Source organism: Daucus carota, chromosome 9 (assembly GCF_001625215.2).
Source record: "Daucus carota subsp. sativus chromosome 9, DH1 v3.0, whole genome shotgun sequence".
NCBI classification, from domain to species: Eukaryota; Viridiplantae; Streptophyta; class Magnoliopsida; order Apiales; family Apiaceae; genus Daucus; species Daucus carota.
This window is the reverse complement of record NC_030389.2, coordinates 19356397-19428485: the sequence shown is the minus strand read 5'-3', so window position 1 is coordinate 19428485 and position 72089 is coordinate 19356397.

The following is a 72089-nucleotide window of genomic DNA, read 5'->3' as shown; positions in this document are numbered from 1 at the left end:
CAACCGAAAATGAAGCTACAAATTGTTTTCAACTTCAAACGAGTCTAGAATGAAGCTACAAGTTGATTCTAATTTTAAACAACCGAAAATGAAGCTACAAATTGTTTTCAACTTCAAACGAGTCTAGAATGAAGCAACAAGTTGTTTACAGGCTGAAAGTAGTCAAGAATGAAACTACAAGTTGATTCTAATTTTAAACAACTGAAAATGAAGCTACAAGTTGTTTTCAACTTCAAACGAGTCTGGAATGAAGCTACATGTTGTTTCGAACTTCAATCCAGCCAATAATGAAGCAACAAGTTGTTTCCGGGCTCAAGCGAGTCAAGAATGAAACTACAAGTTGATTCTAATTTTAAACAACCGAAAATGAAGCTACAAATTGTTTTCCACTTCAAACGAGTCTAGAATGAAGCTACAAGTTGTATCCAACTTCAATCTAGCCAATAATGAAGCAACAAGTTGTTTACAGGCTAAAACGAGTCAAGAATGAAACTACAAGTTTATTCTAATTTTAAACAACTGAAAATGAAGCTACAAGTTGTTTTCAACTTCAAACGAGTCTGGAATGAAGCTACATGTTGTTTCCAACTTCAATCCAGCCAATAATGAAGCAACAAGTTGTTTCCGGGCTCAAGCGAGTCAAGACTGAAACTACATGTTCATTCTAATTTTAAACAACCGAAAATGAAGCTACAAATTGTTTTCCACTTCAAACGAGTCTCGAATGAAGCTACAAGTTGTTTCCAACTTCAATCTAGCCAATAATGAAGCAACAAGTTGTTTCCAGGCTCAAACGAGTCAAGAATGAAACTACAAGTTGATTCTAATTTTAAACAACCGAAAATGAAGTTACAAATTGTTTTCAACTTCAAACGAGTCTAGAATGAAGCTACAAGTTGTATCCAACTTCAATCTAGCCAATAATGAAGCAACAAGTTGTTTACAGGCTTAAACGAGTCAAGAATGAAACTACAAGTTTATTCTAATTTTAAACAACCGAAAATGAAGCTACAAGTTGTTTTCAACTTCAAACGAGTCTGGAATGAAGCTACACGTTGTTTCCAACTTCAATCCAGCCAATAATGAAGCAACAAGTTGTTTCCGGGCTCAAGCGAGTCAAGACTGAAACTACAAGTTGATTCTAATTTTAAACAACCGAAAATGAAGCTACAAATTGTTTTCCACTTCAAACGAGTCTAGAATGAAGTTACAAGTTGTTTCCAACTTCAACCTAACCAATAATGAAGCAACAAGTTGTTTACAGGCTCAAACGAGTCAAGAATGAAACTACAAGTTGATTCTAATTCTAAACAACCGAAAATGAAGCTACAAGTTATGTTCAACTTCAAACGAGTCTGGAATGAAGCTACAAGTCGTTTCCAACTTCAATCCATCCAATAATGAAGCAACAAGTTGTTTCCGGGCTCAAACGAGTCAAGAATGAAACTACAAATTATTTTCAACTTCAAACGAGTCTGGAATGAAGCTACAAGTCGTTTCCAACTTCAATCCATCCAATAATGAAGCAACAAGTTGTTTCCGGGCTCAAACGAGTCAAGAATGAAGCTACAAGTTGTTTTCAACTTCAAACGAGTCTGGAATGAAGCTACATGTTGTTTCCAACTTCAATCCAGCCAACAATGAAGCAACAAGTTGTTTCCAGGCTCAAACGAGCCAAGAATGAAACTACAAGTTGATTCTAATTTTAAACAACCGAAAATGAAGTTACAAATTGTTTTCAACTTCAAACGAGTCTAGAATGAAGCTACAAGTTGTATCCAACTTCAATCTAGCCAATAATGAAGCAACAAGTTGTTTACAGGCTAAAACGAGTCAAGAATGAAACTACAAGTTTATTCTAATTTTAAACAACTGAAAATGAAGCTACAAGTTGTTTTCAACTTCAAACGAGTCTGGAATGAAGCTACAAGTCGTTTCCAACTTCAATCCATCCAATAATGAAGCAACAAGTTGTTTCCGGGCTCAAACGAGTCAAGAATGAAGCTACAAGTTGTTTTCAACTTCAAACGAGTCTGTAATGAAGCTACATGTTGTTTCCAACTTCAATCCAGCCAATAATGAAGCAACAAGTTGTTTCCAGGCTCAAACGAGCCAAGAATGAAACTACAAGTTGATTCTAATTTTAAACAACCGAAAATGAAGTTACAAATTGTTTTCAACTTCAAACGAGTCTAGAATGAAGCTACAAGTTGTATCCAACTTCAATCTAGCCAATAATGAAGCAACAAGTTGTTTACAGGCTAAAACGAGTCAAGAATGAAACTACAAGTTTATTCTAATTTTAAACAACTGAAAATGAAGCTACAAGTTGTTTTCAACTTCAAACGAGTCTGGAATGAAGCTAAAAGTCGTTTCCAACTTCAATCCATCCAATAGTGAAGCAACAAGTTGTTTCCGGGCTCAAACGAGTCAAGAATGAAACTACAAATTGTTTTCAACTTCAAACGAGTCTGTAATGAAGCTACAAGTTGTTTCCAACTTCAATCTAACCAATAATGAAGCAACAAGTTGTTTACAGGCTCAAACGAGTCAAGAATGAAACTACAAGTTGATTCTAATTTTAAACAACCGAAAATGAAGCTACAAGTTATGTTCAACTTCAAACGAGTCTGGAATGAAACTACAAGTCGTTTCCAACTTCAATCCATCCAATAATGAAGCAACAAGTTTTTTCCAGGCTCAAACGAGTCAAGAATGAAACTACAAATTGTTTTCAATTTCAAACGGGTCTAGAATGAAGCTACAAGTTGTTTCCAACTTCGATCTAGCCAATAATGAAGCAACAAGTTGTTTACAGGCTGAAACGAGTCAAGAATGAAACTACAAGTTTATTCTAATTTTAAACAACTGAAAATGAAGCTACAAGTTCTTTTCAACTTCAAACGAGTCTGGAATGAAGCTACATGTTGTTTCCAACTTCAATCCAGCCAATAATGAAGCAACAAGTTGTTTCCGGGCTCAAGCGAGTCAAGACTGAAAATACAAGTTGATTCTAATTTTAAACAACCGAAAATGAAGCTACAAATTGTTTTCCACTTCAAACGAGTCTAGAATGAAGCTACAAGTTGTTTCCAACTTCAATCTAACCAATAATGAAGAAACAAGTTGTTTACAGGCTCAAACGAGTCAAGAATGAAACTACAAGTTGATTCTAATTTTAAACAACCCAAAATGAAGCTACAAGTTATGTTCAACTTCAAACGAGTCTGGAATGAAGCTACAAGTCGTTTCCAACTTCAATCCATCCAATAATGAAGCAACAAGTTGTTTCCTGGCTCAAACGAGTCAAGAATGAAACTACAAATTGTTTTCAACTTCAAACGGGTCTAGAATGAAGCTACAAGTTGTTTCCAACTTCAATCTAGCCAATAATGAAGCAACAAGTTGTTTACAGGCTGAAACGAGTCAAGAATGAAACTACAAATTGTTTTCAACTTCAAACGGGTCTAGAATGAAGCTACAAGTTGTTTCCAACCTCGATCTAGCCAATAATGAAGCAACAAGTTGTTTACAGGCTGAAACGAGTCAAGAACGAAACTAAAAGTTGATTCTAATTTTAAACAATCAAAAATGAAGCTACAAGTTGTTTTCAACTTCAAACAAGTTTGGAATGAAGCTACAAGTTGTTTCCAACTTCAATCTAGCCAATAATGAAGCAACAAGTTGTTTCCAGGCTCAAACGAGTCAAGAATGAAACTACAAGTTGATTCTAATTTTAAACAACCGAAAATGAAGCTACAAATTGTTTTCAACTTCAAACGAGTCTAGAATGAAGCTACAAGTTGTATCCAACTTCAATCTAGCCAATAATGAAGCAACAAGTTGTTTACAGGCTGAAAGTAGTCAAGAATGAAACTACAAGTTGATTCTAATTTTAAACAACTGAAAATGAAGCTACAAGTTGTTTTCAACTTCAAACGAGTCTGGAATGAAGCTACATGTTGTTTCGAACTTCAATCCAGCCAATAATGAAGCAACAAGTTGTTTCCGGGCTCAAGCGAGTCAAGAATGAAACTACAAGTTGATTCTAATTTTAAACAACCGAAAATGAAGCTACAAATTGTTTTCCACTTCAAACGAGTCTAGAATGAAGCTACAAGTTGTATCCAACTTCAATCTAGCCAATAATGAAGCAACAAGTTGTTTACAGGCTAAAACGAGTCAAGAATGAAACTACAAGTTTATTCTAATTTTAAACAACTGAAAATGAAGCTACAAGTTCTTTTCAACTTCAAACGAGTCTGGAATGAAGCTACATGTTGTTTCCAACTTCAATCCAGCCAATAATGAAGCAACAAGTTGTTTCCGGGCTCAAGCGAGTCAAGACTGAAACTACATGTTCATTCTAATTTTAAACAACCGAAAATGAAGCTACAAATTGTTTTCCACTTCAAACGAGTCTCGAATGAAGCTACAAGTTGTTTCCAACTTCAATCTAGCCAATAATGAAGCAACAAGTTGTTTCCAGGCTCAAACGAGTCAAGAATGAAACTACAAGTTGATTCTAATTTTAAACAACCGAAAATGAAGTTACAAATTGTTTTCAACTTCAAACGAGTCTAGAATGAAGCTACAAGTTGTATCCAACTTCAATCTAGCCAATAATGAAGCAACAAGTTGTTTACAGGCTTAAACGAGTCAAGAATGAAACTACAAGTTTATTCTAATTTTAAACAACCGAAAATGAAGCTACAAGTTGTTTTCAACTTCAAACGAGTCTGGAATGAAGCTACACGTTGTTTCCAACTTCAATCCAGCCAATAATGAAGCAACAAGTTGTTTCCGGGCTCAAGCGAGTCAAGACTGAAACTACAAGTTGATTCTAATTTTAAACAACCGAAAATGAAGCTACAAATTGTTTTCCACTTCAAACGAGTCTAGAATGAAGTTACAAGTTGTTTCCAACTTCAACCTAACCAATAATGAAGCAACAAGTTGTTTACAGGCTCAAACGAGTCAAGAATGAAACTACAAGTTGATTCTAATTCTAAACAACCGAAAATGAAGCTACAAGTTATGTTCAACTTCAAACGAGTCTGGAATGAAGCTACAAGTCGTTTCCAACTTCAATCCATCCAATAATGAAGCAACAAGTTGTTTCCGGGCTCAAACGAGTCAAGAATGAAACTACAAATTATTTTCAACTTCAAACGAGTCTGGAATGAAGCTACAAGTCGTTTCCAACTTCAATCTAGCCAATAATGAAGCAACAAGTTGTTTACAGGCTGAAACGAGTCAAGAATGAAACTACAAATTGTTTTCAACTTCAAACGGGTCTAGAATGAAGCTACAAGTTGTTTCCAACCTCGATCTAGCCAATAATGAAGCAACAAGTTGTTTACAGGCTGAAACGAGTCAAGAACGAAACTAAAAGTTGATTCTAATTTTAAACAATCAAAAATGAAGCTACAAGTTGTTTTCAACTTCAAACAAGTTTGGAATGAAGCTACAAGTTGTTTCCAACTTCAATCTAGCCAATAATGAAGCAACAAGTTGTTTCCAGGCTCAAACGAGTCAAGAATGAAACTACAAGTTGATTCTAATTTTAAACAACCGAAAATGAAGCTACAAATTGTTTTCAACTTCAAACGAGTCTAGAATGAAGCTACAAGTTGTATCCAACTTCAATCTAGCCAATAATGAAGCAACAAGTTGTTTACAGGCTGAAAGTAGTCAAGAATGAAACTACAAGTTGATTCTAATTTTAAACAACTGAAAATGAAGCTACAAGTTGTTTTCAACTTCAAACGAGTCTGGAATGAAGCTACATGTTGTTTCGAACTTCAATCCAGCCAATAATGAAGCAACAAGTTGTTTCCGGGCTCAAGCGAGTCAAGAATGAAACTACAAGTTGATTCTAATTTTAAACAACCGAAAATGAAGCTACAAATTGTTTTCCACTTCAAACGAGTCTAGAATGAAGCTACAAGTGGTATCCAACTTCAATCTAGCCAATAATGAAGCAACAAGTTGTTTACAGGCTAAAACGAGTCAAGAATGAAACTACAAGTTTATTCTAATTTTAAACAACTGAAAATGAAGCTACAAGTTCTTTTCAACTTCAAACGAGTCTGGAATGAAGCTACATGTTGTTTCCAACTTCAATCCAGCCAATAATGAAGCAACAAGTTGTTTCCGGGCTCAAGCGAGTCAAGACTGAAACTACATGTTCATTCTAATTTTAAACAACCGAAAATGAAGCTACAAATTGTTTTCCACTTCAAACGAGTCTCGAATGAAGCTACAAGTTGTTTCCAACTTCAATCTAGCCAATAATGAAGCAACAAGTTGTTTCCAGGCTCAAACGAGTCAAGAATGAAACTACAAGTTGATTCTAATTTTAAACAACCGAAAATGAAGTTACAAATTGTTTTCAACTTCAAACGAGTCTAGAATGAAGCTACAAGTTGTATCCAACTTCAATCTAGCCAATAATGAAGCAACAAGTTGTTTACAGGCTTAAACGAGTCAAGAATGAAACTACAAGTTTATTCTAATTTTAAACAACCGAAAATGAAGCTACAAGTTGTTTTCAACTTCAAACGAGTCTGGAATGAAGCTACACGTTGTTTCCAACTTCAATCCAGCCAATAATGAAGCAACAAGTTGTTTCCGGGCTCAAGCGAGTCAAGACTGAAACTACAAGTTGATTCTAATTTTAAACAACCGAAAATGAAGCTACAAATTGTTTTCCACTTCAAACGAGTCTAGAATGAAGTTACAAGTTGTTTCCAACTTCAACCTAACCAATAATGAAGCAACAAGTTGTTTACAGGCTCAAACGAGTCAAGAATGAAACTACAAGTTGATTCTAATTCTAAACAACCGAAAATGAAGCTACAAGTTATGTTCAACTTCAAACGAGTCTGGAATGAAGCTACAAGTCGTTTCCAACTTCAATCCATCCAATAATGAAGCAACAAGTTGTTTCCGGGCTCAAACGAGTCAAGAATGAAACTACAAATTATTTTCAACTTCAAACGAGTCTGGAATGAAGCTACAAGTCGTTTCCAACTTCAATCCATCCAATAATGAAGCAACAAGTTGTTTCCGGGCTCAAACGAGTCAAGAATGAAGCTACAAGTTGTTTTCAACTTCAAACGAGTCTGGAATGAAGCTACATGTTGTTTCCAACTTCAATCCAGCCAACAATGAAGCAACAAGTTGTTTCCAGGCTCAAACGAGCCAAGAATGAAACTACAAGTTGATTCTAATTTTAAACAACCGAAAATGAAGTTACAAATTGTTTTCAACTTCAAACGAGTCTAGAATGAAGCTACAAGTTGTATCCAACTTCAATCTAGCCAATAATGAAGCAACAAGTTGTTTACAGGCAAAAACGAGTCAAGAATGAAACTACAAGTTTATTCTAATTTTAAACAACTGAAAATGAAGCTACAAGTTGTTTTCAACTTCAAACGAGTCTGGAATGAAGCTACAAGTCGTTTCCAACTTCAATCCATCCAATAATGAAGCAACAAGTTGTTTCCGGGCTCAAACGAGTCAAGAATGAAGCTACAAGTTGTTTTCAACTTCAAACGAGTCTGTAATGAAGCTACATGTTGTTTCCAACTTCAATCCAGCCAATAATGAAGCAACAAGTTGTTTCCAGGCTCAAACGAGCCAAGAATGAAACTACAAGTTGATTCTAATTTTAAACAACCGAAAATGAAGTTAAAAATTGTTTTCAACTTCAAACGAGTCTAGAATGAAGCTACAAGTTGTATCCAACTTCAATCTAGCCAATAATGAAGCAACAAGTTGTTTACAGGCTAAAACGAGTCAAGAATGAAACTACAAGTTTATTCTAATTTTAAACAACTGAAAATGAAGCTACAAGTTGTTTTCAACTTCAAACGAGTCTGGAATGAAGCTACAAGTCGTTTCCAACTTCAATCCATCCAATAGTGAAGCAACAAGTTGTTTCCGGGCTCAAACGAGTCAAGAATGAAACTACAAATTGTTTTCAACTTCAAACGAGTCTGTAATGAAGCTACAAGTTGTTTCCAACTTCAATCTAACCAATAATGAAGCAACAAGTTGTTTACAGGCTCAAACGAGTCAAGAATGAAACTACAAGTTGATTCTAATTTTAAACAACCGAAAATGAAGCTACAAGTTATGTTCAACTTCAAACGAGTCTGGAATGAAACTACAAGTCGTTTCCAACTTCAATCCATCCAATAATGAAGCAACAAGTTGTTTCCAGGCTCAAACGAGTCAAGAATGAAACTACAAATTGTTTTCAATTTCAAACGGGTCTAGAATGAAGCTACAAGTTGTTTCCAACTTCGATCTAGCCAATAATGAAGCAACAAGTTGTTTACAGGCTGAAACGAGTCAAGAATGAAACTACAAGTTTATTCTAATTTTAAACAACTGAAAATGAAGCTACAAGTTCTTTTCAACTTCAAACGAGTCTGGAATGAAGCTACATGTTGTTTCCAACTTCAATCCAGCCAATAATGAAGCAACAAGTTGTTTCCGGGCTCAAGCGAGTCAAGACTGAAAATACAAGTTGATTCTAATTTTAAACAACCGAAAATGAAGCTACAAATTGTTTTCCACTTCAAACGAGTCTAGAATGAAGCTACAAGTTGTTTCCAACTTCAATCTAACCAATAATGAAGAAACAAGTTGTTTACAGGCTCAAACGAGTCAAGAATGAAACTACAAGTTGATTCTAATTTTAAACAACCGAAAATGAAGCTACAAGTTATGTTCAACTTCAAACGAGTCTGGAATGAAGCTACAAGTCGTTTCCAACTTCAATCCATCCAATAATGAAGCAACAAGTTGTTTCCTGGCTCAAACGAGTCAAGAATGAAACTACAAATTGTTTTCAACTTCAAACGGGTCTAGAATGAAGCTACAAGTTGTTTCCAACTTCAATCTAGCCAATAATGAAGCAACAAGTTGTTTACAGGCTGAAACGAGTCAAGAATGAAACTACAAATTGTTTTCAACTTCAAACGGGTCTAGAATGAAGCTACAAGTTGTTTCCAACTTCAATCTAGCCAATAATGAAGCAACAAGTTGTTTACAGGCTAAAACGAGTCAAGAATGAAACTACAAGTTTATTCTAATTTTAAACAACTGAAAATGAAGCTACAAGTTCTTTTCAACTTCAAACGAGTCTGGAATGAAGCTACATGTTGTTTCCAACTTCAATCCAGCCAATAATGAAGCAACAAGTTGTTTCCGGGCTCAAGCGAGTCAAGACTGAAAATACAAGTTGATTCTAATTTTAAACAACCGAAAATAAAGCTACAAGTTGTTTTCAACTTCAAACGAGTTTGGAATGAAGCTACAAGTTGTTTCCAACTTCAATCTAGCCAATAATGAAGCAACAAGTTTTTTCCAGGCTCAAACGAGTCAAGAATGAAACTTCAAGTTGATTCTAATTTTAAACAACCCAAAATGAAGTTAAAAATTGTTTTCAACTTCAAACGAGTCTAGAATGAAGCTACAAGTTGTATCCAACTTCAATCTAGCCAATAATGAAGCAACAAGTTGTTTACAGGCTCAAACGAGTAAAGAATGAAACTACAAGTTTATTCTAGTTTTAAACAACTGAAAATGAAGCTACAAGTTGTTTTCAACTTCAAACGAGTCTAGAATGAAGCTACATGTTGTTTCCAAGTTCAATCCAGCCAATAATGAAGCAACAAGTTGTTTCCGGGTTCAAGCGAGTCAAGAATGAAACTACAAGTTGATTCTAATTTTAAACAACGGAAAATGAAGCTACAAATTGTTTTCCACTTCAAACGAGTCTAGAATGAAGCTACAAGTTGTTTCCAACTTCAATCTAACCAATAATGAAGCAACAAGTTGTTTACAGGCTCAAACGAGTCAAGAAAGAAACTACAAGTTGATTCTAATTTTAAACAACCGAAAATGAAGCTACAAGTTGTGTTCAACTTCAAACGAGTCTGGAATGAAGCTACAAGTCGTTTCCAACTTCAATCCATCCAATAATAAAGCGACAAGTTGTTTCTGGGCTCAAACGAGTCAAGAATGAAACTACAAATTGTTTTCCACTTCAAACGAGTACCGAATGAAGCTACAAGTTGTTTCCAACTTCGATCGAGCCAATAATGAAGCAACAAGTTGTTTACAGGCTGAAACGACTCAATAATGAAACTAAAAGTTGATTCTAATTTTAAACAACCAAAAATGAAGCTACAAGTTTTTTCAACTTCAAACGAGTTTGGAATGAAGCTACAAGTTGTTTCCAACTTCAATCTAGCCAATAATGAAGCAACAAGTTGTTTCCAGGCTCAAACGAGTCAAGAATGAAATTACAAGTTGATTCTAATTTTAAACAACCGAAAATGAAGCTACAAATTGTTTTCAACTTCAAACGAGTCTAGAATGAAGCTACAAGTTGTATCCAACTTCAATCTAGCCAATAATGAAGCAACAAGTTGTTTACAGGCTGAAACGAGTCAAGAATGAAACTAAAAGTTGATTCTAATTTTAAACAACCAAAAATGAAGCTACAAGTTGTTTTCAACTTCAAACGAGTTTGGAATGAAGCTACAAGTTGTTTCCAACTTCAATCTAGCCAATAATGAAACAACAAGTTGTTTCCAAAGGCCCAAACGAGTCAAGAATGAAACTACAAGTTGATTCTAATTTTAAACAACCGAAAATGAAGCTACAAATTGTTTTCAACTTCAAACGAGTCTAGAATGAAGCTACAAGTTGTATCCAACTTCAATCTAGCCAATAATGAAGGAACAAGTTGTTTACAGGCTGAAACGAGTCAAGAATGAAACTAAAAGTTGATTCTAATTTTAAACAACCAAAAATGAAGCTACAAGTTGTTTTCAACTTCAAACGAGTTTGGAATGAAGCTACAAGTTGTTTCCAACTTCAATCTAGCCAATAATGAAACAACAAGTTGTTTCCAGAGGCCCAAACGAGTCAAGAATGAAACTACAAGTTGATTCTAATTTTAAACAACCGAAAATGAAGCTACAAATTGTTTTCAACTTCAAACGAGTCTAGAATGAAGCTACAAGTTGTATCCAACTTCAATCTAGCCAATAATGAAGCAACAAGTTGTTTCCGGGCTCAAACGAGTCAAGAATGAAACTACAAGTTGATTCTAATTTTAAACAACTGAAAATGAAGCTACAAATTGTTTTCCACTTCAAACGAGTCTAGAATGAAGTTACAAGTTGTTTCCAACTTCAATCTAACCAATATTGAAGCAACAAGTTGTTTACAGGCTCAAACGAGTCAAGAAAGAAACTACAAGTTGATTCTAATTTTAAACAACCGAAAATGAAGCTACAAGTTGTGTTCAACTTCAAACGAGTCTGGAATGAAGCTACAAGTCGTTTCCAACTTCAATCCATCCAATAATAAAGCGACAAGTTGTTTCTGGGCTCAAACGAGTCAAGAATGAAACTACAAATTGTTTTCCACTTCAAACGAGTACCGAATGAAGCTACAAGTTGTTTCCAACTTCGATCGAGCCAATAATGAAGCAACAAGTTGTTTACAGGCTGAAACGACTCAATAATGAAACTAAAAGTTGATTCTAATTTTAAACAACCAAAAATGAAGCTACAAGTTTTTTCAACTTCAAACGAGTTTGGAATGAAGCTACAAGTTGTTTCCAACTTCAATCTAGCCAATAATGAAGCAACAAGTTGTTTCTAGGCTCAAACGAGTCAAGAATGAAATTACAAGTTGATTCTAATTTTAAACAACCGAAAATGAAGCTACAAATTGTTTTCAACTTCAAACGAGTCTAGAATGAAGCTACAAGTTGTATCCAACTTCAATCTAGCCAATAATGAAGCAACAAGTTGTTTACAGGCTGAAACGAGTCAAGAATGAAACTAAAAGTTGATTCTAATTTTAAACAACCAAAAATGAAGCTACAAGTTGTTTTCAACTTCAAACGAGTTTGGAATGAAGCTACAAGTTGTTTCCAACTTCAATCTAGCCAATAATGAAACAACAAGTTGTTTCCAGAGGCCCAAACGAGTCAAGAATGAAACTACAAGTTGATTCTAATTTTAAACAACCGAAAATGAAGCTACAAATTGTTTTCAACTTCAAACGAGTCTAGAATGAAGCTACAAGTTGTATCCAACTTCAATCTAGCCAATAATGAAGCAACAAGTTGTTTACAGGCTGAAACGAGTCAAGAATGAAACTAAAAGTTGATTCTAATTTTAAACAACCAAAAATGAAGCTACAAGTTGTTTTCAACTTCAAACGAGTTTGGAATGAAGCTACAAGTTGTTTCCAACTTCAATCTAGCCAATAATGAAACAACAAGTTGTTTCCAGAGGCCCAAACGAGTCAAGAATGAAACTACAAGTTGATTCTAATTTTAAACAACCGAAAATGAAGCTACAAATTGTTTTCAACTTCAAACGAGTCTAGAATGAAGCTACAAGTTGTATCCAACTTCAATCTAGCCAATAATGAAGCAACAAGTTGTTTCCGGGCTCAAACGAGTCAAGAATGAAACTATAAGTTGATTCTAATTTTAAACAACTGAAAATGAAGCTACAAATTGTTTTCCACTTCAAACGAGTCTAGAATGAAGTTACAAGTTGTTTCCAACTTCAATCTAACCAATATTGAAGCAACAAGTTGTTTACAGGCTCAAACGAGTCAAGAATGAAACTACAAGTTGATTCTAATTTTAAACAACCGAAAATGAAGCTACAAGTTGTGTTCAACTTCAAACGAGTCTGGAATGAAGCTACAAGTCATTTCCAACTTCAATCCATCCAATAATGAAGCAACAAGTTGTTTCCGGGCTCAAACGAGTCAAGAATGAAACTACAAATTATTTTCAACTTCAAACGAGTCTGAAATGAAGCTACAAGTCGTTTCCAACTTCAATCCATCCAATAATGAAGCAACAAGTTGTTTCCGGGCTCAAACGAGTCAAGAATGAAGCTACAAGTTGTTTTCAACTTCAAATGAGTCTGGAATGAAGCTACATGTTGTTTCCAACTTCAATCCAGCCAATAATGAAGCAACAAGTTGTTTCCGGGCTCAAACGAGTCAAGAATGAAACTACAAGTTGATTCTAATTTTAAACAACCGAAAATGAAGCTACAAATTGTTTTCAACTTCAAACGAGTCTGGAATGAAGCTACAAGTTGTATCCAACTTCAATCTAGCCAAAAATGAAGCAACAAGTTGTTTACAGGCTGAAACGAGTCAAGAATGAAACTAAAAGTTGATTCTAATTTTAAACAACCGAAAATGAAGCTACAAGTTGTTTTCAACTTCAAACGAGTGTGGAATGAAGCTACAAGTTGTTTCCAACTTCAATCTAGCCAATAATGAAGCAACAAGTTGTTTCCAGGCTCAAACGAGCCAAGAATGAAACTACAAGTTGATTCTAATTTTAAACAACCGAAAATGAAGTTACAAATTGTTTTCAACTTCAAACGAGTCTAGAATGAAGCTACAAGTTGTATTCAACTTCAATCTAGCCAATAATGAAGCAACAAGTTGTTTACAGGCTAAAACGAGTCAAGAATGAAACTACAAGTTTATTCTAATTTTAAACAACTGAAAATGAAGCTACAAGTTGTTTTCAACTTCAAACGAGTCTGGAATGAAGCTACATGTTGTTTCCAACTTCAATCCAGCCAATAATGAAGCAACAAGTTGTTTCCGGGCTCAAGCGAGTCAAGACTGAAACTACAAGTTGATTCTAATTTTAAACAACCGAAAATGAAGGCACAAATTGTTTTCCACTTCAAACGAGTCTAGAATGAAGCTACAAGTTGTTTCCAACTTCAATCTAACCAATAATGAAGCAACAAGTTGTTTACAGGCTCAAACGAGTCAAGAATGAAACTACAAGTTGATTCTAATTTTAAACAACCGAAAATGAAGCTACAAGTTATGTTCAACTTCAAACGAGTCTGGAATGAAGCTACAAGTCGTTTCCAACTTCAATCCATCCAATAGTGAAGCAACAAGTTGTTTCCGGGCTCAAACGAGTCAAGAATGAAACTACAAATTGTTTTCAACTTCAAACGAGTCTAGAATGAAGCTACAAGTTGTTTCCAACTTCAATCTAACCAATAATGAAGCAACAAGTTGTTTACAGGCTCAAACGAGTCAAGAATGAAACTACAAGTTGATTCTAATTTTAAACAACCGAAAATGAAGCTACAAGTTGTTTTCAACTTCAAACGAGTGTGGAATGAAGCTACAAGTTGTTTCCAACTTCAATCTAGCCAATAATGAAGCAACAAGTTGTTTCCAGGCTCAAACGAGCCAAGAATGAAACTACAAGTTGATTCTAATTTTAAACAACCGAAAATGAAGTTACAAATTGTTTTCAACTTCAAACGAGTCTAGAATGAAGCTACAAGTTGTATTCAACTTCAATCTAGCCAATAATGAAGCAACAAGTTGTTTACAGGCTAAAACGAGTCAAGAATGAAACTACAAGTTTATTCTAATTTTAAACAACTGAAAATGAAGCTACAAGTTGTTTTCAACTTCAAACGAGTCTGGAATGAAGCTACATGTTGTTTCCAACTTCAATCCAGCCAATAATGAAGCAACAAGTTGTTTCCGGGCTCAAGCGAGTCAAGACTGAAACTACAAGTTGATTCTAATTTTAAACAACCGAAAATGAAGCCACAAATTGTTTTCCACTTCAAACGAGTCTAGAATGAAGCTACAAGTTGTTTCCAACTTCAATCTAACCAATAATGAAGCAACAAGTTGTTTACAGGCTCAAACGAGTCAAGAATGAAACTACAAGTTGATTCTAATTTTAAACAACCGAAAATGAAGCTACAAGTTATGTTCAACTTCAAACGAGTCTGGAATGAAGCTACAAGTCGTTTCCAACTTCAATCTAACCAATAATGAAGCAACAAGTTTTTTTACAGGCTCAAACGAGTCAAGAATGAAACTACAAGTTGATTCTAATTTTAAACAACCGAAAATGAAACGAGTCTGGAATGAAGCTACAAGTCGTTTCCAACTTCAATCCATCCAATAATGAAGCAACAAGTTGTTTCCAGGCTCAAACGAGTCAAGAATGAAACTACATATTGTTTTCAACTTCAAACGGGTCTAGAATGAAGCTACAAGTTGTTTCCAACTTCGATCTAGCCAATAATGAAGCAACAAGTTGTTTACAGGCTGAAACGAGTCAAGAATGAAACTACAAGTTGATTCTAATTTTAAACAACCGAAAATGAAGCTACAAGTTATGTTCAACTTGAAACGAGTCTGGAATGAAGCTACAAGTCGTTTCCAACTTCAATCCATCCAATAATGAAGCAACAAGTTGTTTCCGGGCTCAAACGAGTCAAGAATAAAACTACAAATTGTTTTCAACTTCAAACGAGTCTAGAATGAAGCTACAAGTTGTTTCCAACTTCAATCTAACCAATAATGAAGCAACAAGTTGTTTACAGGCTCGAACGAGTCAAGAATGAAACTACAAGTTGCTTCTAATTTTAAACAACCGAAAATGAAGCTACAAGTTATGTTCAACTTCAAACGAGTCTGCAATGAAGCTACAAGTCGTTTCCAACTTCAATCCATCTAATAATGAAGCAACAAGTTGTTTCCAGGCTCAAACGAGTCAAGAATGAAACTACAAATTGTTTTCAACTTCAAACGGGTCTAGAATGAAGCTACAAGTTGTTTCCAACCTCGATCTAGCCAATAATGAAGCAACAAGTTGTTTACAGGCTGAAACGAGTCAAGAACGAAACTAAAAGTTGATTCTAATTTTAAACAATCAAAAATGAAGCTACAAGTTGTTTTCAACTTCAATCTAGCCAATAATGAAGCAACAAGTTGTTTCCAGGCTCAAACGAGTCAAGAATGAAACTACAAGTTGATTCTAATTTTAAACAACCGAAAATGAAGCTACAAATTGTTTTCAACTTCAAACGAGTCTAGAATGAAGCTACAAGTTGTATCCAACTTCAATCTAGCCAATAATGAAGCAACAAGTTGTTTACAGGCTGAAACGAGTCAAGAATGAAACTAAAAGTTGATTCTAATTTTAAACAACCGAAAATGAAGCTACAAGTTGTTTTCAACTTCAAACGAGTGTGGAATGAAGCTACAAGTTGTTTCCAACTTCAATCTAGCCAATAATGAAGCAACAAGTTGTTTACAGGCTCAAACGAGTCAAGAATGAAACTACAAGTTGATTCTAATTTTAAACAACCGAAAATGAAGCTACAAGTTATGTTCAAGTTCAAACGAGTCTGGAATGAAGCTACAAGTCGTTTCCAACTTCAATCCATCCAATAGTGAAGCAACAAGTTGTTTCCGGGCTCAAACGAGTCAAGAATGAAACTACAAATTGTTTTCAACTTCAAACGAGTCTAGAATGAAGCTACAAGTTGTTTCCAACTTCAATCTAACCAATAATGAAGCAACAAGTTGTTTACAGGCTCAAACGAGTCAAGAATGAAACTACAAGTTGATTCTAATTTTAAGCAACCGGAAATGAAACGAGTCTGGAATGAAGCTACAAGTCGTTTCCAACTTCAATCCATCCAATAATGAAGCAACAAGTTGTTTCCAGGCTCAAACGAGTCAAGAATGAAACTACAAATTGTTTTCAACTTCAAACGGGTCTAGAATGAAGCTACAAGTTGTTTCCAACTTCGATCTAGCCAATAATGAAGCAACAAGTTGTTTACAGGCTGAAACGAGTCAAGAATGAAACTACAAGTTGATTCTAATTTTAAACAACCGAAAATGAAGCTACAAGTTATGTTCAACTTGAAACGAGTCTGGAATGAAGCTACAAGTCGTTTCCAACTTCAATCCATCCAATAATGAAGCAACAAGTTGTTTCCGGGCTCAAACGAGTCAAGAATAAAACTACAAATTGTTTTCAACTTCAAACGAGTCTAGAATGAAGCTACAAGTTGTTTCCAACTTCAATCTAACCAATAATGAAGCAACAAGTTGTTTACAGGCTCGAACGAGTCAAGAATGAAACTACAAGTTGATTCTAATTTTAAACAACCGAAAATGAAGCTACAAGTTATGTTCAACTTCAAACGAGTCTGCAATGAAGCTACAAGTCATTTCCAACTTCAATCCATCCAATAATGAAGCAACAAGTTGTTTCCAGGCTCAAACGAGTCAAGAATGAAACTACAAATTGTTTTCAACTTCAAACGGGTCTAGAATGAAGCTACAAGTTGTTTCCAACCTCGATCTAGCCAATAATGAAGCAACAAGTTGTTTACAGGCTGAAACGAGTCAAGAACGAAACTAAAAGTTGATTCTAATTTTAAACAATCAAAAATGAAGCTACAAGTTGTTTTCAACTTCAATCTAGCCAAAAATGAAGCAACAAGTTGTTTCCAGGCTCAAACGAGTCAAGAATGAAACTACAAGTTGATTCTAATTTTAAACAACCGAAAATGAAGCTACAAATTGTTTTCAACTTCAAACGAGTTTAGAATGAAGCTACAAGTTGTATCCAACTTCAATCTAGCCAATAATGAAGCAACAAGTTGTTTACAGGCTGAAACGAGTCAAGAATGAAACTAAAAGTTGATTCTAATTTTAAACAACCGAAAATGAAGCTACAAGTTATGTTCACCTTCAAACGAGTCTGCAATGAAGCTACAAGTCGTTTCCAACTTTAATCCATCCAATAATGAAGCAACAAGTTGTTTCCAGGCTCAAACGAGTCAAGAATGAAACTACAAATTGTTTTCAACTTCAAACGGGTCTAGAATGAAGCTACAAGTTGTTTCCAACCTCTATCTAGCCAATAATGAAGCAACAAGTTGTTTACAGGCTGAAACGAGTCAAGAACGAAACTAAAAGTTGATTCTAATTTTAAACAATCAAAAATGAAGCTACAAGTTGTTTTCAACTTCAAACAAGTTTGGAATGAAGCTACAAGTTGTTTCCAACTTCAATCTAGCCAATAATGAAGCAACAAGTTGTTTCCAGGCTCAAACGAGTCAAGAATGAAACTACAAGTTGATTCTAATTTCAAACAACCGAAAATGAAGCTACAAATTGTTTTCAACTTCAAACGAGTCTAGAATGAAGCTACAAGTTGTATCCAACTTCAATCTAGCCAATAATGAAGCAACAAGTTGTTTACAGGCTGAAACGAGTCAAGAATGAAACTAAAAGTTGATTCTAATTTTAAACAACCGAAAATGAAGCTACAAGTTGTTTTCAACTTCAAACGAGTTTGGAATGAAGCTACAAGTTGTTTCCAACTTCAATCTAGCCAATAATGAAGCAACAAGTTGTTTCCAGGCTCAAACGAGTCAAGAATGAAACTACAAGTTGATTCTAATTTTAAACAATCGAAAATGAAGCTACAAATTGTTTTCAACTTCAAACGAGTCTAGAATGAAGCTACAAGTTGTATCCAACTTCAATCTAGCCAATAATGAAGCAACAAGTTGTTTACCGGCTCAAAGGAGTCAAGAATGAAACTACAAGTTGATTCTAATTTTAAACAACTGAAAATGAAGCTACAAGTTGTTTTCAACTTCAAACGAGTCTGGAATGAAGCTACATGTTGTTTCCAACTTCAATCCAGCCAATAATGAAGCAACAAGTTGTTTCCGGGCTCAAGCGAGTCAAGAATGAAACTACAAGTTGATTCTAATTTTAAACAACCGAAAATGAAGCTACAAATTGTTTTCCACTTCAAACGAGTCTAGAATGAAGCTACAAGTTGTATCCAACTTCAATCTAGCCAATAATGAAGCAACAAGTTGTTTACAGGCTAAAACGAGTCAAGAATGAAACTACAAGTTTATTCTAATTTTAAACAACTGAAAATGAAGCTACAAGTTGTTTTCAACTTCAAACGAGTCTGGAATGAAGCTACATGTTGTTTCCAACTTCAATCCAGCCAATAATGAAGCAACAAGTTGTTTCCGGGCTCAAGCGAGTCAAGACTGAAACTACATGTTCATTCTAATTTTAAACAACCGAAAATGAAGCTACAAATTGTTTTCCACTTCAAACGAGTCTCGAATGAAGCTACAAGTTGTTTCTAACTTCAATCTAGCCAATAATGAAGCAACAAGTTGTTTCCAGGCTCAAACGAGTCAAGAATGAAACTACAAGTTGATTCTAATTTTAAACAACCGAAAATGAAGTTACAAATTGTTTTCAACTTCAAACGAGTCTCGAATGAAGCTACAAGTTGTATCCAACTTCAATCTAGCCAATAATGAAGCAACAAGTTGTTTACAGGCTTAAACGAGTCAAGAATGAAACTACAAGTTTATTCTAATTTTAAACAACCGAAAATGAAGCTACAAGTTGTTTTCAACTTCAAACGAGTCTTGAATGAAGCTACATGTTGTTTCCAACTTCAATCCAGCCAATAATGAAGCAACAAGTTGTTTCCGGGCTCAAGCGAGTCAAGACTGAAACTACAAGTTGATTCTAATTTTAAACAACCGAAAATGAAGCTACAAATTGTTTTCCACTTCAAACGAGTCTAGAATGAAGTTACAAGTTGTTTCCAACTTCAACCTAACCAATAATGAAGCAACAAGTTGTTTACAGGCTCAAACGAGTCAAGAATGAAACTACAAGTTGATTCTAATTCAAACAACCGAAAATGAAGCTACAAGTTATGTTCAACTTCAAACGAGTCTGGAATGAAGCTACAAGTCGTTTCCAACTTCAATCCATCCAATAATGAAGCAACAAGTTGTTTCCGGGCTCAAACGAGTCAAGAATGAAACTACAAATTGTTTTCAACTTCAAACGAGTCTAGAATGAAGCTATAAGTTGTTTCCAACTTCAATCTAACGAATAATGAAGCAACAAGTTGTTTACAGGCTCAAACGAGTCAAGAATGAAACTACAAGTTGATTCTAATTTTAAACAACCGAAAATGAAGCTACAAGTTATGTTCAACTTCAAACGAGTCTGGAATGAAGCTACAAGTCGTTTCCAACTTCAATCCATCCAATAATGATGCAACAAGTTTGTTCCAGGCTCAGACGAGTCAAGAATGAAACTACAAATTGTTTTCAACTTCAAACGGGTCTAGAATGAAGCTACAAGTTGTTCCCAACTTCGATCTAGCCAATAATGAAGCAACAAGTTGTTTACAGGCTGAAACGAGTCAAGAATGAAACTAAAAGTTGATTCTAATTTTAAACAACCAAAAATGAAGCTACAAGTTGTTTTCAACTTCAAACGAGTTTGGAATGAAGCTACAAGTTGTTCCCAACTTCAATCTAGCCAATAATGAAGCAACAAGTTGTTTCCAGGCTCAAACGAGTCAAGAATGAAACTACAAGTTGATTCTAATTTTAAAAAAACGAAAATGAAGCTACAAATTGTTTTCAACTTCAAACGAGTCTAGAATGAAGCTACAAGTTGTATCCAACTTCAATCTAGCCAATAATGAAGCAACAAGTTGTTTACAGGCTGAAACAAGTCAAGAATGAAACTAAAAGTTGATTCTAATTTTAAACAACCCAAAATGAAGCTACAAGTTGTTTTCAACTTTAAACGAGTTTGGAATGAAGGTACAAGTTGTTTCCAACTTCAGAGCCAATAATGAAGCAACAAGTTGTTTCCAGGCTCAAACGAGTCAAGAATGAAACTACAAGTTGATTCTAATTTTAAACAACCGAAAATGAAGCTACAAATTGTTTTCAACTTCAAACGAGTCTAGAATGAAGCTACAAGTTGTATCCAACTTCAATCTAGCCAATAATGAAGCAACAAGTTGTTTACAGGCTCAAATGAGTCAAGAATGAAACTACAAGTTGATTCTAATTTTAAAAAATTGAAAATGAAGCTACAAGTTGTTTTCAACTTCAAACGAGTCTGGAATGAAGCTACATGTTGTTTCCAACTTCAATCCAGCCAATAATGAAGCAACAAGTTGTTTCCGGGCTCAAGCGAGTCAAGACTGAAACTACAAGTTGATTCTAATTTTAAACAACCGAAAATGAAGCTACAAATGTTTTCAACTTCAAACGAGTCTAGAATGAAGCTACAAGTTGTATCCAACTTCAATCTAGCCAATAATGAAGCAACAAGTTGTTTACAGGCTGAAACGAGTCAAGAATGAAACTAAAAGTTGATTCTAATTTTAAACAACCCAAAATGAAGCTACAAGTTGTTTTCAACTTTAAACGAGTTTGGAATGAAGCTACAAGTTGTTTCCAACTTCAGAGCCAATAATGAAGCAACAAGTTGTTTCCAGGCTCAAACGAGTCAAGAATGAAACTACAAGTTGATTCTAATTTTAAACAACCGAAAATGAAGCTACAAATTGTTTTCAACTTCAAACGAGTCTAGAATGAAGCTACAAGTTGTATCCAACTTCAATCTAGCCAATAATGAAGCAACAAGTTGTTTACAGGCTCAAATGAGTCAAGAATGAAACTACAAGTTGATTCTAATTTTAAACAACCGAAAATGAAGTTACAAATTGTTTTCAACTTCAAACGAGTCTCGAATGAAGCTACAAGTTGTATCCAACTTCAATCTAGCCAATAATGAAGCAACAAGTTGTTTACAGGCTTAAACGAGTCAAGAATGAAACTACAAGTTTATTCTAATTTTAAACAACCGAAAATGAAGCTACAAGTTGTTTTCAACTTCAAACGAGTCTTGAATGAAGCTACATGTTGTTTCCAACTTCAATCCAGCCAATAATGAAGCAACAAGTTGTTTCCGGGCTCAAGCGAGTCAAGACTGAAACTACAAGTTGATTCTAATTTTAAACAACCGAAAATGAAGCTACAAATTGTTTTCCACTTCAAACGAGTCTAGAATGAAGTTACAAGTTGTTTCCAACTTCAACCTAACCAATAATGAAGCAACAAGTTGTTTACAGGCTCAAACGAGTCAAGAATGAAACTACAAGTTGATTCTAATTCAAACAACCGAAAATGAAGCTACAAGTTATGTTCAACTTCAAACGAGTCTGGAATGAAGCTACAAGTCGTTTCCAACTTCAATCCATCCAATAATGAAGCAACAAGTTGTTTCCGGGCTCAAACGAGTCAAGAATGAAACTACAAATTGTTTTCAACTTCAAACGAGTCTAGAATGAAGCTATAAGTTGTTTCCAACTTCAATCTAACGAATAATGAAGCAACAAGTTGTTTACAGGCTCAAACGAGTCAAGAATGAAACTACAAGTTGATTCTAATTTTAAACAACCGAAAATGAAGCTACAAGTTATGTTCAACTTCAAACGAGTCTGGAATGAAGCTACAAGTCGTTTCCAACTTCAATCCATCCAATAATGATGCAACAAGTTTGTTCCAGGCTCAGACGAGTCAAGAATGAAACTACAAATTGTTTTCAACTTCAAACGGGTCTAGAATGAAGCTACAAGTTGTTCCCAACTTCGATCTAGCCAATAATGAAGCAACAAGTTGTTTACAGGCTGAAACGAGTCAAGAATGAAACTAAAAGTTGATTCTAATTTTAAACAACCAAAAATGAAGCTACAAGTTGTTTTCAACTTCAAACGAGTTTGGAATGAAGCTACAAGTTGTTCCCAACTTCAATCTAGCCAATAATGAAGCAACAAGTTGTTTCCAGGCTCAAACGAGTCAAGAATGAAACTACAAGTTGATTCTAATTTTAAAAAAACGAAAATGAAGCTACAAATTGTTTTCAACTTCAAACGAGTCTAGAATGAAGCTACAAGTTGTATCCAACTTCAATCTAGCCAATAATGAAGCAACAAGTTGTTTACAGGCTGAAACAAGTCAAGAATGAAACTAAAAGTTGATTCTAATTTTAAACAACCCAAAATGAAGCTACAAGTTGTTTTCAACTTTAAACGAGTTTGGAATGAAGGTACAAGTTGTTTCCAACTTCAGAGCCAATAATGAAGCAACAAGTTGTTTCCAGGCTCAAACGAGTCAAGAATGAAACTACAAGTTGATTCTAATTTTAAACAACCGAAAATGAAGCTACAAATTGTTTTCAACTTCAAACGAGTCTAGAATGAAGCTACAAGTTGTATCCAACTTCAATCTAGCCAATAATGAAGCAACAAGTTGTTTACAGGCTCAAATGAGTCAAGAATGAAACTACAAGTTGATTCTAATTTTAAAAAATTGAAAATGAAGCTACAAGTTGTTTTCAACTTCAAACGAGTCTGGAATGAAGCTACATGTTGTTTCCAACTTCAATCCAGCCAATAATGAAGCAACAAGTTGTTTCCGGGCTCAAGCGAGTCAAGACTGAAACTACAAGTTGATTCTAATTTTAAACAACCGAAAATGAAGCTACAAATGTTTTCAACTTCAAACGAGTCTAGAATGAAGCTACAAGTTGTATCCAACTTCAATCTAGCCAATAATGAAGCAACAAGTTGTTTACAGGCTGAAACGAGTCAAGAATGAAACTAAAAGTTGATTCTAATTTTAAACAACCCAAAATGAAGCTACAAGTTGTTTTCAACTTTAAACGAGTTTGGAATGAAGCTACAAGTTGTTTCCAACTTCAGAGCCAATAATGAAGCAACAAGTTGTTTCCAGGCTCAAACGAGTCAAGAATGAAACTACAAGTTGATTCTAATTTTAAACAACCGAAAATGAAGCTACAAATTGTTTTCAACTTCAAACGAGTCTAGAATGAAGCTACAAGTTGTATCCAACTTCAATCTAGCCAATAATGAAGCAACAAGTTGTTTACAGGCTCAAATGAGTCAAGAATGAAACTACAAGTTGATTCTAATTTTAAACAACTGAAAATGAAGCTACAAGTTGTTTTCAACTTCAAACGAGTCTGGAATGAAGCTACATGTTGTTTCCAACTTCAATCCAGCCAATAATGAAGCAACAAGTTGTTTCCGGGCTCAAGCGAGTCAAGACTGAAACTACAAGTTGATTCTAATTTTAAACAACCGAAAATGAAGCCACAAATTGTTTTCCACTTCAAACGAGTCTAGAATGAAGCTACAAGTTGTTTCCAACTTCAATCTAACCAATAATGAAGCAACAAGTTGTTTACAGGCTCAAACGAGTCAAGAATGAAACTACAAGTTGATTCTAATTCTAAACAACCGAAAATGAAGCTACAAGTTATGTTCAACTTCAAACGAGTCTGGAATGAAGCTACAAGTCGTTTCCAACTTCAATCCATCCAATAATGAAGCAACAATTTGTTTCCAGGCTCAAACGAGTCAAGAATGAAACTACAAATTGTTTTCAACTTCAAACGGGTCTAGAATGAAGCTACAAGTTGTTTCCAACTTCGATCTAGCCAATAATGAAGCAACAAGTTGTTTACAGGCTGAAACGAGTCACGAATGAAACTAAAAGTTGATTCTAATTTTAAACAACCAAAAATGAAGCTACAAGTTGTTTTCAACTTCAAACGTGTTTGGAATGAAGCTACAAGTTGTTTCCAACTTCAATCTAGCCAATAATGAAGCAACAAGTTGTTTCCAGGCTCAAACGAGTCAAGAATTAAACTACAAGTTGATTCTAATTTTAAACAACTGAAAATGAAGCTACAAGTTGTTTTCAACTTCAAACGAGTCTGGAATGAACCTACATGTTGTTTCCAACTTCAATCTAGCCAATAATGAAGCAACAAGTTGTTTCCGGGCTCAAGCGAGTCAAGAATGAAACTACAAGTTGATTCTAATTTTAAACAATCGAAAATGAAGCTACAAATTGTTTTCCACTTCAAACGAGTCTAGAATGAAGCTACAAGTTGTTTCCAACTTCAATCCATCCAATAATGAAGCAACAAGTTGTTTCCGGGCTCAAACGAGTCAAGAATGAAACTACAAGTTGATTCTAATTTTAAACAACCGAAAATGAAGCTACAAGTTGTGTTCAACTTCAAACGAGTCTGGAATGAAGCTACAAGTCGTTTCCAACTTCAATCCATCCAATAATGAAGCAACAAGTTGTTTCCGGGCTCAAAAGAGCCAAGAATGAAACTAGAAATTGTTTTCAACTTCAAACGAGTCTAGAATGAAGTGACAAGTTGTTTCCAACTTCGATCTAGCCAATAATGAAGCAACAAGTTGTTTACAGGCTGAAACGAGTCAAGAATGAAACTAAAAGTTGATTCTAATTTTAAACAACCAAAAATGAAGCTACAAGTTGTTTTCAACTTCAAACGAGTTTGGAATGAAGCTACAAGTTGTTTCCAACTTCAATCTAGCCAATAATGAAGCAACAAGTTGTTTCCAGGCTCAAACGAGTCAAGAATGAAACTACAAGTTGATTCTAATTTTAAACAACCGAAAATGAAGCTACAAATTGTTTTCAACTTCAAACGAGTCTAGAATGAAGCTACAAGTTGTATCCAACTTCAATCTAGCCAATAATGAAGCAACAAGTTGTTTACAGGCTGAAACGATTCAAGAATGAAACTAAAAGTTGATTCTAATTTTAAACAACCAAAAATGAAGCTACAAGTTGTTTTCAACTTCAAACGAGTCTGGAATGAAGCTACATGTTGTTTCCAACTTCAATCCAGCCAATAATGATGCAACAAGTTGTTTCCGGGCTCAAGCGAGTCAAGAATGAAACTACAAGTTGATTCTAATTTTAAACAACCGAAAATGAAGCTACAAATTGTTTTCCACTTCAAACGAGTCTAGAATGAAGCTACAAGTTGTTTCCAACTTCAATCTAACCAATAATGAAGCAACAAGTTGTTTACAGGCTCAAACGAGTCAAGAATGAAACTACAAGTTGATTCTAATTTTAAACAACCGAAAATGAAGCTACAAGTTGTGTTCAACTTCAAACGAGTCTGGAATGAAGCTACAAGTCGTTTCCAACTTCAATCCATCCAATAATGAAGCAACAAGTTGTTTCCGGGCTCAAACGAGTCAAGAATGAAACTACAAATTGTTTTCAACTTCAAACGAGTCTAGAATGAAGCTACAAGTTGTTTCCAACTTCGATCTAGCCAATAATGAAGCAACAAGTTGTTTACAGGCTCAAACGAGTCAAGAATGAAACTACAAGTTGATTCTAATTCTAAACAACCGAAAATGAAGCTACAAGTTATGTTCAACTTCAAACGAGTCTGGAATGAAGCTACAATGTTAGGCCGACTAAACTCACTATATGTAATAATATAGTGAACACAATCCAAGACAAACACAAGTATAAGAGAATAATTCAATAAACTCTTATTCACAAAACTCAGTAGTTTACAAATAATCTCTTAGTGATTTATTCTTTATCACTAAGAGCTGCTAGGTTACACGAATGATACTCAATTGATAACTCCTCTAGAGTAAACCCTAAGCTGTGTTTATATACACAGTTACATGATATCTACTGATTGATTTACAATTATCTGCTTCCTAAAATAATCTAATCAGTAGCTATCCTTCTGCTGTCCTGATTTGCACAATCTCTCTTGATATTTATCTTCCTTATTTAGTCAGATATGCTCCTGAAAATCAGCCGCCTGTAAACTCTGATCATCGCTTAAACTCTGATCCAGCTGGCAGTCGTTAAACTCTGATTTCCAGCTAAACTCTGATATTTGTTTCTGCACACTAAACAAGTTAGATACCTGTGACATCATCAAATATGTAACAATCTCCCCAACTTGTACATTAGACAGAATGAACAAGTTCTATATGCTTACTGATGATGTCAAAAACAATCAAGGACAAATGCAAGAAATAATTAATCTGCATAAATAAATTATAACTTACAGATCGAGCAGAACTAATTATAACTTACAGTACATATCAGAACTTAGTCAGCCAATCAATCTATACCCATAGCTCTCCTTAACAAACTGAGTAATCAGCTTTTCTTCAATTTGCTTCAAAGTCTGTATCATTTGAGCTTTGACAGTCTTGAGTTCTTCATCTTCATCTCCTGTCTGGTATATGGCTGATCTCAAAGCATTTGCTTTGCTTCTCTTCATTGCTTCTCCCAACTGAATCACTCTGGGCCTGTCTGCTTCATTATTATAACCCAAGACTCTGATATTTGCAATAGTCTCCATCACAGAGCTATTCTTTTCCATGTCAATTTCAGAACCATCATCTTGAGCTATTTTTGGAATGTATTCTTCATCAGGCTGTACTCCATAGAATCTTCTCTTTTCCCTGATTGTCCTTTTCATCAAGTCTGACCACCTCTGAGTAGCTTCATTTTTGATCTCCAGCATGTAGTGAAAATGCTCCAGCTCCCTCAGAGATTTTAGTAACAAATCAGCTTCTGAGATTCTATAAACTCTGCCAGACTCCAGAAATATAGCAATCTTTTCTTTGTCTTCTGTCCCATCATGAGTGTCCATTAAGATTTGAACTGACTCAACCTTATCAAGATCCTCCTGTGTTACAGCTTCTCCTACTTTTTCAGTCAAAGGATAAGGATCTCTGAAAGTAGTTGCTGAGCCTGTTTGAATCTTTTCTTTTCTATGACCAAGGCCAGTCCAGTCATAAGCTTCTTTTCCTCTGGTTCCATGAGATCTGATTCTGGTGAGCAGTGAACTTTCTTTGTACAAATTTGTACCAAGACTTCCAAATAGACTTTTCTTCTTCTGGGATTTAGCTTTATCAACTTGAGCCCTGTCAGTGGTTGACTTGATCCATGTAGCTTTAACTTCAACTGTCTTCACATTTTCTTCATCTTTGTGTTTAGCTTGAGCAATGTCAGAGGCTAAATTTTGACCAGTTTCTTCAGGAATGTTTGCAAGTGATTGTTGAACTTCTGATTCAGCCTTTCTTGTAGATGGAACACCATCTATGACCTTTTTCCCTTTTCTGCTTGAATCAGAGTCAGATTTTTGATAAACTCTGGGCCTATTTATATCAGCATAATTAATCTCACTGATTACAATTCCTTTCCTTCTAGAAGAAGTTGACTTCTCAGTGACCAGCTTCTTGCCATCAGAGCTTATTTTCTTCTGATCAGTTGCAGTTTCATTAGGCTTTGATTCTCTGTTCTTCTTGATCTCAGCAGCCAACCTCTCTTCTTCTTTTCTGATGTCTTCAAGTGATAACCCTGGATTTTCTTCTTCGAATAGATTCTTTGCAACTGCTTCATCAAAAGCTAGTTGTGTAGGGGCCTTGTAGAAGAAGGTCTTTTCCTCTCCTTGAAACTTCACTGTGTGACTCAACAGCTTAGATTCAGGATCACCAAGCTCAACTAATTGCTCAGAGAGAGCTTTGGTTTTACAGTCAGCTGGTATCAGAGGTTGTTGGGATTTTGTTTTCTGTGGTTGCTGAGAACTGCTTCCAGCCTTATCATCCCTCTTTTCTTTAGATTGACTCTGAGAGTGCAAGATTATCTCAGAGTTTAAAGTTCCAGTTCCAGACTCCTTCTTTTCTTCATCCTCTTCCTCATCATCTGGTTTTCTCTGTTGCTGATCAACCTTGCATTTGTCTTTCTGTACTTTCTCCCCCTTTTTGGCATCATCAGGGATGAGAAATTGAACCAATTGAGCAACAGAAGAGGTCAACTCAGCCAGAGTTTGCTGCATGGATTGCTGAGTGAATTCTATAGATGACAGTCTGGCTTCCATAGAGGAAGTTGGAGCTCTTTGCATCCTCTTAGAGTAACTGAGAGTGCAAACTCTATTCTCTGTAGGTTTGGAAGAAGGAACTTCACAAACAGGAGTCGTTGATGCAGATTGAACAGGTGAAGGATCTCTGACTGGAGAGACTTCCCTGACTGAAAAGCTGACTCTGTTTTCAGCTGAGACTTCAGCTGCAAGAATAGCTGGGGCAACAGGATGACCAGAAGTGACCTCTACAGTATCTGTATCATCATCATCAACTGCAATACTGAGAGTCTGTGAGCATAGAGGGGCTGTAGCTTCCTCAGAATTTGCAGCAGATAATATCTCCTGATCAGGAGCTGCAATCAATTCTTCAACAGGAGTTATGATTTCTTGAGCAATGTCTGGAGTAGTGACAATTGCCTCTGGAATCAACTCAGATTCTTCAGGAATGTTGTCAGAGATAGGAATTGCAGCTTCTGTGGAATGCAGCAAAGGATCCTCTGACTGAGGAATAGATTCTGACATTGTGGTGTCAGCATGAGGTGAAGTAGTCAGAGGTACTGCAGATAGGGGCTCTATCATCAGAGGATCAGAAGTTGTTACCATCTCAAGAGGATTTACTGTGGATTCTAGAGGAGGGTCCACAGTGAGATCAGTGATAGTGGAGGTGGGCTTGATCTTCTTTCTGGGCCTGGAGATGAGTGGTACTGGTTCTGGCTCAGAGTCTGAGTCAGAGTCTGATAGTTTCTGCATAAATCTTCTCTTCCTAGGTGGAGGAGATGACTGTTTGGATGGGGATGACTGTTTAGATGACCTCAGTACTCTGGTAGGTGAAGATGTTACAACTGGCCCTTTTTGGGAAGGACCAGAGGTTTGCTTTGGTTTAGATTTTACAACTGGCCCCTTTTGGGAAGGACCAGAGGTTTGTATTTCTTGTGGCTGTTGTAAGGAGGTTGGTAAATTCTCATCAGAGAATAGTGAGCCATATTTATCTGGCATTGCCAGCTTCAATTTATCCTGCACAGTTACAGGTATGGCAAAAATGGGCAGTTGGGGTTTCTTACTGTCCTTCTTAATTAAATCAGAGAAAGCTCTTTTTGTAATTTTGAAGGGTGGTTCAGTGTCAGTATCAGGAAGAGGTACCAGAGGAAAACAATATGAGAAAATAAGCTGACAAAATCTAGCAAAGTAGACAGTTTTCTCATCCTCTAATCTCCTATCACCAATAAATCTCAAGATATAAGGAGCAATATCAAAGTTGAGATTATGAATCAGAGCATACCCAATTTGCTGACTGAAAAGTGGGATTGCATCATAGTTGCTGCATTTATTTCCAAAGGCTCTGGTGATACAGTCGTAGTAAAAGCTCCATTCTTTGCAGAGACAAGGGCGCTTGAGTTCCCCCATCTTGTCAGTGTTACCAGAGTATCCAAAGAATTGCATCATATCCTTCAGAGTTTGGGTGCTGACAGAGCTATGATATTTGGAGTGCTGTGGAAGGTGGAGAGCCTTTCTTACAGTTTCAGGAGTGACAATATACTCCTGACCATCATATATGCATGTCAAAGAGGGTGATCCATGTTCACCACCATCATTGTATTTTGCTGAACGCCAGAGTGAGATAACTTGTTCTGGAGAAATCACCTCTGGTTGGGTGAGTGCATACATGAGCTCACTGTGAGCCAGATAGTCCTGAATGAGATGGAACTCGCTTGGAGCTTCATCGTTTGTCAGGATTGCAGCGTAGTTGTTGGTGACGAACTTGACACCATTATATTCAAAGGCTTTGGTCGACATTTTCTGAAAAATCAAGAGAATAGTGAGGTGTAGACGAGGTGTTTGATGAAATGCGCACAAGAGTTTTTGAAACGATTATCAGAGAGAGAGAGTGATCAATTTGTGTGAAATAATGAAAAATTTCAATTTCTGACAATATATATGTGCATACGCATACTGGTGAGAGATAATCGCTGTAGTGGGGCACGTGGCAGGTTCTAAACGGTAAAAAATATGGTAGTGGAGAGGTAATTATGAGTGGAGTGTGAATCTGAACAAACATGCACCATTTACCAATAAAACACAATTATTTACCGTGTTTTTCTCCACTCAGGAATTCAAATGGTTTTTCTACCGTTTGATAATAAAAACTAATATTATCTGACCAAAATATTTATTTTAACTCGGACTTCGATCAGAGACTGACCATTGACCAGAGTTTAAATAAATGACTTATAAATTGACAAATCAGAGAGTGATCATAGAATCTTGTAATGATGAGAGATAAATATTCAAGATCTAAACGACACTTGCTCCTCGGAGTTTGCAAATATATGTTGAACTCTAGTCAAAAATTACTCGAAGCCAAAAAAAATGTTAATCACAGAAGTGGAGTGTGGTGTGTGTTAACATGAATATTCTAATGTTACAGAGATTGTCAAATTTCTTAATTAATATTAGAAAGAATCAGATAATAAGAAAATGTTTTAAGCATCTCATAAGCCGAGTTTCTCACAAATGGATCAGAGTATACTTATTTCTTCTCTTTGGAATCACAAATGTCTTTTTGAAAGGAAACTCCTCATGGTAAGTGAGTTATAACCTTTATTAGACTTTTTGTTTTCTCAGAGTATTTCTCCAGTAATCAGAGAATGTGAAAAGTCACCAAAAAATTGTTTCAATTTTTGATGCATTTGCTTAATACCAGCAGTGCACTTGGTTCTTTCCTTTCACAAATTTTCTAAGATCTCAAAGGAGTACCTGAGATTATTTCTTTTGTTTTTCTTTTCTTTTGATTTTCTTTACTGAGAAGAAATTTCTTGAGGATCCATAACTGAAATATATTAACTCTTAGCTCATGAGAGGAGAAAAGCAGATTCTTTTCTGAGTACATATCTAATATTTGAGAAGTAAGACAGTCTAGGTAACAAAATTAACTCATGTGTTGTGTGTTAAGAATTTCCACAGCTGTAATATCACAAAGTTCAGACTTTAGAGAGGCTTATGACTAGATTCAATTAAGTGCAACATATTCTTCACAGGAATATCTTTCATCAAGAAAAATTCAAGTAATCAGAGTTTGTCGGGTCAGAGTTTAAATATCAGAGTTTATCAAATCAGAGTATAATCATCAGAGTCTTGATCAGAGAATAACAGATGCAGTTGTAGATCATGTTAACAATAACAAACATTAACAGATATAGAATTATGCAATGTATCAGAGTTTAGAGAGGACCAGAGATCATCCCTAATTCGTTTACAAGCCTTGTGAATGTTGCTTCAGCCAGAGGTTTGGTGAAGATATCTGCCAACTGCTGATCTGTTGGAACAAAGTGAAGCTCTACTGTTCCTTCCATCACATGTTCTCTGATAAAATGATATCTTATGCTGATGTGCTTGGTCATGGAGTGCTGTACTGGATTTCCTGTCATAGCAATAGCACTTTGGTTATCACAATAAATAGGAATTTGAGTCAGAGTTAACCCATAATCCAGTAGTTGATTCTTCATCCATAAAATCTGAGCACAGCAGCTTCCTGCAGCAATATACTCTGCTTCTGCAGTGGATGTGGAGATAGATTTTTGTTTCTTACTGAACCAAGAAACTAATCTTCCTCCTAGAAATTGACAGCTCCCACTTGTACTTTTTCTGTCTATTTTGCATCCTGCAAAATCTGCATCAGAGTAACCGATCAGTGTAAAGTCTGATTCTCTGGGATACCAGAGTCCCATCTCAACTGTTCCTTTGAGATATTTGAAAATCCTTTTGACTGCTACAAGATGTGGTTCTCTTGGATCTGCCTGAAATCTTGCACAAAGACAGGTTGCAAACATGATATCAGGTCTACTAGCAGTCAGATATAAAAGTGAGCCTATCATACCTCTATAGTTAGTAATTTCTACTGGTGATCCAGTATCTTTATCTAACTTAGTGGCAGTTGCCATTGGAGTGGTGGCAGCTGAGCTATCCTGCATGCCAAATTTCTTTAGCAAGTTCCTGGTATATTTAGACTGATTAATGAAAATACCCTCATCAGTCTGTTTGACTTGAAGTCCCAAAAAGTAGCTCATCTCTCCCATCATGCTCATTTGATATCTGGACTGCATAAGCTTAGAGAATCTCTCACAGAGTTTAGGATTAGTAGACCCAAAAATAATATCATCTACATAGACTTGAACTAACAGCAGATTATTACCATGGTTGAGATAAAATAGAGTTTTATCAATTGTACCTCTGTTGAAACCACTGTCCAAAAGAAATTGAGCCAGAGTTTCATACCATGCTCTTGGTGCTTGCTTTAGTCCATACAGTGCTTTATCCAATCTGTAGACATGATCTGGAAATTTTGTGTCCACAAACCCTGGAGGTTGTTCAACATATACTTCTTCCTCCAGCTCTCCATTGAGAAAAGCACTCTTTACATCCATCTGAAACACTTTGAATTTCTTGTGTGCTGCATAAGCCAAGAAAATTCTGATTGCTTCCAATCTGGCAACTGGGGCAAAGGTCTCATCATAGTCAATTCCTTCTTGTTGAGAATATCCCTTAGCTACCAGTCTGGCTTTATTTCTTGTAATTATACCATCACTGTCTGTTTTGTTCCTAAAAACCCACTTGGTACCAACAATTGATCTGTTCTTTGGTCTTGGTACAAGTGTCCAGACTTTATTTCTCTCAAATTCATTTAACTCCTCCTGCATTGCTGTTACCCAGTCTGCATCCTTTAATGCTTCTTCCACTTTCTTTGGTTCTGTCTGAGATAAAAATGAATGAAATAAACACTCATTTGCTGTTGCAGTTCTGGTTTGTACTCCAGCATCTGGATCTCCAATAATCAAATCTGGTGTATGAGACTTTGTCCATTTTCTTTCATGTGGCAGTTGATTTCTGGAACTAGATCCTCCCCCATGATCCATGCCAGTATCATTTTGATTTTCTGATGCCTCTCCCCCATTATTCATGCTATCTTCATGAGCATTCTGAGTTTCTGATGCTCCCCCTGAAGATGTGTTCTCCTGATTCTCTGATGCAGAGTGATCAGAGTTTGAGGAGTCAGAATCAGAGTTTGTGTTTTCTGCCGAGTCTGCAACATTTTCATTCAGATTTTCATTTTGAAAGTGCTCCCCCTCAACATGTGCTTGAGGTTGGTGATTAGAAGTGACATGCTCTGATATTGTCTCAGAGTCAGAATTTATGGAGTCAGAGAATGCATCTTCATCTTCAAATCTCAGTTGCTCATGATCTTCAAAATCTTCCATTCCAGTAATTTTCTTATCATCAAAGGATACATGAATGGATTCCATGATTACCCTTGTTCTTAGATTGTAAACTCTGAAGGCTTTTGTTGATAAAGGATAACCAACAAAGATTCCTTCATCAGCTTTTAAATCAAATTTGGTTAGCTGTTCAGGATGATTTTTCAGAACAAAACATTTACATCCAAAAATATGGAAGTATTTGAGATTTGGTTTTCTGCCTTTAATCATTGCAAATGGAGTTTTTCCATGTTTGTTAATCAGAGTTGCATTCTGTGTGAAACAGGCAGACTGCACAGCTTCAGCCCAGAAGTATGTTGGTAGCTTTGCTTCCTCCAACATGGTTCTAGCAGCTTCAATCAGAGTTCTGTTCTTTCTTTCAACAACACCATTTTGTTGAGGTGTTCCAGGTGCTGAAAATTCTTGTTTAATGCCATTTTCTTTACAGAACTCCTCCATTTTAAAATTCTTGAACTCAGTGCCATTATCACTTCTGATGATCTTTACTGCATCTTTAGAGATCTTGTTCAACTGTTTGACATGCTCAATCAATAAAGATGGTGTCTCATCCTTGCTGTGAAGAAAATGTACCCATGTATATCTGGTAAATTCATCAACAATGACCAGAGTATATCTCTTCTTTGCAATGGACATTATATTTACTGGTCCAAAAAGATCAACATGCAGCAGATGATAAGGCTCAAGAATTGAGGACTCAGTTTTACTTTTGAAGGAAGACTTCCTCTGTTTTGCTTTCTGACAGGAGTCACAAAGTCCATCTGGAGTAAAAACTGATTTTGGAAGTCCTTTCACAAGATCTTTCTTCACAAGCTCATTTATATTGTTGAAGTTCAGGTGAGATAATTTCTTGTGCCAGTTCCAGCTTTCTTCAATACTGGCTCTGCCAAGTAGACAGATTTCAGAGCTTTCAGAGTTTAAAGATAGCTTAGCTTCATAGATGTTGCCATGTCTGTATCCTTTCAGAACAACTTTTCCAGTTCTTTTACTAATGACCTCACAGTGTTCTTCCAAGAAATTGACATGATATCCTCTGTCACAGATTTGACTTATGCTCAGCAGATTGTGCTTAAGTCCTGAGACAAGAGCTACAGATTGAATGATGACATTTCCAAGATTGATATTGCCATATCCCAAAGTTTTCCCTATGTTGCCATCTCCATAAGAAACATTTGGGCCAGCCTTCTCCACAAAGTCTGATAGCAGGGCTTTATTTCCTGTCATATGTCCAGAGCATCCACTGTCCAGAACTAGGATGTTTTTCCTGTTGCCCTGCAATCACATACATAACTAATGATTAGTTTTAAGGACCCAGACTTGCTTGGATCCTTTGTTCTTGTTAAGTTTGTTAACACTAGCAGCGGATGATTTATCAGAGTTTATATCAGAGTTTGTGCTAACAGACTTTTTAACAGATACTGAACTAGGAGAATCAATCTTTTTCCTCAAAGAAGGTTTTAATTCATAATAATCATAATATAAACTATGGTATTCCTTACAAGTGTAAATGGAATGCCATAAACTACCACAGTGAAAACAAGGATTCTCTGGTCTAAATCTAGTATTCCTAGTCTTAACTTCTGATTTTGGAGACATAGCATTTATGTCCTTATTTTTCCTGCAAAAAGAAGCAAGATGATTAGGATTACCACAATTATGACAAGTTTTTCTAGGAGCATTTGGAACAGGCATGTAATTGTTGCTTTTGTTTATTCCAACCTTCCCATTCCTATTTTTCCTGGGTTCCTTAACCCTGTTTTCTTTCTTAACCTCCTTGAGTTTATGCTTAAGCTGTTTCTGAGTCATTAAACCAATATTAACCTGTTTAGGAGTATCAGTCTTTGATTTGTCCTGAGTCTTTGATTCTGCAATAAATCTTACTGGTACTACCTTAGGTTTTTCAATTTTAATGGTTTCTTGTTTATATGACCCAGCTTCATTTTTATCAGAGTAACCTAACCCTTTCTTCCAGTTTCCACTTTCTAAGATATTCTGAGTAGTCTTACCTGAGTTAGTCCAAGTTCTGATTATCTCTCTTTCCTTAACAAGTTCTGATTCAAGGAAAGCATTTTTCTTTAAGAGTTCATTTTTAATAAAGATAGCATCATCCCTTTCCTTCTGAACTTCTAGCATCAGAACTAGTTCCTTTTCAAGATAATCATTCCTTTTCTTGACATTCAAGTTATCAGATTTTAGTCTTTCATTTTCTAAAGTCTGATCTCTATAACTAACATGCAGAGTTTTAAGAAACAATCTTAATTCAGTTATATCTTCAGTGTCAAAAGCAAGAGTGGAATGAGGTACCTTAGTCTCAACAGTCTCAGTGCTGTTGTCCATATTTGCCATCAAGGCATAGTTGACTTCATCTTCTGACTCTGATGTGTCTGCCCAGCTTCCTTTCTTTGTGATAAAGGCCTGTTCCTTTTCTTTCTTAGCTTTCTTGCACTCAGTTGCAAAGTGGCCTTTTTCTCCACAATTGAAGCAGGTGTACTTAGACTTATCAGATTTTCCAGATTTTTCTTCTTTGCCTTCATTCTTTTTGAAGACCTTTTTGTCAGATTTTCTGTCTTTGGGTGAGAACTTCTTCCCTTTGTTGAAGTTCTTGTAGGCCATCTTCTTGAAGCTTTTTACCATTAGTGCTGCCAGCTGCATCATCTCAGTATCACTGTCATCAGAATCTGAAGGGATATCAGAGTCTGAGTCAACATCAGATTTTGATGACTCAGTATCAGACTTTTTGACATGAGCTTTTCCTTTGCTTTTCACAGTTAAATCTTCTTGAACTTTTAGAGCAACTGGTTTGGGTTTCCCACCATGTCGTTTGCTCCTTTGCTCCATTTCAAGTTCATGAGTTTTCAACCTTCCAAAGATTTCATCCAGAGACATTTCTTCAAGATCATGGTTGTCTCTTATAGTGGTTACTTTCAAATCCCACTTTTCAGGCAGAGCAAGTAGAAATTTGAGATTTGAGTCTTCCAAATCATATTCTTTATCCACAAGAGACAAATCATTCAGCAGCTTGACAAACCTATCATAAAGATCAGTCAGTGATTCACCAGATTTTGAATCAAAGTGTTCATACTCTTGAGTAAGTATGGTCCTTCTGTTCTTTTTGATCGCTTTGGTTCCTTGACATCTGACTTCCAAAGCATCCCATATCTCCTTTGCAGTTTTGCATCCAATTACTCTATTTGACATAGCATTGTCCAGAGCACTATGCAACAGATGCTTCACCTTTGCATCTTTACTTATAGATGAGATGTCCTCTGGAGTATAGTCCTTCTTCTCTTTAGGAATCATCTTCTGGGGTTCATCTCCCACTGCAACAGAGAGCTTTGTTGGCATGTGTGGACCATCATAAATTCTATCCAGATATTCTGGATCTGTAGATTCCAGAAACATGATCATTCTTACCTTCCAGACAGAATATTCAGATGCCCTGAGGACCGGAACCCTAAGAGACTCATATCTACTGTTTTGTGATTTCTCAGACATGATTGTGTGATTAAGATCTCACTGTAGGTATATCAACAGAGCTGGCTCTGATACCACTTGTTAGGCCGACTAAACTCACTATATGTAATAATATACTGAACACAATCCAAGACAAACACAAGTATAAGAGAATAATTCAATAAACTCTTATTCACAAAACTCAGTAGTTTACAAATAATCTCTTAGTGATTTATTCTTTATCACTAAGAGCTGCTAGGTTACACGAATGATACTCAATTGATAACTCCTCTAGAGTAAACCCTAAGCTGTGTTTATATACACAGTTACATGATATCTACTGATTGATTTACAATTATCTGCTTCCTAAAATAATCTAATCAGTAGCTATCCTTCTGCTGTCCTGATTTGCACAATCTCTCTTGATATTTATCTTCCTTATTTAGTCAGATATGCTCCTGAAAATCAGCCGCCTGTAAACTCTGATCATCGCTTAAACTCTGATCCAGCTGGCAGTCGTTAAACTCTGATTTCCAGCTAAACTCTGATATTTGTTTCTGCACACTAAACAAGTTAGATACCTGTGACATCATCAAATATGTAACATACAAGTCGTTTCCAACTTCAATCCATCCAATAATGAAGCAACAAGTTGTTTCCGGGCTCAAACGAGTCAAGAATGAAACTACAAATTGTTTTCAACTTCAAACGAGTCTAAAATGAAGCTACAAGTTGTTTCCAACTTCAATCTAACCAATAATGAAGCAACAAGTTGTTTACAGGCTCAAACGAGTCAAGAATGAAACTACAAGTTGATTCTAATTTTAAACAACCGAAAATGAAGCTACAAGTTATGTTCAACTTCAAACGAGTCTGGAATGAAGCTACAAGTCGTTTCCAACTTCAATCCATCCAATAATGATGCAACAAGTTTGTTCCAGGCTCAAACGAGTCAAGAATGAAACTACAAATTGTTTTCAACTTCAAACGGGTCTAGAATGAAGCTACAAGTTGTTCCCAACTTCGATCTAGCCAATAATGAAGCAACAAGTTGTTTACAGGCTGAAACGAGTCAAGAATGAAACAAAAAGTTGATTCTAATTTTAAACAACAAAAAATAAAGCTACAAGTTGTTTTCAACTTCAAACGAGTTTGGAATGAAGCTACAAGTTGTTCCCAACTTCAATCTAGCCAATAATGAAGCAACAAGTTGTTTCCAGGCTCAAACGAGTCAAGAATGAAACTACAAGTTTATTCTAATTTTAAACAACCGAAAATGAAGCTACAAATTGTTTTCAACTTCAAACGAGTCTAGAATGAAGCTACAAGTTGTATCCAACTTCAATCTAGCCAATAATGAAGCAACAAGTTGTTTACAGGCTGAAACGAGTCAAGAATGAAACTAAAAGTTGATTCTAATTTTAAACAACCCAAAATGAAGCTACAAGTTGTTTTCAACTTTAAACGAGTTTGGAATGAAGCTACAAGTTGTTTCCAACTTCAGAGCCAATAATGAAGCAACAAGTTGTTTCCAGGCTCAAACGAGTCAAGAATGAAACTACAAGTTGATTCTAATTTTAAACAACCGAAAATGAAGCTACAAATTGTTTTCAACTTCAAACGAGTCTAGAATGAAGCTACAAGTTGTATCCAACTTCAATCTAGCCAATAATGAAGCAACAAGTTGTTTACAGGCTCAAATGAGTCAAGAATGAAACTACAAGTTGATTTTAATTTTAAACAACTGAAAATGAAGCTACAAGTTGTTTTCAACTTCAAACGAGTCTGGAATGAAGCTACATGTTGTTTCCAACTTCAATCCAGCCAATAATGAAGCAACAAGTTGTTTCCGGGCTCAAGCGAGTCAAGACTGAAACTACAAGTTGATTCTAATTTTAAACAACCGAAAATGAAGCCACAAATTGTTTTCCACTTCAAACGAGTCTAGAATGAAGCTACGAGTTTTTTCCAACTTCAATCTAACCAATAATGAAGCAACAAGTTGTTTACAGGCTCAAACGAGTCACGAATGAAACTAAAAGTTGATTCTAATTTTAAACAACCAAAAATGAAGCTACAAGTTCTTTTCAACTTCAAACGTGTTTGGAATGAAGCTACAAGTTGTTTCCGACTTCAATCTAGCCAATAATGAAGCAACAAGTTGTTTCCAGGCTCAAACGAGTCAAGAATTAAACTACAAGTTGATTCTAATTTTAAACAACTGAAAATGAAGCTACAAGTTGTTTTCAACTTCAAACGAGTCTGGAATGAACCTACATGTTGTTTCCAACTTCAATCCAGCCAATAATGAAGCAACAAGTTGTTTCCGGGCTCAAGCGAGTCAAGAATGAAACTACAAGTTGATTCTAATTTTAAACAACCGAAAATGAAGCTACAAATTGTTTTCCACTTCAAACGAGTCTAGAATGAAGCTACAAGTTGTTTCCAACTTCAATCTAACCAATAATGAAGCAACAAGTTGTTTACAGGCTCAAACGAGTCAAGAATGAAACTACAAGTTGATTCTAATTTTAAACAACCGAAAATGAAGCTACAAGTTGTGTTCAACTTCAAACGAGTCTGGAATGAAGCTACAAGTCGTTTCCAACTTCAATCCATCCAATAATGAAGCAACAAGTTGTTTCCGGGCTCAAACGAGTCAAGAATGAAACTACAAATTGTTTTCAACTTCAAACGAGTCTAGAATGAAGCTACAAGTTGTTTCCAACTTCGATCTAGCCAATAATGAAGCAACAAGTTGTTTACAGGCTCAAACGAGTCAAGAATGAAACTACAAGTTGATTCTAATTTTAAACAACCGAAAATGAAGCTACAAATTATTTTCAACTTCAAACGAGTCTGGAATGAAGCTACAAGTTGTATCCAACTTCAATCTAGCCAATAATGAAGCAACAAGTTGTTTACAGGCTGAAACGAGTCAAGAATGAAACTAAAAGTTGATTCTAATTTTAAACAACCGAAAATGAAGCTACAAGTTGTTTTCAACTTCAAACGAGTTTGGAATGAAGCTACAAGTTGTTTCCAACTTCAATCTAGCCAATAATGAAGCAACAAGTTGTTTCCAGGCTCAAACGAGTCAAGAATGAAACTACAAGTTGATTCTAATTTTAAACAACCGAAAATGAAGCTACAAGTTGTGTTCAACTTCAAACGAGTCTGGAATGACGCTACAAGTCGTTTCCAACTTCAATCCATCCAATAATGAAGCAACCAGTTGTTTCCGGGCTCAAACGAGTCAAGAATGAAACTACAAGTTGATTCTAATTTTAAACAACCGAAAATGAAGCTACAAGTTGTGTTCAACTTCAAACGAGTCTGGAATGAAGCTACAAGTCATTTCCAACTTCAATCCATCCAATAATGAAGCAACAAGTTGTTTCCGAGCTCAAACGAGCCAAGAATGAAACTAGAAATTGTTTTCAACTTGAAACGAGTCTAGAATGAAGCTACAAGTTGTTTCCAACTTCGATCTAGCCAATAATGAAGCAACGAGTTGTTTACAGGCTGAAACGAGTCAAGAATGAAACTAAAAGTTGATTCTAATTTTAAACAACCAAAAATGAAGCTACAAGTTGTTTTCAACTTCAAACGAGTTTGGAATGAAGCTACAAGTTGTTTCCAACTTCAATCTAGCCAATAATGAAGCAACAAGTTGTTTCCAGGCTCAAACGAGTCAAGAATGAAACTACAAGTTGATTCTAATTTTAAACAACCGAAAATGAAGCTACAAATTGTTTTCAACTTCAAACGAGTCTAGAATGAAGCTACAAGTTGTATCCAACTTCAATCTAGCCAATAATGAAGCAACAAGTTGTTTACAGGCTGAAACGAGTCAAGAATGAAACTAAAAGTTGATTCTAATTTTAAACAACCAAAAATGAAGCTACAAGTTGTTTTCAACTTCAAACGAGTCTGGAATGAAGCTACATGTTGTTTCCAACTTCAAATCAGCCAATAATGAAGCAACAAGTTGTTTCCGGGCTCAAGCGAGTCAAGAATGAAACAACAAGTTGATTCTAATTTTAAACAACCGAAAATGAAGCTACAAATTGTTTTCCACTTCAAACGAGTCTAGAATGAAGCTACAAGTTGTTTCCAACTTCAATCTAACCAATAATGAAGCAACAAGTTGTTTACAGGCTCAAACGAGTCAAGAATGAAACTACAAGTTGATTCTAATTTTAAACAACCGAAAATGAAGCTACAAGTTGTGTTCAACTTCAAACGAGTCTGGAATGAAGCTACAAGTCGTTTCCAACTTCAATCCATCCAATAATGAAGCAACAAGTTGTTTCCGGGCTCATACGAGTCAAGAATGAAACTACAAATTGTTTTCAACTTCAAACGAGTCTAGAATGAAGCTACAAGTTGTTTCCAACTTCGATCTAGCCAATAATGAAGCAACAAGTTGTTTACAGGCTCAAACGAGTCAAGAATGAAACTACAAGTTGATTCTAATTTTAAACAACCGAAAATGAAGCTACAAATTATTTTCAACTTCAAACGAGTCTGGTATGAAGCTACAAGTTGTATCCAACTTCAATCTAGCCAATAATGAAGCAACAAGTTGTTTACAGGCTGAAACGAGTCAAGAATGAAACTAAAAGTTGATTCTAATTTTAAACAACCGAAAATGAAGCTACAAGTTGTTTTCAACTTCAAACGAGTTTGGAATGAAGCTACAAGTTGTTTCCAACTTCAATCTAGCCAATAATGAAGCAACAAGTTGTTTCCAGGCTCAAACGAGTCAAGAATGAAACTACAAGTTGATTCTAATTTTAAACAACCGAAAATGAAGCTACAAGTTGTGTTCAACTTCAAACGAGTCTGGAATGACGCTACAAGTCGTTTCCAACTTCAATCCATCCAATAATGAAGCAACAAGTTGTTTCCGGGCTCAAACGAGTCAAGAATGAAACTACAAGTTGATTCTAATTTTAAACAACCGAAAATGAAGCTACAAGTTGTGTTCAACTTCAAACGAGTCTGGAATGAAGCTACAAGTCGTTTCCAACTTCAATCCATCCAATAATGAAGCAACAAGTTGTTTCCGGGCTCAAACGAGCCAAGAATGAAACTAGAAATTGTTTTCAACTTGAAACGAGTCTAGAATGAAGCTACAAGTTGTTTCCAACTTCGATCTAGCCAATAATGAAGCAACGAGTTGTTTACAGGCTGAAACGAGTCAAGAATGAAACTAAAAGTTGATTCTAATTTTAAACAACCAAAAATGAAGCTACAAGTTGTTTTCAACTTCAAACGAGTTTGGAATGAAGCTACAAGTTGTTTCCAACTTCAATCTAGCCAATAATGAAGCAACAAGTTGTTTCCAGGCTCAAACGAGTCAAGAATGAAACTACAAGTTGATTCTAATTTTAAACAACCGAAAATGAAGCTACAAATTGTTTTCAACTTCAAACGAGTCTAGAATGAAGCTACAAGTTGTATCCAACTTCAATCTAGCCAATAATGAAGCAACAAGTTGTTTACAGGCTGAAACGAGTCAAGAATGAAACTAAAAGTTGATTCTAATTTTAAACAACCAAAAATGAAGCTACAAGTTGTTTTCAACTTCAAACGAGTCTGGAATGAAGCTACATGTTGTTTCCAACTTCAAATCAGCCAATAATGAAGCAACAAGTTGTTTCCGGGCTCAAGCGAGTCAAGAATGAAACAACAAGTTGAATCTAATTTTAAACAACCGAAAATGAAGCTACAAATTGTTTTCCACTTCAAACGAGTCTAGAATGAAGCTACAAGTTGTTTCCAACTTCAATCTAACCAATAATGAAGCAACAAGTTGTTTACAGGCTCAAACGAGTCAAGAATGAAACTACAAGTTGATTCTAATTTTAAACAACCGAAAATGAAGCTACAAGTTGTGTTCAACTTCAAACGAGTCTGGAATGAAGCTACAAGTCGTTTCCAACTTCAATCCATCCAATAATGAAGCAACAAGTTGTTTCCGGGCTCAAACGAGTCAAGAATGAAACTACAAATTGTTTTCAACTTCAAACGAGTCTAGAATGAAGCTACAAGTTGTTTCCAACTTCGATCTAGCCAATAATGAAGCAACGAGTTGTTTACAGGCTGAAACGAGTCAAGAATGAAACTAAAAGTTGATTCTAATTTTAAACAACCAAAAATGAAGCTACAAGTTGTGTTCAACTTCAAACGAGTCTGGAATGACGCTACAAGTCGTTTCCAACTTCAATCCATCCAATAATGAAGCAACAAGTTGTTTCCGGGCTCAAACGAGTCAAGAATGAAACTACAAGTTGATTCTAATTTTAAACAACCGAAAATGAAGCTACAAGTTGTGTTCAACTTCAAACGAGTCTGGAATGAAGCTACAAGTCATTTCCAACTTCAATCCATCCAATAATGAAGCAACAAGTTGTTTCCGAGCTCAAACGAGCCAAGAATGAAACTAGAAATTGTTTTCAACTTGAAACGAGTCTAGAATGAAGCTACAAGTTGTTTCCAACTTCGATCTAGCCAATAATGAAGCAACGAGTTGTTTACAGGCTGAAACGAGTCAAGAATGAAACTAAAAGTTGATTCTAATTTTAAACAACCAAAAATGAAGCTACAAGTTGTTTTCAACTTCAAACGAGTTTGGAATGAAGCTACAAGTTGTTTCCAACTTCAATCTAGCCAATAATGAAGCAACAAGTTGTTTCCAGGCTCAAACGAGTCAAGAATGAAACTACAAGTTGATTCTAATTTTAAACAACCGAAAATGAAGCTACAAATTGTTTTCAACTTCAAACGAGTCTAGAATGAAGCTACAAGTTGTATCCAACTTCAATCTAGCCAATAATGAAGCAACAAGTTGTTTACAGGCTGAAACGAGTCAAGAATGAAACTAAAAGTTGATTCTAATTTTAAACAACCAAAAATGAAGCTACAAGTTGTTTTCAACTTCAAACGAGTCTGGAATGAAGCTACATGTTGTTTCCAACTTCAAATCAGCCAATAATGAAGCAACAAGTTGTTTCCGGGCTCAAGCGAGTCAAGAATGAAACAACAAGTTGATTCTAATTTTAAACAACCGAAAATGAAGCTACAAATTGTTTTCCACTTCAAACGAGTCTAGAATGAAGCTACAAGTTGTTTCCAACTTCAATCTAACCAATAATGAAGCAACAAGTTGTTTACAGGCTCAAACGAGTCAAGAATGAAACTACAAGTTGATTCTAATTTTAAACAACCGAAAATGAAGCTACAAGTTGTGTTCAACTTCAAACGAGTCTGGAATGAAGCTACAAGTCGTTTCCAACTTCAATCCATCCAATAATGAAGCAACAAGTTGTTTCCGGGCTCAATTGAGTCAAGAATGAAACTACAAATTGTTTTCAACTTCAAACGAGTCTAGAATGAAGCTACAAGTTGTTTCCAACTTCGATCTAGCCAATAATGAAGCAACAAGTTGTTTACAGGCTCAAACGAGTCAAGAATGAAACTACAAGTTGATTCTAATTTTAAACAACCGAAAATGAAGCTACAAATTATTTTCAACTTCAAACGAGTCTGGTATGAAGCTACAAGTTGTATCCAACTTCAATCTAGCCAATAATGAAGCAACAAGTTGTTTACAGGCTGAAACGAGTCAAGAATGAAACTAAAAGTTGATTCTAATTTTAAACAACCGAAAATGAAGCTACAAGTTGTTTTCAACTTCAAACGAGTTTGGAATGAAGCTACAAGTTGTTTCCAACTTCAATCTAGCCAATAATGAAGCAACAAGTTGTTTCCAGGCTCAAACGAGTCAAGAATGAAACTACAAGTTGATTCTAATTTTAAACAACCGAAAATGAAGCTACAAGTTGTGTTCAACTTCAAACGAGTCTGGAATGACGCTACAAGTCGTTTCCAACTTCAATCCATCCAATAATGAAGCAACAAGTTGTTTCCGGGCTCAAACGAGTCAAGAATGAAACTACAAGTTGATTCTAATTTTAAACAACCGAAAATGAAGCTACAAGTTGTGTTCAACTTCAAACGAGTCTGGAATGAAGCTACAAGTCGTTTCCAACTTCAATCCATCCAATAATGAAGCAACAAGTTGTTTCCGGGCTCAAACGAGCCAAGAATGAAACTAGAAATTGTTTTCAACTTGAAACGAGTCTAGAATGAAGCTACAAGTTGTTTCCAACTTCGATCTAGCCAATAATGAAGCAACGAGTTGTTTACAGGCTGAAACGAGTCAAGAATGAAACTAAAAGTTGATTCTAATTTTAAACAACCAAAAATGAAGCTACAAGTTGTTTTCAACTTCAAACGAGTTTGGAATGAAGCTACAAGTTGTTTCCAACTTCAATCTAGCCAATAATGAAGCAACAAGTTGTTTCCAGGCTCAAACGAGTCAAGAATGAAACTACAAGTTGATTCTAATTTTAAACAACCGAAAATGAAGCTACAAATTGTTTTCAACTTCAAACGAGTCTAGAATGAAGCTACAAGTTGTATCCAACTTCAATCTAGCCAATAATGAAGCAACAAGTTGTTTACAGGCTGAAACGAGTCAAGAATGAAACTAAAAGTTGATTCTAATTTTAAACAACCAAAAATGAAGCTACAAGTTGTTTTCAACTTCAAACGAGTCTGGAATGAAGCTACATGTTGTTTCCAACTTCAAATCAGCCAATAATGAAGCAACAAGTTGTTTCCGGGCTCAAGCGAGTCAAGAATGAAACAACAAGTTGATTCTAATTTTAAACAACCGAAAATGAAGCTACAAATTGTTTTCCACTTCAAACGAGTCTAGAATGAAGCTACAAGTTGTTTCCAACTTCAATCTAACCAATAATGAAGCAACAAGTTGTTTACAGGCTCAAACGAGTCAAGAATGAAACTACAAGTTGATTCTAATTTTAAACAACCGAAAATGAAGCTACAAGTTGTGTTCAACTTCAAACGAGTCTGGAATGAAGCTACAAGTCGTTTCCAACTTCAATCCATCCAATAATGAAGCAACAAGTTGTTTCCGGGCTCAAACGAGTCAAGAATGAAACTACAAATTGTTTTCAACTTCAAACGAGTCTAGAATGAAGCTACAAGTTGTTTCCAACTTCGATCTAGCCAATAATGAAGCAACAAGTTGTTTCCAGGCTCAAACGAGTCAAGAATGAAACTACAAGTTGATTCTAATTTTAAACAACCGAAAATGAAGCTACAAGTTGTGTTCAACTTCAAACGAGTCTGGAATGACGCTACAGGTCGTTTCCAACTTCAATCCATCCAATAATGAAGCAACAAGTTGTTTCCGGGCTCAAACGAGTCAAGAATGAAACTACAAGTTGATTCTAATTTTAAACAACCGAAAATGAAGCTACAAGTTGTGTTCAACTTCAAACGAGTCTGGAATGAAGCTACAAGTCGTTTCCAACTTCAATCCATCCAATAATGAAGCAACAAGTTGTTTCCGGGCTCAAACGAGCCAAGAATGAAACTAGAAATTGTTTTCAACTTGAAACGAGTCTAGAATGAAGCTACAAGTTGTTTCCAACTTCGATCTAGCCAATAATGAAGCAACGAGTTGTTTACAGGCTGAAACGAGTCAAGAATGAAACTAAAAGTTGATTCTAATTTTAAACAACCAAAAATGAAGCTACAAGTTGTTTTCAACTTCAAACGAGTTTGGAATGAAGCTACAAGTTGTTTCCAACTTCAATCTAGCCAATAATGAAGCAACAAGTTGTTTCCAGGCTCAAACGAGTCAAGAATGAAACTACAAGTTGATTCTAATTTTAAACAACCGAAAATGAAGCTACAAATTGTTTTCAACTTCAAACGAGTCTAGAATGAAGCTACAAGTTGTATCCAACTTCAATCTAGCCAATAATGAAGCAACAAGTTGTTTACAGGCTGAAACGAGTCAAGAATGAAACTAAAAGTTGATTCTAATTTTAAACAACCAAAAATGAAGCTACAAGTTGTTTTCAACTTCAAACGAGTCTGGAATGAAGCTACATGTTGTTTCCAACTTCAAATCAGCCAATAATGAAGCAACAAGTTGTTTCCGGGCTCAAGCGAGTCAAGAATGAAACAACAAGTTGATTCTAATTTTAAACAACCGAAAATGAAGCTACAAATTGTTTTCCACTTCAAACGAGTCTAGAATGAAGCTACAAGTTGTTTCCAACTTCAATCTAACCAATAATGAAGCAACAAGTTGTTTACAGGCTCAAACGAGTCAAGAATGAAACTACAAGTTGATTCTAATTTTAAACAACCGAAAATGAAGCTACAAGTTGTGTTCAACTTCAAACGAGTCTGGAATGAAGCTACAAGTCGTTTCCACCTTCAATCCATCCAATAATGAAGCAACAAGTTGTTTCCGGGCTCAAACGAGTCAAGAATGAAACTACAAATTGTTTTCAACTTCAAACGAGTCTAGAATGAAGCTACAAGTTGTTTCCAACTTCGATCTAGCCAATAATGAAGCAACAAGTTGTTTCCAGGCTCAAACGAGTCAAGAATGAAACTACAAGTTGATTCTAATTTTAAACAACCGAAAATGAAGCTACAAGTTGTGTTCAACTTCAAACGAGTCTGGAATGACGCTACAAGTCGTTTCCAACTTCAATCCATCCAATAATGAAGCAACAAGTTGTTTCCGGGCTCAAACGAGTCAAGAATGAAACTACAAGTTGATTCTAATTTTAAACAACCGAAAATGAAGCTACAAGTTGTGTTCAACTTCAAACGAGTCTGGAATGAAGCTACAAGTCGTTTCCAACTTCAATCCATCCAATAATGAAGCAACAAGTTGTTTCCGGGCTCAAACGAGCCAAGAATGAAACTAGAAATTGTTTTCAACTTGAAACGAGTCTAGAATGAAGCTACAAGTTGTTTCCAACTTCGATCTAGCCAATAATGAAGCAACGAGTTGTTTACAGGCTGAAACGAGTCAAGAATGAAACTAAAAGTTGATTCTAATTTTAAACAACCAAAAATGAAGCTACAAGTTGTTTTCAACTTCAAACGAGTTTGGAATGAAGCTACAAGTTGTTTCCAACTTCAATCTAGCCAATAATGAAGCAACAAGTTGTTTCCAGGCTCAAACGAGTCAAGAATGAAACTACAAGTTGATTCTAATTTTAAACAACCGAAAATGAAGCTACAAATTGTTTTCAACTTCAAACGAGTCTAGAATGAAGCTACAAGTTGTATCCAACTTCAATCTAGCCAATAATGAAGCAACAAGTTGTTTACAGGCTGAAACGAGTCAAGAATGAAACTAAAAGTTGATTCTAATTTTAAACAACCAAAAATGAAGCTACAAGTTGTTTTCAACTTCAAACGAGTCTGGAATGAAGCTACATGTTGTTTCCAACTTCAAATCAGCCAATAATGAAGCAACAAGTTGTTTCCGGGCTCAAGCGAGTCAAGAATGAAACAACAAGTTGATTCTAATTTTAAACAACCGAAAATGAAGCTACAAATTGTTTTCCACTTCAAACGAGTCTAGAATGAAGCTACAAGTTGTTTCCAACTTCAATCTAACCAATAATGAAGCAACAAGTTGTTTACAGGCTCAAACGAGTCAAGAATGAAACTACAAGTTGATTCTAATTTTAAACAACCGAAAATGAAGCTACAAGTTGTGTTCAACTTCAAACGAGTCTGGAATGAAGCTACAAGTCGTTTCCAACTTCAATCCATCCAATAATGAAGCAACAAGTTGTTTCCGGGCTCAAACGAGTCAAGAATGAAACTACAAATTGTTTTCAACTTCAAACGAGTCTAGAATGAAGCTACAAGTTGTTTCCAACTTCGATCTAGCCAATAATGAAGCAACAAGTTGTTTACAGGCTCAAACGAGTCAAGAATGAAACTACAAGTTGATTCTAATTTTAAACAACCGAAAATGAAGCTACAAATTATTTTCAACTTCAAACGAGTCTGGAATGAAGCTACAAGTTGTATCCAACTTCAATCTAGCCAATAATGAAGCAACAAGTTGTTTACAGGCTGAAACGAGTCAAGAATGAAACTAAAAGTTGATTCTAATTTTAAACAACCGAAAATGAAGCTACAAGTTGTTTTCAACTTCAAACGAGTTTGGAATGAAGCTACAAGTTGTTTCCAACTTCAATCTAGCCAATAATGAAGCAACAAGTTGTTTCCAGGCTCAAACGAGTCAAGAATGAAACTACAAGTTGATTCTAATTTTAAACAACCGAAAATGAAGCTACAAGTTGTGTTCAACTTCAAACGAGTCTGGAATGACGCTACAAGTCGTTTCCAACTTCAATCCATCCAATAATGAAGCAACAAGTTGTTTCCGGGCTCAAACGAGTCAAGAATGAAACTACAAGTTGATTCTAATTTTAAACAACCGAAAATGAAGCTACAAGTTGTGTTCAACTTCAAACGAGTCTGGAATGAAGCTACAAGTCGTTTCCAACTTCAATCCATCCAATAATGAAGCAACAAGTTGTTTCCGGGCTCAAACGAGCCAAGAATGAAACTAGAAATTGTTTTCAACTTCAAACGAGTCTAGAATGAAGCTACAAGTTGTTTCCAACTTCGATCTAGCCAATAATGAAGCAACAAGTTGTTTACAGGCTGAAACGAGTCAAGAATGAAACTAAAAGTTGATTCTAATTTTAAACAACCAAAAATGAAGCTACAAGTTGTTTTCAACTTCAAACGAGTTTGGAATGAAGCTACAAGTTGTTTCCAACTTCAATCTAGCCAATAATGAAGCAACAAGTTGTTTCCAGGCTCAAACGAGTCAAGAATGAAACTACAAGTTGATTCTAATTTTAAACAACCGAAAATGAAGCTACAAATTGTTTTCAACTTCAAACGAGTCTAGAATGAAGCTACAAGTTGTATCCAACTTCAATCTAGCCAATAATGAAGCAACAAGTTGTTTACAGGCTGAAACGAGTCAAGAATGAAACTAAAAGTTGATTCTAATTTTAAACAACCAAAAATGAAGCTACAAGTTGTTTTCAACTTCAAACGAGTCTGGAATGAAGCTACATGTTGTTTCCAACTTCAATCCAGCCAATAATGAAGCAACAAGTTGTTTCCGGGCTCAAGCGAGTCAAGAATGAAACTACAAGTTGATTCTAATTTTAAACAACCGAAAATGAAGCTATAAATTGTTTTCCACTTCAAACAAGTCTAGAATGAAGCTACAAGTTGTTTCCAACTTCAATCTAACCAATAATGAAGCAACAAGTTGTTTACAGGCTCAAACGAGTCAAGAATGAAACTACAAGTTGATTCTAATTTTAAACAACCGAAAATGAAGCTACAAGTTGTGTTCAACTTCAAACGAGTCTGGAATGAAGCTACAAGTCGTTTCCAACTTCAATCCATCCAATAATGAAGCAACAAGTTGTTTCCGGGCTCAAACGAGTCAAGAATGAAACTACAAATTGTTTTCAACTTCAAACGAGTCTAGAATGAAGCTACAAGTTGTTTCCAACTTCGATCTAGCCAATAATGAAGCAACAAGTTGTTTACAGGCTCAAACGAGTCAAGAATGAAACTACAAGTTGATTCTAATTTTAAACAACCGAAAATGAAGCTACAAATTGTTTTCAACTTGAAACGAGTCTGGAATGAAGCTACAAGTTGTATCCAACTTCAATCTAGCCAATAATGAAGCAACAAGTTGTTTACAGGCTGAAACGAGTCAAGAATGAAACTAAAAGTTGATTCTAATTTTAAACAACCGAAAATGAAGCTACAAGTTGTTTTCAACTTCAAACGAGTTTGGAATGAAGCTACAAGTTGTTTCCAACTTCAATCTAGCCAATAATGAAGCAACAAGTTGTTTCCAGGCTCAAACGAGTCAAGAATGAAACTACAAGTTGATTCTAATTTTAAACAACCGAAAATGAAGCTACAAGTTGTGTTCAACTTCAAACGAGTCTGGAATGAAGCTACAAGTCGTTTCCAACTTCAATCCATCCAATAATGAAGCAACAAGTTGTTTCCGGGCTCAAACGAGTCAAGAATGAAACTACAAATTGTTTTCAACTTCAAACGGGTCTAGAATGAAGCTACAAGTTGTTTCCAACTTCGATCTAGCCAATAATGAAGCAACAAGTTGTTTACAGGCTGAAACGAGTCAAGAATGAAACTAAAAGTTGATTCTAATTTTAAACAACCAAAAATGAAGCTACAAGTTGTTTTCAACTTCAAACAAGTTTGGAATGAAGCTACAAGTTGTTTCCAACTTCAATCTAGCCAATAATGAAGCAACAAGTTGTTTCCAGGCTCAAACGAGTCAAGAATGAAACTACAAGTTGATTCTAATTTTAAACAACCGAAAATGAAGCTACAAATTGTTTTCAACTTCAAACGAGTCTAGAATGAAGCTACAAGTTGTATCCAACTTCAATCTAGCCAATAATGAAGCAACAAGTTGTTTACCGGCTCAAAGGAGTCAAGAATGAAACTACAAGTTGATTCTAATTTTAAACAACCGAAAATGAAGCTACAAGTTGTGTTCAACTTCAAACGAGTCTGGAATGAAGCTACAAGTCGTTTCCAACTTCAATCCATCCAATAATGAAGCAACAAGTTGTTTCCGGGCTCAAACGAGCCAAGAATGAAACTAGAAATTGTTTTCAACTTCAAACGAGTCTAGAATGAAGCTACAAGTTGTTTCCAACTTCGATCTAGCCAATAATGAAGCAACAAGTTGTTTACAGGCTGAAACGAGTCAAGAATGAAACTAAAAGTTGATTCTAATTTTAAACAACCAAAAATGAAGCTACAAGTTGTTTTCAACTTCAAACGAGTTTGGAATGAAGCTACAAGTTGTTTCCAACTTCAATCTAGCCAATAATGAAGCAACAAGTTGTTTCCAGGCTCAAACGAGTCAAGAATGAAACTACAAGTTGATTCTAATTTTAAACAACCGAAAATGAAGCTAAAAATTGTTTTCAACTTCAAACGAGTCTAGAATGAAGCTACAAGTTGTATCCAACTTCAATCTAGCCAATAATGAAGCAACAAGTTGTTTACAGGCTGAAACGAGTCAAGAATGAAACTAAAAGTTGATTCTAATTTTAAACAACCAAAAATGAAGCTACAAGTTGTTTTCAACTTCAAACGAGTCTGGAATGAAGCTACATGTTGTTTCCAACTTCAATCCAGCCAATAATGAAGCAACAAGTTGTTTCCGGGCTCAAGCGAGTCAAGAATGAAACTACAAGTTGATTCTAATTTTAAACAACCGAAAATGAAGCTACAAATTGTTTTCCACTTCAAACGAGTCTAGAATGAAGCTACAAGTTGTTTCCAACTTCAATCTAACCAATAATGAAGCAACAAGTTGTTTACAGGCTCAAACGAGTCAAGAATGAAACTACAAGTTGATTCTAATTTTAAACAACCGAAAATGAAGCTACAAGTTGTGTTCAACTTCAAACGAGTCTGGAATGAAGCTACAAGTCGTTTCCAACTTCAATCCATCCAATAATGAAGCAACAAGTTGTTTCCGGGCTCAAACGAGTCAAGAATGAAACTACAAATTGTTTTCAACTTCAAACGAGTCTAGAATGAAGCTACAAGTTGTTTCCAACTTCGATCTAGCCAATAATGAAGCAACAAGTTGTTTACAGGCTCAAACGAGTCAAGAATGAAACTACAAGTTGATTCTAATTTTAAACAACCGAAAATGAAGCTACAAATTGTTTTCAACTTCAAACGAGTCTGGAATGAAGCTACAAGTTGTATCCAACTTCAATCTAGCCAATAATGAAGCAACAAGTTGTTTACAGGCTGAAACGAGTCAAGAATGAAACTAAAAGTTGATTCTAATTTTAAACAACCGAAAATGAAGCTACAAGTTGTTTTCAACTTCAAACGAGTTTGGAATGAAGCTACAAGTTGTTTCCAACTTCAATCTAGCCAATAATGAAGCAACAAGTTGTTTCCAGGCTCAAACGAGTCAAGAATGAAACTACAAGTTGATTCTAATTTTAAACAACCGAAAATGAAGCTACAAGTTGTGTTCAACTTCAAACGAGTCTGGAATGAAGCTACAAGTCGTTTCCAACTTCAATCCATCCAATAATGAAGCAACAAGTTGTTTCCGGGCTCAAACGAGTCAAGAATGAAACTACAAATTGTTTTCAACTTCAAACGGGTCTAGAATGAAGCTACAAGTTGTTTCCAACTTCGATCTAGCCAATAATGAAGCAACAAGTTGTTTACAGGCTGAAACGAGTCAAGAATGAAACTAAAAGTTGATTCTAATTTTAAACAACCAAAAATGAAGCTACAAGTTGTTTTCAACTTCAAACAAGTTTGGAATGAAGCTACAAGTTGTTTCCAACTTCAATCTAGCCAATAATGAAGCAACAAGTTGTTTCCAGGCTCAAACGAGTCAAGAATGAAACTACAAGTTGATTCTAATTTTAAACAACCGAAAATGAAGCTACAAATTGTTTTCAACTTCAAACGAGTCTAGAATGAAGATACAAGTTGTATCCAACTTCAATCTAGCCAATAATGAAGCAACAAGTTGTTTACAGGCTGAAACGAGTCAAGAATTAAACTAAAAGTTGATTCTAATTTTAAACGACCGAAAATGAAGCTACAAGTTGTTTTCAACTTCAAACGAGTTTGGAATGAAGCTACAAGTTGTTTCCAACTTCAATCTAGCCAATAATGAAGCAACAAGTTGTTTCCAGGCTCAAACGAGTCAAGAATGAAACTACAAGTTGATTCTAATTTTAAACAACCGAAAATGAAGCTACAAATTGTTTTCAACTTCAAACGAGTCTAGAATGAAGCTACAAGTTGTATCCAACTTCAATCTAGCCAATAATGAAGCAACAAGTTGTTTACAGGCTCAAATGAGTCAAGAATGAAACTACAAGTTGATTCTAATTTTAAACAACTGAAAATGAAGCTACAAGTTGTTTTCAACTTCAAACGAGTCTGGAATGAAGCTACATGTTGTTTCCAACTTCAATCCAGCCAATAATGAAGCAACAAGTTGTTTCCGGGCTCAAGCGAGCCAAGAATGAAACTACAAGTTGATTCTAATTTTAAACAACCGAAAATGAAGCTACAAATTATTTTCCACTTCAAACGAGTCTAAAATGAAGCTACAAGTTGTTTCCAACTTCAATCTAACCAATAATGAAGCAACAAGTTGTTTACAGGCTCAAACCAGTCAAGAATGAAACTACAAGTTGATTCTAATTTTAAACAACCGAAAATGAAGCTACAAGTTGTGTTCAACTTCAAACGAGTCTGGAATGAAGCTACAAGTCGTTTCCAACTTCAATCCATCCAATAATGAAGCAACAAGTTGTTTCCGGGCTCAAACGAGCCAAGAATGAAACTAGAAATTGTTTTCAACTTCAAACGAGTCTAGAATGAAGCTACAAGTTGTTTCCAACTTCGATCTAGCCAATAATGAAGCAACAAGTTGTTTACAGGCTGAAACGAGTCAAGAATGAAACTAAAAGTTGATTCTAATTTTAAACAACCAAAAATGAAGCTACAAGTTGTTTTCAACTTCAAACGAGTTTGAAATGAAGCTACAAGTTGTTTCCAACTTCAATCTAGCCAATAATGAAGCAACAAGTTGTTTCCAGGCTCAAACGAGTCAAGAATGAAACTACAAGTTGATTCTAATTTTAAACAACCGAAAATGAAGCTACAAACTGTTTTCAGCTTCAAACGAGTCTAGAATGAAGCTACAAGTTGTATCCAACTTCAATCTAGCCAATAATGAAGCAACAAGTTGTTTACAGGCTGAAACGAGTCAAGAATGAAACTAAAGTTGATTCTAATTTTAAACAACCAAAAATGAAGCTACAAGTTGTTTTCAACTTCAAACGAGTTTGGAATGAAGCTACAAGTTGTTTCCAACTTCAATCTAGCCAATAATGAAGCAACTAGTTGTTTCCAGGCTCAACCGAGTCAAAAATGAAACTACAAGTTGATTCTAATTTTAAACAACCGAAAATGAAGCTACAAATTGTTTTCAACTTCAAACGAGTCTAGAATGAAGCTACAAGTTGTATCCAACTTCAATCTAGCCAATAATGAAGCAACAAGTTGTTTACAGGCTCAAATGAGTCAAGAATGAAACTACAAGTTGATTCTAATTTTAAACAACTGAAATTGAAGCTACAAGTTGTTTTCAACTTCAAACGAGTCTGGAATGAAGCTACATGTTGTTTCCAACTTCAATCCAGCCAATAATGAAGCAACAAGTTGTTTCCGGGCTCAAGCGAGTCAAGAATGAAACTACAAGTTGATTCTAATTTTAAACAACCGAAAATGAAGCTACAAATTGTTTTCCACTTCAAACGAGTCTAGAATGAAGCTACAAGTTGTTTCCAACTTCAATCTAACCAATAATGAAGCAACAAGTTGTTTACAGGCTCAAACGAGTCAAGAATGAAACTACAAGTTGATTCTAATTTTAAACAACCGAAAATGAAGCTACAAGTTGTGTTCAACTTCAAACGAGTCTGGAATGAAGCTACAAGTCGTTTCCAACTTCAATCCATCCAATAATGAAGCAACAAGTTGTTTCCGGGCTCAAACGAGTCAAGAATGAAACTACAAATTGTTTTCAACTTCAAACGAGTCTAGAATGAAGCTACAAGTTGTTTCCAACTTCGATCTAGCCAATAATGAAGCAACAAGTTGTTTACAGGCTCAAACGAGTCAAGAATGAAACTACAAGTTGATTCTAATTTTAAACAACCGAAAATGAAGCTACAAATTGTTTTCAACTTCAAACGAGTCTGGAATGAAGCTACATGTTGTATCCAACTTCAATCTAGCCAATAATGAAGCAACAAGTTGTTTACAGGCTGAAACGAGTCAAGAATGAAACTAAAAGTTGATTCTAATTTTAAACAACCGAAAATGAAGCTACAAGTTGTTTTCAACTTCAAACGAGTTTGGAATGAAGCTACAAGTTGTTTCCAACTTCAATCTAGCCAATAATGAAGCAACAAGTTGTTTCCAGGCTCAAACGAGTCAAGAATGAAACTACAAGTTGATTCTAATTTTAAACAACCGAAAACGAAGCTACAAGTTGTGTTCAACTTCAAACGAGTCTGGAATGAAGCTACAACTCGTTTCCAACTTCAATCCATCCAATAATGAAGCAACAAGTTGTTTCCGGGCTCAAACGAGTCAAGAATGAAACTACAAATTGTTTTCAACTTCAAACGGGTCTAGAATGAAGCTACAAGTTGTTTCCAACTTCGATCTAGCCAATAATGAAGCAACAAGTTGTTTACAGGCTGAAACGAGTCAAGAATGAAACTAAAAGTTGATTCTAATTTTAAACAACCAAAAATGAAGCTACAAGTTGTTTTCAACTTCAAACAAGTTTGGAATGAAGCTACAAGTTGTTTCCAACTTCAATCTAGCCAATAATGAAGCAACAAGTTGTTTCCAGGCTCAAACGAGTCAAGAATGAAACTACAAGTTGATTCTAATTTTAAACAACCGAAAATGAAGCTACAAATTGTTTTCAACTTCAAACGAGTCTAGAATGAAGCTACAAGTTGTATCCAACTTCAATCTAGCCAATAATGAAGCAACAAGTTGTTTACAGGCTGAAACGAGTCAAGAATGAAACTAAAAGTTGATTCTAATTTTAAACAACCGAAAATGAAGCTACAAGTTGTTTTCAACTTCAAACGAGTTTGGAATGAAGCTACAAGTTGTTTCCAACTTCAATCTAGCCAATAATGAAGCAACAAGTTGTTTCCAGGCTCAAACGAGTCAAGAATGAAACTACAAGTTGATTCTAATTTTAAACAACCGAAAATGAAGCTACAAATTGTTTTCAACTTCAAACGAGTCTAGAATGAAGCTACAAGTTGTATCCAACTTCAATCTAGCCAATAATGAAGCAACAAGTTGTTTACAGGCTCAAATGAGTCAAGAATGAAACTACAAGTTGATTCTAATTTTAAACAACTGAAAATGAAGCTACAAGTTGTTTTCAACTTCAAACGAGTCTGGAATGAAGCTACATGTTGTTTCCAACTTCAATCCAGCCAATAATGAAGCAACAAGTTGTTTCCGGGCTCAAGCGAGCCAAGAATGAAACTACAAGTTGATTCTAATTTTAAACAACCGAAAATGAAGCTACAAATTATTTTCCACTTCAAACGAGTCTAAAATGAAGCTACAAGTTGTTTCCAACTTCAATCTAACCAATAATGAAGCAACAAGTTGTTTACAGGCTCAAACCAGTCAAGAATGAAACTACAAGTTGATTCTAATTTTAAACAACCGAAAATGAAGCTACAAGTTGTGTTCAACTTCAAACGAGTCTGGAATGAAGCTACAAGTCGTTTCCAACTTCAATCCATCCAATAATGAAGCAACAAGTTGTTTCCGGGCTCAAACGAGTCAAGAATGAAACTACAAATTGTTTTCAACTTCAAACGAGTCTAGAATGAAGCTACAAGTTGTTTCCAACTTCGATCTAGCCAATAATGAAGCAACAAGTTGTTTACAGGCTCAAACGAGTCAAGAATGAAACTACAAGTTGATTCTAATTTTAAACAACCGAAAATGAAGCTACAAATTGTTTTCAACTTCAAACGAGTCTGGAATGAAGCTACAAGTTGTATCCAACTTCAATCTAGCCAATAATGAAGCAACAAGTTGTTTACAGGCTGAAACGAGTCAAGAATGAAACTAAAAGTTGATTCTAATTTTAAACAACCGAAAATGAAGCTACAAGTTGTTTTCAACTTCAAACGAGTGTGGAATGAAGCTACAAGTTGTTTCCAACTTCAATCTAGCCAATAATGAAGCAACAAGTTGTTTCCAGGCTCAAACGAGTCAAGAATGAAACTACAAGTTGATTCTAATTTTAAACAACCGAAAATGAAGCTACAAGTTGTGTTCAACTTCAAACGAGTCTGGAATGAAGCTACAAGTCGTTTCCAACTTCAATCCATCCAATAATGAAGCAACAAGTTGTTTCCGGGCTCAAACGAGTCAAGAATGAAACTACAAATTGTTTTCAACTTCAAACGGGTCTAGAATGAAGCTACAAGTTGTTTCCAACTTCGATCTAGCCAATAATGAAGCAACAAGTTGTTTACAGGCTGAAACGAGTCAAGAATGAAACTAAAAGTTGATTCTAATTTTAAACAACCAAAAATGAAGCTACAAGTTGTTTTCAACTTCAAACAAGTTTGGAATGAAGCTACAAGTTGTTTCCAACTTCAATCTAGCCAATAATGAAGCAACAAGTTGTTTCCAGGCTCAAACGAGTCAAGAATGAAACTACAAGTTGATTCTAATTTTAAACAACCGAAAATGAAGCTACAAATTGTTTTCAACTTCAAACGAGTCTAGAATGAAGCTACAAGTTGTATCCAACTTCAATCTTGCCAATAATGAAGCAACAAGTTGTTTACAGGCAGAAACGAGTCAAGAATGAAACTAAAAGTTGATTCTAATTTTAAACAACCGAAAATGAAGCTACAAGTTGTTTTCAACTTCGAACGAGTTTGGAATGAAGCTACAAGTTGTTTCCAACTTCAATCTAGCCAATAATGAAGCAACAAGTTGTTTCCAGGCTCAAACGAGTCAAGAATGAAACTACAAGTTGATTCTAATTTTAAACAACCGAAAATGAAGCTACAAATTGTTTTCAACTTCAAACGAGTCTAGAATGAAGCTACAAGTTGTATCCAACTTCAATCTAGCCAATAATGAAGCAACAAGTTGTTTACAGGCTCAAATGAGTCAAGAATGAAACTACAAGTTGATTCTAATTTTAAACAACTGAAAATGAAGCTACAAGTTGTTTTCAACTTCAAACGAGTCTGGAATGAAGCTACATGTTGTTTCCAACTTCAATCCAGCCAATAATGAAGCAACAAGTTGTTTCCGGGCTCAAGCGAGCCAAGAATGAAACTACAAGTTGATTCTAATTTTAAACAACCGAAAATGAAGCTACAAATTATTTTCCACTTCAAACGAGTCTAAAATGAAGCTACAAGTTGTTTCCAACTTCAATCTAACCAATAATGAAGCAACAAGTTGTTTACAGGCTCAAACCAGTCAAGAATGAAACTACAAGTTGATTCTAATTTTAAACAACCGAAAATGAAGCTACAAGTTGTGTTCAACTTCAAACGAGTCTGGAATGAAGCTACAAGTCGTTTCCAACTTCAATCCATCCAATAATGAAGCAACAAGTTGTTTCCGGGCTCAAACTAGCCAAGAATGAAACTAGAAATTGTTTTCAACTTCAAACGAGTCTAGAATGAAGCTACAAGTTGTTTCCAACTTCGATCTAGCCAATAATGAAGCAACAAGTTGTTTACAGGCTGAAACGAGTCAAGAATGAAACTAAAAGTTGATTCTAATTTTAAACAACCAAAAATGAAGCTACAAGTTGTTTTCAACTTCAAACGAGTTTGAAATGAAGCTACAAGTTGTTTCCAACTTCAATCTAGCCAATAATGAAGCAACAAGTTGTTTCCAGGCTCAAACGAGTCAAGAATGAAACTACAAGTTGATTCTAATTTTAAACAACCGAAAATGAAGCTACAAACTGTTTTCAACTTCAAACGAGTCTAGAATGAAGCTACAAGTTGTATCCAACTTCAATCTAGCCAATAATGAAGCAACAAGTTGTTTACAGGCTGAAACGAGTCAAGAATGAAACTAAAAGTTGATTCTAATTTTAAACAACCAAAAATGAAGCTACAAGTTGTTTTCAACTTCAAACGAGTTTGGAATGAAGCTACAAGTTGTTTCCAACTTCAATCTAGCCAATAATGAAGCAACAAGTTGTTTCCAGGCTCAACCGAGTCAAAAAAGAAACTACAAGTTGATTCTAATTTTAAACAACCGAAAATGAAGCTACAAATTGTTTTCAACTTCAAACGAGTCTAGAATGAAGCTACAAGTTGTATCCAACTTCAATCTAGCCAATAATGAAGCAACAAGTTGTTTACAGGCTCAAATGAGTCAAGAATGAAACTACAAGTTGATTCTAATTTTAAACAACTGAAAATGAAGCTACAAGTTGTTTTCAACTTCAAACGAGTCTGGAATGAAGCTACATGTTGTTTCCAACTTCAATCCAGCCAATAATGAAGCAACAAGTTGTTTCCGGGCTCAAGCGAGCCAAGAATGAAACTACAAGTTGATTCTAATTTTAAACAACCGAAAATGAAGCTACAAATTATTTTCCACTTCAAACGAGTCTAAAATGAAGCTACAAGTTGTTTCCAACTTCAATCTAACCAATAATGAAGCAACAAGTTGTTTACAGGCTCAAACCAGTCAAGAATGAAACTACAAGTTGATTCTAATTTTAAACAACCGAAAATGAAGCTACAAGTTGTGTTCAACTTCAAACGAGTCTGGAATGAAGCTACAAGTCGTTTCCAACTTCAATCCATCCAATAATGAAGCAACAAGTTGTTTCCGGGCTCAAACGAGCCAAGAATGAAACTAGAAATTGTTTTCAACTTCAAACGAGTCTAGAATGAAGCTACAAGTTGTTTCCAACTTCGATCTAGCCAATAATGAAGCAACAAGTTGTTTACAGGCTGAAACGAGTCAAGAATGAAACTAAAAGTTGATTCTAATTTTAAACAACCAAAAATGAAGCTACAAGTTGTTTTCAACTTCAAACGAGTTTGAAATGAAGCTACAAGTTGTTTCCAACTTCAATCTAGCCAATAATGAAGCAACAAGTTGTTTCCAGGCTCAAACGAGTCAAGAATGAAACTACAAGTTGATTCTAATTTTAAACAACCGAAAATGAAGCTACAAACTGTTTTCAACTTCAAACGAGTCTAGAATGAAGCTACAAGTTGTATCCAACTTCAATCTAGCCAATAATGAAGCAACAAGTTGTTTACAGGCTGAAACGAGTCAAGAATGAAACTAAAAGTTGATTCTAATTTTAAACAACCAAAAATGAAGCTACAAGTTGTTTTCAACTTCAAACGAGTTTGGAATGAAGCTACAAGTTGTTTCCAACTTCAATCTAGCCAATAATGAAGCAACAAGTTGTTTCCAGGCTCAACCGAGTCAAAAAAGAAACTACAAGTTGATTCTAATTTTAAACAACCGAAAATGAAGCTACAAATTGTTTTCAACTTCAAACGAGTCTAGAATGAAGCTACAAGTTGTATCCAACTTCAATCTAGCCAATAATGAAGCAACAAGTTGTTTACAGGCTCAAATGAGTCAAGAATGAAACTACAAGTTGATTCTAATTTTAAACAACTGAAAATGAAGCTACAAGTTGTTTTCAACTTCAAACGAGTCTGGAATGAAGCTACATGTTGTTTCCAACTTCAATCCAGCCAATAATGAAGCAACAAGTTGTTTCCGGGCTCAAGCGAGTCAAGAATGAAACTACAAGTTGATTCTAATTTTAAACAACCGAAAATGAAGCTACAAATTGTTTTCCACTTCAAACGAGTCTAGAATGAAGCTACAAGTTGTTTCCAACTTCAATCTAACCAATAATGAAGCAACAAGTTGTTTACAGGCTCAAACGAGTCAAGAATGAAACTACAAGTTGATTCTAATTTTAAACAACCGAAAATGAAGCTACAAGTTGTGTTCAACTTCAAACGAGTCTGGAATGTGTTCGCAAAAATCTACACGCAAGCGCACGTGATCACAAGTAATATATTAAGTTCGATCCCACAGAGACTGGTGAATTAAGAATACGCACCTATGCAACAATGTATGATCAATTATCACTGCCAAGACAATTAACACGGATTGGTTTCTTTTATACTAATAAGTAAAATTACTAATCAAATTCAGAATAGGCAAACACATGGGATCCTAATTTCATTATCGAATTCATCTAGAATTGAATTTACTGATTAACATGTGACTGTTGAGCCTAATCAGACAACACGAAAGTAATACATGCCAACTCTCATTGCACACATATCATACCAATCAAAATCCGCAATTAAGACAGAAATCTCATGGACACCAACAAAGCTCAGACCCTATATCTCTATAGCGGTAGTGTAAGCAAAGCGGTTTAATAACAAGTCGTCTATCGTGATTACACAGGGTGATAAAAATAGTTCAAGTTTACCACAAATCATGTTTCATTCACATAATCCTATGTTTACATGGCATAGTTCTAAATTCAATCATCCACTCTCGCTTCAGAAAGAATTAACAAACAACTTAGAAGTTAGCTACGCTCCTAAGAAGAATAAGCACGGCTCATGCAAAGAAATCAACATATGTCACCCAATCAAGTAATTACATTCGTTACTAGACTACTTCGACAAGTCCATTAGAATCCCATGAAGGCGGTTAGTTCATAATCGAACTAAACGACATCATGGGTTCTAGTGAAAACATTATAATTAAAAGACAAGAATTAAACGGAATAAAAATGCTTGAATTAATAAATAAAGATCACACGTTACAGAATTGATGTTCACGATCTCGCTCGAAACTGTCACTTCCTCGCGAAGAACGATCTAATACAACTGATAATGTGCTTGAATGAATAATCTGAAAAACTACGATATTGTTCTCTATTCTAACTACGACTATGAGGCTAGGGTTTTTACACACGAGAAATTAAAATGCATTGACTAAGTCAACCGGGCCTCGACCGCTGCGAAAATCCATCAGAAAAGCTTCAAAAATCGGCCCGGGGAAGTTCTGCGGAGCGCCACCGCGCTAGACTAGCGCGGGCGCGCTAGTAGACCCGAGGATAGCGCGGGCGCGCTATAGGTTAGCGCGGGCGCGCTACTGACTGTGATGGCAGCCCTGTTTCTTCGTGTTCAGCTCGTTCTCGCGTGCATTTCCTTCCTCGCTCCTAGTACCACTTCCGTAGGTGATCACGGTTGCATTTAGCATATGCAACAAGCCCTTTAAACCCCTAGATAGCTCTAGTGGACGAGTGTGTTCTCGTGAGGGTTTGTAGAAGATGTACCCACAAAATCCCAAGTCGTGATGAATCCACAATTCTCCATTCTTGCAATAAAGCACCAAAAACAACCTAAAATGATAGAAAATCACTTCATCACCTCAACTCGTGACCTGCACAGAAAAACAATAAAAACACATCAAAAGACACTAAACACTTAAGTACAACCAACCAATTTAAGTGGAAATGAAGGCCTATAAGTGCGTATAAATACCACTTATCACACCCCCAAACTTAAACTGATGCTTGTCCTCAAGCGTCAACGACACTATACAATAATACAATGCAATGCATGAATGCAACTACGTGATGAATGAGTGAACTATGAAGTAATTGCCTTGCCAATTTTTATACCTCAGATTGTGCTAATGTTCTCGAATTTCATCTCTCCCGCTACTAAGTCAATTACTCTTCTATTTACAAGTGTGGAGTGCCAGTGTGTGCAAGCATGCTCTTTTATTGAGACAAGACAAAAACTACTACTCCCACAGAATCCCAATCAAGAATCATAAAGTTTAAAACTAACACCCCGTTACTCAAGTCCAACTAAAAGCCAAGGTCCCAAAGAATGTCCACACCCTTCTATTTTATTTACTATATATATATTTTTTTTTTCCTTTTTTTTTTTTCCTTTTTTTTTTCTTCTTTTTTTTTCTTTTTATTGGTGATTAATTGCTCGGTCTAAGGTCAGAGCGCTTCGCAGTGTAAATGCGTTACGAACACCACAAGACTTCACACACTAATTATTCACTCTATTTTAGTGGTTTATTTAACTGTGCAATGGTTGAGATCCCTAAAGATTTATGCACTAGTACCCATGTAGCGAGCGTTGGGTCAACAATCCCAAACCACTAAGGGCTTTAGGTTGTTAGGCACAAAGTCCCCTCAGACTTAATTACTCGAGTACTAATGAGCTCAACCTAGTTAATTCTACCACTTATTTTTTTAGTGAATTTATTTACTACTATTTTTTTTTCTTTTTTTTTCTTTTCTATATTTTTCTTTTTAGAAAGGTATATCTACTCCTCAGTTCCCCCAAACTTAAGATTTACAGACCTAAGCTGAAGGGTGTTCAATTCAATCCTAGAGTTCATGGAATTTCGTCTAAATCCTATCTCAAGAACATATGTGAATTACAATTTCCAACACAAGCAATTTCCAAGTACTAACCTAGCATTGCAATTGAAACTACTAATCAAGAACTACGCACATAACTCATCATAGGCAATTAGCTTGGCTTAACTTCATAATTCATGCAAATGCTCGTGATACTAACTACGACAATTACCACTAAACATGTAAAATAAAAAAAATGAGAAAAATAAAAAAAATGTGAGAAATAATCAAAGCAAAATAAAATAAACGTGAACTACATGAACTAACTAACACATGCAATAATAAACAAAATTACAATAACATGCTCTTCCTTAGATTACCACCCCCAAACTTAAAATTTTCAATGTCCCCATTGAAAGCGGTAAAAAGGCTAGAGCGAACACGTACCTAATCGGAGTCCTCCCCCTCCTCTGCCGGAGGTGAATCCGGTGGAGGATATTGCTTAGGTTTAAGAAATGGGGTATCCACTTTCTCAAACAAAATCTCGCCACCACAAATAAAATCAAGAGCATCAAATATTGTCTTTGTCCTGTAGAAAGTCTCCAAACAAACGTTAGTAAACTTAATTGTCACTTCAAGAAGTAACCATTGATCGACATTTATACTTTCAGAGAACTTTGTGATAAAACAACGAAAAAATTCACATCCATTAAAGGACCGAACTCCTTCGACTTTCACACAAGGTGGAGGCTCGGGTGGTGGTTTTTCAGAACTCTTCACTTTCACAGGAGTCATAAGAACTTCTTGGCCTTTCATGTCACTGAATAAAGAGATGAAATTGCTATCCTCTTTTTCCAAGAGTTGAAGTGTAAGAGCCTTTTGGACTGGATAACCCACCAGATTTTGTGTAAGATCATCTTGGACAATCATCATGTCAGCTTTAAAACATGTACTCTCAAGTATAGGGGTAGAGGTTGGATTGAAAGCCAAATTTTCAATATCAGAACATGGAGCAACCTTGATTGAGCTAATCCCCTTCAGGAAATGTAATTCAAGCACACCTGGTGTAGGAGAAACTACGATCAACTCGATATTGCTTTTTTCATGCACCTCATCATCGCCCACACGGTCCATAACAACAACTTCATCGATTTTGCCGTCAGCGACACGATCTTCCTCTTTATTAATAGGCACATCATCATCCCAGGTCGAAAAACTATCACAATCTCCATCATTTGTAAGAATGGTAGCATTTATGTCATCTTCAACTTGGGTGGCTATAAGTGGAGAAGAATCGGGTTGTTCGACAGTAAAAGAACTAGCTAACCGCTCAAGTCGAGCCTCCATCATCAGTTGTGTAGCCTTGAGTTCCTTAAGCGTCTTGTTTATGTTTACCAACATATCATATACCTCATTTGTTTGATCAGAAAGCACTTCTACAGTGGGTTGAGGAACCTGTAGATCTTGTACTTGAGGATATTGATACTGTTGAGATTGTGGTTGCTCATATTGAGGCTGATAATACTGTTGCTCAAACTGATCATATTGTTGCATTGGAGGTTCTTCATAACATTGTTGCTGAAATTTTTGTTCTTGAAATTGATGTTGACCATGATATGGGAAATCACCAAAATTGTTGTCCATGTAAGAGAAATCTGGTTGATCCATCCATTCTTGATCATAAGAATTAGAATACTGATTGTACTCATATCCTTCTTGATAATTATATCCATGTCCCGACTGAGTATTCTGAGAGTTGAAGTGGTTATAAGAGCATTCATAACTATAGTGACCCTGAACACCACAAACTTGACAGAAGCTGTATGTTGTAGGGGCAACTTGTGACATCTCATCGACACTCATCGGATACAAGGTCGGCTCTGTAGCTTTCGACGAATATGCCTCAACTATTGAAGATAGAAGTGCAAAGGTATCGACTTCTTCCATTGTAACCCTGTAACAGCACAAACACAGCCAAGAACGCAGTAAAAGCTACCTCACTTGGAACTGAAGTCCCAAGGAGGCAAAGGAAACATTATAAATAACTAAACAAAAACAATAGATACAACAACAACTAAGAAAAGTAAGAAAAGAATCCGAGTCAGTGAATTTTAATGCACACTGATGACAAGTACGTAAACTAATTAATTAACACCGAGTCCCCGGCAGCGGCGCCAAAAACTTGTTCGCAAAAATCTACACGCAAGCGCACGTGATCACAAGTAATATATTAAGTTCGATCCCACAGAGACTGGTGAATTAAGAATACGCACCTATGCAACAATGTATGATCAATTATCACTGCCAAGACAATTAACACGGATTGGTTTCTTTTATACTAATAAGTAAAATTACTAATCAAATTCAGAATAGGCAAACACATGGGATCCTAATTTCATTATCGAATTCATCTAGAATTGAATTTACTGATTAACATGTGACTGTTGAGCCTAATCAGACAACACGAAAGTAATACATGCCAACTCTCATTGCACACATATCATACCAATCAAAATCCGCAATTAAGACAGAAATCTCATGGACACCAACAAAGCTCAGACCCTATATCTCTATAGCGGTAGTGTAAGCAAAGCGGTTTAATAACAAGTCGTCTATCGTGATTACACAGGGTGATAAAAATAGTTCAAGTTTACCACAAAACATGTTTCATTCACATAATCCTATGTTTACATGGCATAGTTCTAAATTCAATCATCCACTCTCGCTTCAGAAAGAATTAACAAACAACTTAGAAGTTAGCTACGCTCCTAAGAAGAATAAGCACGGCTCATGCAAAGAAATCAACATATGTCACCCAATCAAGTAATTACATTCGTTACTAGACTACTTCGACAAGTCCATTAGAATCCCATGAAGGCGGTTAGTTCATAATCGAACTAAACGACATCATGGGTTCTAGTGAAAACATTATAATTAAAAGACAAGAATTAAACGGAATAAAAATGCTTGAATTAATAAATAAAGATCACACGTCACAGAATTGATGTTCACGATCTCGCTCGAAACTGTCACTTCCTCGCGAAGAACGATCTAATACAACTGATAATGTGCTTGAATGAATAATCTGAAAAACTACGATATTGTTCTCTATTCTAACTACGACTATGAGGCTAGGGTTTTTACACACGAGAAATTAAAATGCATTGACTAAGTCAACCGGGCCTCGACCGCTGCGAAAATCCATCAGAAAAGCTTCAAAAATCGGCCCGGGGAAGTTCTGCGGAGCGCCACCGCGCTAGACTAGCGCGGGCGCGCTAGTAGACCCGAGGATAGCGCGGGCGCGCTATAGGTTAGCGCGGGCGCGCTACTGACTGTGATGGCAGCCCTGTTTCTTCGTGTTCAGCTCGTTCTCGCGTGCATGTCCTTCCTCGCTCCTAGTACCACTTCCGTAGGTGATCACGGTTGCATTTAGCATATGCAACAAGCCCTTTAAACCCCTAGATAGCTCTAGTGGACGAGTGTGTTCTCGTGAGGGTTTGTAGAAGATGTACCCACAAAATCCCAAGTCGTGATGAATCCACAATTCTCCATTCTTGCAATAAAGCACCAAAAACAACCTAAAATGATAGAAAATCACTTCATCACCTCAACTCGTGACCTGCACAGAAAAACAATAAAAACACATCAAAAGACACTAAACACTTAAGTACAACCAACCAATTTAAGTGGAAATGAAGGCCTATAAGTGCGTATAAATACCACTTATCACACCCCCAAACTTAAACTGATGCTTGTCCTCAAGCGTCAACGACACTATACAATAATACAATGCAATGCATGAATGCAACTACGTGATGAATGAGTGAACTATGAAGTAATTGCCTTGCCAATTTTTATACCTCAGATTGTGCTAATGTTCTCGAATTTCATCTCTCCCGCTACTAAGTCAATTACTCTTCTATTTACAAGTGTGGAGTGCCAGTGTGTGCAAGCATGCTCTTTTATTGAGACAAGACAAAAACTACTACTCCCACAGAATCCCAATCAAGAATCATAAAGTTTAAAACTAACACCCCGTTACTCAAGTCCAACTAAAAGCCAAGGTCCCAAAGAATGTCCACACCCTTCTATTTTATTTACTATATATATATATTTTTTTTCCTTTTTTTTTTCCTTTTTTTTTCTTCTTTTTTTTTCTTTTTATTGGTGATTAATTGCTCGGTCTAAGGTCAGAGCGCTTCGCAGTGTAAATGCGTTACGAACACCACAAGACTTCACACACCAATTATTCACTCTATTTTAGTGGTTTATTTAACTGTGCAATGGTTGAGATCCCTAAAGATTTATGCACTAGTACCCATGTAGCGAGCGTTGGGTCAACAATCCCAAACCACTAAGGGCTTTAGGTTGTTAGGCACAAAGTCCCCTCAGACTTAATTACTCGAGTACTAATGAGCTCAACCTAGTTAATTCTACCACTTATTTTTTTAGTGAATTTATTTACTACTATTTTTTTTTCTTTTTTTTTCTTTTCTATATTTTTCTTTTTAGAAAGGTATATCTACTCCTCAGTTCCCCCAAACTTAAGATTTACAGACCTAAGCTGAAGGGTGTTCAATTCAATCCTAGAGTTCATGGAATTTCGTCTAAATCCTATCTCAAGAACATATGTGAATTACAATTTCCAACACAAGCAATTTCCAAGTACTAACCTAGCATTGCAATTGAAACTACTAATCAAGAACTACGCACATAACTCATCATAGGCAATTAGCTTGGCTTAACTTCATAATTCATGCAAATGCTCGTGATACTAACTACGACAATTACCACTAAACATGTAAAATAAAAAAAATGAGAAAAATAAAAAAAATGTGAGAAATAATCAAAGCAAAATAAAATAAACGTGAACTACATGAACTAACTAACACATGCAATAATAAACAAAATTACAATAACATGCTCTTCCTTAGATTACCACCCCCAAACTTAAAATTTTCAATGTCCCCATTGAAAGCGGTAAAAAGGCTAGAGCGAACACGTACCTAATCGGAGTCCTCCCCCTCCTCTGCCGGAGGTGAATCCGGTGGAGGATATTGCTTAGGTTTAAGAAATGGGGTATCCACTTTCTCAAACAAAATCTCGCCACCACAAATAAAATCAAGAGCATCAAATATTGTCTTTGTCCTGTAGAAAGTCTCCAAACAAACGTTAGTAAACTTAATTGTCACTTCAAGAAGTAACCATTGATCGACATTTATACTTTCAGAGAACTTTGTGATAAAACAACGAAAAAATTCACATCCATTAAAGGACCGAACTCCTTCGACTTTCACACAAGGTGGAGGCTCGGGTGGTGGTTTTTCAGAACTCTTCACTTTCACAGGAGTCATAAGAACTTCTTGGCCTTTCATGTCACTGAATAAAGAGATGAAATTGCTATCCTCTTTTTCCAAGAGTTGAAGTGTAAGAGCCTTTTGGACTGGATAACCCACCAGATTTTGTGTAAGATCATCTTGGACAATCATCATGTCAGCTTTAAAACATGTACTCTCAAGTATAGGGGTAGAGGTTGGATTGAAAGCCAAATTTTCAATATCAGAACATGGAGCAACCTTGATTGAGCTAATCCCCTTCAGGAAATGTAATTCAAGCACACCTGGTGTAGGAGAAACTACGATCAACTCGATATTGCTTTTTTCATGCACCTCATCATCGCCCACACGGTCCATAACAACAACTTCATCGATTTTGCCGTCAGCGACACGATCTTCCTCTTTATTAATAGGCACATCATCATCCCAGGTCGAAAAACTATCACAATCTCCATCATTTGTAAGAATGGTAGCATTTATGTCATCTTCAACTTGGGTGGCTATAAGTGGAGAAGAATCGGGTTGTTCGACAGTAAAAGAACTAGCTAACCGCTCAAGTCGAGCCTCCATCATCAGTTGTGTAGCCTTGAGTTCCTTAAGCGTCTTGTTTATGTTTACCAACATATCATATACCTCATTTGTTTGATCAGAAAGCACTTCTACAGTGGGTTGAGGAACCTGTAGATCTTGTACTTGAGGATATTGATACTGTTGAGATTGTGGTTGCTCATATTGAGGCTGATAATACTGTTGCTCAAACTGATCATATTGTTGCATTGGAGGTTCTTCATAACATTGTTGCTGAAATTTTTGTTCTTGAAATTGATGTTGACCATGATATGGGAAATCACCAAAATTGTTGTCCATGTAAGAGAAATCTGGTTGATCCATCCATTCTTGATCATAAGAATTAGAATACTGATTGTACTCATATCCTTCTTGATAATTATATCCATGTCCCGACTGAGTATTCTGAGAGTTGAAGTGGTTATAAGAGCATTCATAACTATAGTGACCCTGAACACCACAAACTTGACAGAAGCTGTATGTTGTAGGGGCAACTTGTGACATCTCATCGACACTCATCGGATACAAGGTCGGCTCTGTAGCTTTCGACGAATATGCCTCAACTATGGAAGATAGAAGTGCAAAGGTATCGACTTCTTCCATTGTAACCCTGTAACAGCACAAACACAGCCAAGAACGCAGTAAAAGCTACCTCACTTGGAACTGAAGTCCCAAGGAGGCAAAGGAAACATTATAAATAACTAAACAAAAACAATAGATACAACAACAACTAAGAAAAGTGAGAAAAGAATCCGAGTCAGTGAATTTTAATGCACACTGATGACAAGTACGTAAACTAATTAATTAACACCGAGTCCCCGGCAGCGGCGCCAAAAACTTGTTCGCAAAAATCTACACGCAAGCGCACGTGATCACAAGTAATATATTAAGTTCGATCCCACAGAGACTGGTGAATTAAGAATACGCACCTATGCAACAATGTATGATCAATTATCACTGCCAAGACAATTAACACGGATTGGTTTCTTTTATACTAATAAGTAAAATTACTAATCAAATTCAGAATAGGCAAACACATGGGATCCTAATTTCATTATCGAATTCATCTAGAATTGAATTTACTGATTAACATGTGACTGTTGAGCCTAATCAGACAACACGAAAGTAATACATGCCAACTCTCATTGCACACATATCATACCAATCAAAATCCGCAATTAAGACAGAAATCTCATGGACACCAACAAAGCTCAGACCCTATATCTCTATAGCGGTAGTGTAAGCAAAGCGGTTTAATAACAAGTCGTCTATCGTGATTACACAGGGTGATAAAAATAGTTCAAGTTTACCACAAATCATGTTTCATTCACATAATCCTATGTTTACATGGCATAGTTCTAAATTCAATCATCCACTCTCGCTTCAGAAAGAATTAACAAACAACTTAGAAGTTAGCTACGCTCCTAAGAAGAATAAGCACGGCTCATGCAAAGAAATCAACATATGTCACCCAATCAAGTAATTACATTCGTTACTAGACTACTTCGACAAGTCCATTAGAATCCCATGAAGGCGGTTAGTTCATAATCGAACTAAACGACATCATGGGTTCTAGTGAAAACATTATAATTAAAAGACAAGAATTAAACGGAATAAAAATGCTTGAATTAATAAATAAAGATCACACGTTACAGAATTGATGTTCACGATCTCGCTCGAAACTGTCACTTCCTCGCGAAGAACGATCTAATACAACTGATAATGTGCTTGAATGAATAATCTGAAAAACTACGATATTGTTCTCTATTCTAACTACGACTATGAGGCTAGGGTTTTTACACACGAGAAATTAAAATGCATTGACTAAGTCAACCGGGCCTCGACCGCTGCGAAAATCCATCAGAAAAGCTTCAAAAATCGGCCCGGGGAAGTTCTGCGGAGCGCCACCGCGCTAGACTAGCGCGGGCGCGCTAGTAGACCCGAGGATAGCGCGGGCGCGCT